Below are 71,433 nucleotides of genomic sequence, written 5' to 3'. Positions count from 1 at the left end.
CAAAAACCAAATACACCTGAAGTCATGGGCTCCTCCAAGATTAATACAGTTATGAGGATTTTAACTTTGGACTTAGAGGTACCAAAAGTAGTAGCTTGCCCCATATCTACCTTCTGGAGGATTGAAGCCCAAGTAAATTCAGAAAGAAGGGAATAAGCCTTTGCTAAGCTCCACTGCCTCCCTTCATTTTTAAAGTATTTTTCATTTAGGGCTTGGTGTAAATGTGGGTGAAAGCCCAGCCCCTCAAGGAATAACCACCATCAGCCTTGTCCTGTATGCAGTGACCTTGACAACTTCACACCACCAATTTTCAATCATAGATGATGGATTAATCAAGGCTGATTGGAACCAGCTGCACTCTGTCAGAGTCTTTGCTCTGATCTTCACGCTGCAATAACTTTCCATTTTAACTGATTCTGCCAGGGGTGAGACTGTTAAGACAGCAAAGTACTCTTTGCCTCCCTCTGCCACAAAACAAAAAAAAGAGCAATTTTCACTAATACTACTAAGGTGTTGTTTGCTTGGGTTTTTTTACAATAGTGAAAAGACTGACATGACCCAATTTATGTCAAATGCTTGTGTGTGCACAGGTCCGCATTAACTGAGGCTTCAGAAGCTGACCTAAAATGTTAAGGTCAGCAGACCAGGCAACAAGAGAAGAGGCTTATGCCACAAACAAACCCACATCCATAGAAGATTATTCATCAGTTTTCCAGTTCATGCTGTGTAATTTAGAACTTGCTGCCTTTCAAGGAAAAAATTTAGTACTGTCCCTAGTCTCTATCCTGTACCATAATAGTTGCCATATAAATGCATCTTGCTGCTTATCTGCCACAAAAAGTACATTTTGTAGAGGCTTGTACGTCCCCAAAGCCTAAATCAAAAGCTGGTGTTGGACTGTTTACCTTCCAGTTCCCAGCACGCACACACAAGCACAGGTTTGCCTGTTAATACCATTTTATATGAACAGTATTTGACAGGCTGCTCCGGGCACGGTTTCACGCAAAAGCAACTGGACTCAGTGAGGTGGAAGGGCAGTGGGGGAGTGTGCGGCCACCTGGAAACCCCAGATCCAGGATGGATGGAGTTGGCACACCAGCCATGGGCCCACAGGCTTTGATCACCACCTGCACCCCTGTCCCGAGACACGAACTGCAGAGCACTACCCCAGGAACCCACGCGGCTCTGATGCACGACCTCAGACAGCTTCTGTATTAACTCTCACAAAAGTTGCTCACTTTGCCCTTGTCTGGGTAAACGGAAATCCTTCCCAAAGCATCAGGAACAGTTTCAGATTTTGTTTGCAAGGACCCTGCTGTCAGCACAGGGGACAAAAGCACCAGATGAAAGAGACCATCTACTGTCTCTCCTGTTGCTGCTTGCTGGCATGCTGGTCTTGTTAAGCATGCTTTCATTTCTCAGGGCTTAGCACACAACAGACCATTTTGCGTTACAATCCATCCTCTCATTCAGCTGATTGCTTCTCTCCACTCAAAAGTATCTGAGATCACGAGTCCCTCTCTGGTCCTAGAGCCCCAAGTTGCTCGGTACAGCAACACTGCCAGTGAAGTGAGGGTTAATAGTAATTTCAATGACACACATGCCTAGAGAATTAAGTCTGGGAAGGATCATGGGAATCAGGAGTACTTACCAGCCCCCGAATTAACTGTTTATTGGCCTCCTTGCACAGACTCTAATTTACGCCGTTCTCTGCAGGACAGCATATAAAAGAGTATCAGATTTGAAGGTGGCTGGGACTCAGCACTGGGAAAGCGGCTGCAGTACCACGGATTCCTAGAGAGTGCCTTCGTTTCATCCCGTGGACAGTCTCAGCAGCTTTCCTGAACTGAATGTGGACGTAGCCAACAGATCCCTGTACATATTCCCATCCCCACGTGTCAACAAAGCTGCCTGACCAGATTCAGTATTTCAGTTTAAATATTGAAATGCATGAGTACACCAAGAAAGGGCCCTCCATAGCCAACTCTTTCCAACTTCCCTAGTTACTCCACAGAACCTTAAAAAGTCTGAAGACCATACGGACAAATATTATAATATCATATAAGTAAACCTACAATAGCTACTAAAACAACTTTAGTAAAAAATAATCAGCAGTATACAATAAGACAGAATATACTAAGATGGCTCCTTTGAAATGCTACAGTAGAAGAAGTGAGTCTGAAAACATGCAATCCTGACAATGCCACAGCTACAGAGAGACAACAGAAGGTGCATCAGAAAAAAATATCATTAAATGGTGGCCTCCACTAAGTGAATTTGAATGATGGGGCACCACTGAATTGTCAGCTCTGAGGGACAGCTCCCCCTGTGACCCAGGCAGGGATCGGAGTGGAAACAAATGGGGATTAGCCTGCAACCCAACATCCATTCCCTCTGGTGCAAGAAGATGTGATGTGTACAGTCTAATCTCGCACATTGGTGGCCCACCTTGCTCATTTCTTGTCTCATTTGACTGAGGATAAACAGTTCAGTGACATCATCTGAGCCTTCACGACAAACTTTTGAGCTAACTTATAATGGGTGAAATGCCTGCAGCACATTTCTCCCTAATATGTATTATTTCAGGCTGGCTGCAGGAATAAGGCATTGATTACATGCAGTTCATGTTTTGAATATTAACTTCCCAACTGTAAAGAGTAAAGACATTTTAGTTTAAACAAGAGTTTAGATTTTAGGACACAGAACAGTGGTTTCCGGAAGAAAAAAATACCACTTTACCAAGCCTGTACTATATCCCAGTTTGGCCCTTGGGTTTAGTGCTGAAAGCCAACACCTGAGCAAATGCTGGAATCTCAGCAGCTATATGAATCCAGACAAATCACTTAATCAGGCCGTGCCTCCATCCGCTCATAGGAATAACGCACAGCTTCTTCACCAGGGTAATGCAAAGCTGATTTCATTAGCATTCACAAACTGCTTTCCGCCCAGCAGAGGAAAGTATTAGGGAAATGCTAAGAATCTCTGCTGCTGGGCTTCTCTTCCAAACTAGCTCTTTTCATAAGTTATGTCCTACCAAGCACACAAAAAATTTCTTAGAACCTTCTTAATCAAGAAAGCAAACACATCCTCATCTGCCAAACACAGGCTTGTAATTATGTGGGAACGAGGCAGAAACAGCACATACACGCATTAACACTGATATGATCAAGAGATAACAGCACCATTAATATACTCTCTTGGAAATTACAATTTGCAGCCAGACAAACAGTTGAAAAATCATGAGTGGGGCTCGTTGGACATTTTCTTTTGCAAGATGAATTAAGCAAAGAGGAGAATCTTGCAGTAACTCAAGGGAGAAAAGAGCCAGTGGTGCTTAAGTGCACTAAATACATTCTAAACTATCCATCCAAATGGACCATGGACCTCAGGTACCCAGAGCAGACATTTAAAGGACTGCTGGACAGCTATAAAAACCAGCTGACCTCGTACAAGCTCCTTCACCTGCTTCAGACAGAAAAAATCTCATTCAGTAAGATAAAAAAGCACATGTTCCTCAGTAATTGGCGCCAGCACCCAGAAATGGTACAGGATCAGGAAGGTGAGCAGCAGAACTGGGCACAGGAACAGAGCGGTCAATGAAACACTTGCCATTACAACACGGGTTACCTGAAGGAAAGCACTGGGGAAACACCTGGATCTGTGCTGGAATCCAATGTAAAATCACGGTAAAATATATTCCACTGTCAATCTGTAACATAGAAATTGTTCTTACTCTTACCACAGCATTGCACATGAACAACTTCGTGCTGCCATATCCTGAATTAGTTTCTTTTTCTTTTTCTTTTTTTTTAAATTAGAAGAGGTTTATCTTTCCAATTACCATTTTTCAGTCCCACAAGTCCACATTCTAACTACCATCATTTACAACTATGTTGATGTTGGGAAATACAGAAACAATCCCTTGGTTGTTTCTTTACTTCCAGACTCCATGAAAAACAGTCTGAAACATACCAACCCAGGTAGGAAGGATGTTACTATACAGACTTTCAAATGACTTCAAGTCATTTAAGCTGTTACAGACAGTCAAGAGATTATATCTATATTAGTACTACTAGAGATAACAAACATTGGTTCAAGAGTTAAAGGCCCAGTTCCAGTATCACAAATCATATTGTCACAGAACAATTCAAGCTGGAAGGGACCCCTGAGGTCCTGCTCAGAGCAGGGTCAGTTAGAGCAGGTTGCTCAGGGACCCATCCAGCTGAGGCTTGAACACCTCCAAGGACAGAAATCCCCCCACCTCTCTAGGCACCATCGCAGTACAAAATACTTTCCTTATAATTAACCAGCATTTCCTGTGTTGCAGCTTGCACCCATTGCCTCTAGGCCCATCCCCGTGCTCCTGTGAGTGTGGGTCTGTCTGCTCCATGTTCTCTGATCAGGCAGATGCAGACAGCAATAAGGTCTCCCCTGAAGCTTCTCTTCCTACACATATTTCAGCTAGTAAACAGTTATAAGACTTCAATTGCTTTTTAATGTACATGAACCTATGTACAATGACCTAAGAGGGTGGTCTTCTTATTGTTTTAGTTACTATTGTAAACACAAGTGACCATTCTCTTCCAGAAGCTGCATATTTGGTTGAACTTTATCTGTGTGACATGCAAGACAGAGCCCTTTCATTTTAGCAGTGGTTAAGATTGGACTAGTTTAAACAAATGCAAAGCACTTGGATCCTTTTCTAAAACAAATTAAGGATCCAATATACTTTATTAGATCTGGGAAATACAGGATATTTCTCTAGACTAAAAGCTATATTGCTTCTGTTCTGTGATAATGCTACAGCTCAGGTGCTCAGAATTTGTATCAGCACCTTCCAATATCTTTCAAGTTCCAACATGTTGTAAAGCAAAGCTTTAATTATCTTGTGTCATTCTACTGCTGTTGATCTGCTACCTGTATCACTGTATTAAGTCACAGAACAGAGAGACGTGACATGAGCAAATACCACTGATTGGGAGTTCTGGAAAAGAAAAAATCGCCTTAGTTATATTAATAAGCTTTCCCCATAAGGCAAACTCGGCTCAAGCTGCTGCAGTCTTAACTTCTAATTTGTTTGGAATCTGTTTTGATTTTCTGTCTTCTGTTAAATATCATTCTCTTCTGGGCTCTGTTTTATGCATTGAGTTTTGCAATCACATCCATATTACGTTGGGACTCAAATCCACAGTTCTCTAATTCAGGTTACACAGAAAAGTTTAGACAAATAATCCTTTTTTTTGCCACTTTGAACAAGGATGGGACTCACACTAGTTATGGCACCATTTGTTCCCACAGTCAAGAATATACATCAGGAAGGGGCAGACCATTGATTTTTAAAGAGTATGCTAAAAAAAAAAACAAAAAACAACAACTTCTCTCTGGACTATACTTTGTATTAGAGAAACCTACAGTTTAATGAAGTCATCAAACTATTATTTTAAATAGCTGTGCTCCAGAGTAGCCATCAGTGCTGCACTGAGAGAGAATACAGAGAATCTCCCAAAAATCTCCTCTGCACAGGCCTCATTTCCAATGCAGCACATGATGATTTTTCCCTCTTAAATAATCACAAGTGGGTCTGACATTTTTATTTCAAGTAGGGTAATTTTTACTGATTTTTATGGCTTCTGGATTAGTTTTAGTGTGTATTCATCTCAAAAATACAGGCAGAGAGCAGAAAGGTCATTATCACCACACAGACCTGGTTTCTATTCCTGGCAAGTCATTTAGGGCTTTCTGGAAAATGCAGGTGCAGACAGAGTCTCCTGCCCCTGCCCAGCTCAGTAACTCCGCTGCCGCAGGCTGTACCTGTGTCAGCACCGTACCCCACAGAATCCACAGGTGTCCTCCCCTACAAGAAGCCGCTCCAGCTACCCTTGTCTTCAGCTGGAATGTAAGTTACAATTCAAAATTAACTAGGCTTGAGACCATCCCATTTGTAACGAGTGAATACTATTAACTACTTTTTGGTGTTTTGCCAGCTGGAGTTACTCAGAGCATGTAGAAGTACTTGGTGGATATGAAAAAGATGATGCTACATAAATGTTGAGAGCCATTAAAGCAGCAGAGGTTCTTTTTGTCTGTTTTATATAAAAGCAAATAAGAATCCTTGCTAGCAGCTGACAATTTCTGCTGCTATAGGAAATGCTGTTTCGAAAGCAATTTAATCTTTGTAACTAAACACCTTCCTTCACCCCCTTCATTCACAAGGTGTGATACAATAGTTTTTATCCCTTCTTGCATTCAGTTCAAATAAATATTTTCAATCACAAACTTACTTTATATAGACGACCAGAATATTGACAAGGACAAGAGTGTCCTTCCTGTTTCTCCTCTCTCACCCTGTTTGTTCCTACAATGAACATGCCACAAGATAGAGATACCTACGGTGCTGTTCCACTTACATTAAGAGATTTGGTTTCCTTCCTCTTAGAAAACAGCACATTAGAGCGAGACGCATGCTAGATTTCTTGCTTTCAAAATAGCCAAGAGATAGCCCAACAGTTTTTTTGGGCTTGGTTTTGATGGGGCATAAGTGAGGGTTCCTTTCTCACCCCTCTTCAAGCAGAGCACAATCTGTATGTTTTTCTGATATACAGCTCATTGTCTAAGTTTACTTATCACATCGATCAAGGAGTCTGGAGTAGTTTAAGTACCCTCATAGCGTTCTCATTTTCATTTCAAAGATTGCCTTCTCCTCATCATCTCAGATGGGAGAAAACAGAGCGGTCCCTGTGATGTGCTACCCCACCATGACACTGACCAGTCACACAGGAAAAAATGCTTTGTATGTTTTTTTAAGATGGGGTTTTCTATTGCTCCACCACAGTGATTATTTTTGTGTCTCATTATTTCAAACACTTTCCACTTTGTTATAAAAACACCATTTGCTAGAGCTGAGGTAGCTAGCACAGTAGCATTTCAAAGCAGCATGAATTAATCAATACAGCCTCTTCAGCTGAGCACAATGTCACTGTCACTGGGAAGGTGTAGGTCTCATCTCACGCTGCTCTCCACCCTTCTAATTAAGCACTTTATAACTCATCCTCTGCAGAAAGCCTCAGCTCCCAGATATAAAAACAAACATCTCTGTTAAGAAACGTGAACATAACTGGAGTTGAAAAAAATAATAACCCATCAAGGGAAGGAAGGGAAGGAAGTGAAGGAAGGAAAGGAATTGAGTGAAACATTTAGTCTCTATCTAGAATAGTTAGGCTTGACCCATACACACCTGCTAGTTTCTCTACAGTGTTCCCAAGCCTCCGGGTCGCTTGTTTGCTCTGGCAAGAAGAAAGGCAGGAAGAGGCATGAGAGGTTTCCTCCCCCATCCTTTTCACTGCCTACCACCCCTCTCATTGCCAAAGAGCACTTGCTCTGGTGCTGGGCTGCTGCGAGAGCACACAGCATGCTGCCTGACATTTGCTAGAACTCAAAAGGACAGATTGTTATTTCCAGGGCTACTACTGAACCAGGAAACTGTTAAGGGTCATGATGTTATTTCAGTTGCACTGAGTGACCTCTGTGGGCTCTACATCAAACATTCAGTCCATTAGCTGTACTTACAAAAATTTGACTTTTGTTCTTAAAATGGGATACTTGTGAGCAGAGATAATTTTCACCACTCCTCCAACCCACCCAGGGCAAACCAGACCAGTGGGAGCCAGCAGAGCCCTAGGTTATTTGCTGTAGGAGCTGCTTGCCAAACTCCAGTACAGCCCCACCAATACAGTCATCCTTTGTCACTCACAGCCCCCTCTATCCATGCAACTTGCAACTCAGCCTCTAGAGTTAAGAGAAATGTCTTACAGCAAGAAAACCAGCCCTGGTCCTTTCCGCTTTCAAGCCATAATTTCAAGACGCAGAAGAGGCCAGGCTCCTGGACTGCAGTCCACTACTAGCTCTTTCTAATTGCGTGAAATGGCAGCAGTGGCACCAGGCCTTCAGAGCAGGAGCAGCTCTTCCCTTCCTGCAGCACAGCAGCACAGTCTTCTCCTCCAGAAGGGAAAGAAGCTAGGAGCTGGCACGTACCTGTTTGTGCCCCACCATGCTGAAGGGTGGATCTGGCAGGCACTTCTGCCTCTAGCGATCACACAGGAAAAAGCAAACAGATGGAAAAACATCACTTCTCTTTTTACTCCCAAACCTTTTATCTGTTCTGTCAAGCACTAAAGCAAAGGCTTAACACAGCCAGTGTTTTCTTTAACAAGAGATCTCCCCCCTGGTTGCTTTTGTTCAGCTGTGCCATGTACAGATCTGGTTCGGGGTCTTTTAGAAAGCACTGCAGAACTGACAGAGGTAGAATAAACGCTTTGAATAGGGGAAAAGTGTGCATTTTAAAAATTTACTTTATGGGAATCCTCCTTGCGGACCAAGACTAATACTGCTCCAAGAGCCATATGCATACAACGCTGCAGTTTATTCTGTATCATGCTGCTAGTTTTCTGGTATAATTTAATGCATGGGATTTTATCACCGATCTTTCAACAGCAGATATCAAGCCCTCAGAATGAAATGGCTTACAAGATCTCTTACCACCAAGAGTTTAGATGTGTGCTTGAAGGAGTAACCTGAGTTACAATATGACAGGCAGCAGACTAACCCATACCTTACAAAAGGATGAAGGTTTCAGAGAGTTCTTTCTCCCAAAACACAGTCAGCTTCTCTGGGGTCTGCTTTGCCTGTGTTGTAAAGGCTTGTAACCATGTGCTAACCCAGCCCTTGGGGCTGGCTCAGAACGAGAGAAGGTTTTGACTGCAAGCTTGGGAAAGAGCAGCATTCTTTTTACTGAAGTGATGCCCGCTGGTTGTTACTTTACTTTCCCCCATCAGAGATATTTGCTTAATGAAATCAAGACACCAGGCTAGTGACCACTCTGCCAGATGGAAAGCACCTCAGCTTTCGTGAGCAATCTCCCAGCACACTAGCCTTTCCATGTCAATTTAAGGAAAACTTTCATTTTCTTCAGTTTCTAAGTCCATCAAAAAGCAGATCCAGTAGCAACTCTTCCACATATCTACTTCAGCTTCTGGTGGAGAGAATCAGAAGCAAACAGCTCTCAGAATCAGCTATAGCCAATGCAGGCAACTGCCTGCCTTTGGGTGAATGGTACCAAGAACAATAAATGGAATATCCTCACAAATATCCTGTTTGGCCAGACTGGTTTCTACCATACTTTTCTATGTTTCAGTACTTTAGTGATCACCTTCAAGCCAAGGAACTTCTTTTCCTCAAGCTGTGCCAGCTGTGGTGAACACACAGTGTGCTTTGAGATTCTTCCTCTTCTGCAGCTGTTCTGCAGCCTCATCTAGTTTTTTTCCTACCAGGATTAACATCAACTACCAAACGATCTGAGATTTTGTTTACTCTTATTCAGTGTTCCAACAGTAATAAAGAGGCAAGGGCTGGAACTAGGACGTTTGGCAAATAAGAGTGCAAGTCTGTTCCTTTCTGAACAGGCTGTTACAAATAGTTATCTTCAAAGATAATACTTCAAGGGCTATTCTCACATATTTTATATGAAGACAAAGGACACTTCAGGTTAAAAAAAAAAGATAAAATAAAAAAATCAGGCTCCTTATTTGGTCCAGGATTGACAACTGAGGTAACCATCCAGCTGAAGATTTTGTAGTAGTCAGAGGAGGAAGCAGTGAGTGCCCCCACTTGCCTCCACAAAGTTAATCCTAAAGGAAGGATGTATTTCACTAGATAAGAAACTGTCCCTAGTTCTCATTTTCCTCCAACAGCCGCCTGTTAAACAGCTGCAGTAGGTTCCTGATTTTTCTGTCAGGCTTTAACTTCCTAGTGCAGACGCCTTCATATTTTTGCCTCTCCGGCATCCTTTTCATAACAGAGCTGCAAAACATTTTGACTCCCACCCCCTTAAAAATGGATACTGGCTAATTGTGGAAGTCAGCACTTCTTTTGGCATTGTCTAGATTAGTGTTGCGTTATTGCATCTGCTTATCTCAAGTATTTGTGGGTTTTTTTAACTCCACTGATAGTACTGCAACTGGGCAATAATCCCTCCTACCTGACTCTGAGTACTCATCAGCTCAGTGTGAGTACAAGGTGCTGGAGCAATATAAATGGAGGGAACAGAGCCCAGCATGCAAGATCCCCTTGCAAGGCTGCTCCACCTTGCAGCACAGACACAACTATCCCGTCTTTGCTTAGCGGGGTCAGTTCCCCAAGTTCAGCCTGAGAAGGGCCAGAGACCACAGCGACATCTCCTCTGACCATGCTGGGCTGACTGTACAGACACACAGCCCTGACACCTCCAATGAAAACGTGCTTTGCCCTGCAAGTGCCGAAGAGCAGCCTCTCCAGCTGAGGAAAACAGGCCTTCCAGATGCAGTCTGAGTAACCTGACCCGAAAACTGGAGGCATCTATGCAGCGTGTTAACACTCAAGGACACACAGGCACACATCAGGTAAGGTATCTGTCCTGCCAGCAACGTGCTTCCTCATGCTGGAGAACACAGGAGCTACCAAGCTGAAATCCAATTTTAATCCTCTTGTTGAGTGAGTTCACGTAAGTTCAAAAGGGAGCTCTCTGTCATTGTTATAGATCTCATCTTCTGAGACAAGGTGAGGCAAGTAAATCAACAGAAGCATCGTTACTAAACCATAGCAGAAATGGGTGTATTTGGGCTGAGTTGGTTTTCTAACTACAGCTTTGATTCACCTATTCTTCTCAAGCCTGTCTCATCTGTCAAGCTTTCCAAACCGGTACCATTTCAATGCCTGGCTGAGCTATAAAGCTTCCACTATTCCTCATTCAGCTTAATGTAGCACTCAAGACTCTACGCTAAAAACTGTGGCGCCACATGGAGAGAATAGATACGTTTAAGTTTAATGCTCACTATAGCTAACAGTCATTTATGTTAACAGACACTTTTGTTTCTTGGGATTAATCTTTCTCTGGGACTTTTTTTTAGTAGCATAAATCAGGACAGATTATTTCCCTTACAATTTAGAATACTCTTTTTTCTCAGACACTAAGAGCAAAGAAAGACAATCACAAGCAATCAAATTACCATATCCCAATGAACTACCATTTGTCAGCTGAACCAAAGTGACTATTTCCTTGCATATAGCAGGTAAATATCAGAAAGGCTTGAGGAAGGTGATTAAAGCCAGTATGTTTAATTTCTGCATTTGCAGCAGACTCAGAGAGCACTGTCAACCACTTAGAGCCCCTTGCCTTCAAATCTCCATCAACTGCAACTTCTTGTCCTTACCGCACGTTTTCATTTCAGCCTCTTCCAACTCTCTCAACACTGGCTACTTGGGCCAGTGAATTTCCTACTGACCTCTGCGTGCCTGACAGAGCCCTATTCCTGAACAATGTTGGTTTCTGGACCACCAGCACAGGAAGGTGAGAGGTTTGCCTGGTGTCCAAGGAAGCCAGAGGACAGGTCTGTTCTCAGCTCTGCAAGAGACATGTTGACATTTCTTATGCCTCCTTTTCCTCATATCTGAATAGAGAATAACTTTGCAAAACATCCTGAGGTCCCTGGTGAGAGAATAAAACATATAATGCTCTGGGAGAAGGAGATGCCCAAATGTGACACCTTGAATGACTGCAGCATATACACATTTGAAACCTCAGCTACTAAAAGACAAAAATCATCCTCTTGTATCCAATAAAGAGTTAAGTGTTCAAAATAAATAGTTTTAGCAATTCTGGGTGCAATATTAGCTCAGATACATGAACTGAATCCATATGGCATATTAACGATTCTCAGCAAGGAAACAATTTCAGGAGCTATTCATTTAAGCAATAGTTTTCATTCTATCTAAATACTGGAAGCAATAAAGGCTCCTACGCGCCCAGTAAAATAGATGAGGAAATGCACAGTTTGAAAATCAGAGAATAGGAGACAGATGTCAGAGCTCCAAGGAAAGAAGGTAATATTTTTATTTTTCCTATTCGAGCTGTGTGTACGAAGGGGCACACAGAGAGCCTGCTTTGGTTTCCAATGCAGTATCCAAAGACAGGATCTTGTACTGCCCCCAGGAGAGGACAAGGTGAAAGAGAGGGGGTGCATCCAACAGAGGTGTTGATTCAGAGGATCAAAAGATTACATGCCTAAAACAGAGAAGGGATTAATAATCCTCTCACCTGGAAAGCAGCTGGACTCACCTCAGCACTAGCCCTTCAGGTACTTGGCAACTGTTTTGAAACTCCATTAAAAAAAAAAAAAAGAAAAAAGAGAGAAAGCTTAGTACACATGAACTCCCCTGGGGGCAGCACGGGAAAAGCCATACATGCTTAGCCCCAGCCTGTCACCACACACTAAAAATGCCCTGCAGCAGTGTCTCATCCATGGGTCCACCTATTCCTTCTTACAAAGGCCTGATCTCATGGGCAGCTGTGGACCACAGGGTGGCTCAATCTTTGTCTGGTCCACACAGGAAATGCGTTAGGACTGTGGAGCTTAAGTCACAGAACAGACATTTCTCCACACACTGTATTTTTCCTAACAAGTTGCAATCATCTTCTGCTCCTGCTGATGTCTGTGAAGACAATGCACAAGTAGCACCACATACTTCAGCAGCAAACACTAAAGATCTGATCTTTCTTTATAGAAATATATATTAGAAAATTTTGTGGGTGTTTTTGCACCATATTATTAATAACTGCAGCTGGATCAAACCCAGAATGAAGGACAGCATTCCCTACTGAGACAAAAGGCAACAGTGACCTGGAGCCCTTTCATCTCATTACCAGCAGATCATCCCACCAGTTACACCAGCACTGCACAGAGCCTGAAGTTTCGTTCTGTCTCTTGTCATCCAGCATTTGAGTAGCCTTAAATTATTTCCAAAAAGGGCTAGGCTGTCCCAGGCAGGAATAATCACTTCTCTCTCTCCAGGAGGATGTATGCAGTTTGCTGGGCAGTCATAAAGGAAATGTATCCCAGAACTACAGCAAAATCAGTGAAATGCTTTACTTTGTTCAACTTGCTGTTGAAACATCCTATTTGGCCATATATGGAGGCAGGTACTATGCCACTGTTCTTTAAGGAATTTATACCTACTATCTTTCTTCAAAAGGAACAGTAGTGAACTTTCAACTACCCAAAATCTCTGAGGCATTCAGGAAGCCTTCAGTCCACCTGGCACTGCTCTCTGAATGCAGCACTGCTAGGGCTCTACTGTGTCCTCTGCCCTGTCCCATCACATGTCTTGAGTGTACTCCCTTGAGCTGTGCTTTCAATACCAGCTACTTCTGGAATCACCTTAGATATTTTTCTTGTTCAAGCAACTCTGCAGCAATGCTTCCCTCAACGGTATTTCAGCCCTGCTGTCACCGAATCAGACTAAACAGATCAGCACTCACTTTCCCCAGAGTCTGTAGAAATGGGGCTTATTCTAAGAGAATGCTAAGGGCTTCTGATTAGAGCTGAAGCCCCCTCTGTCATTGACTTCAGAAGGGATTAAAACCATTGAACATCTTGCAGAGAAATCCATCTGCATTCAGCCACCAAGTTCCAGTGTGCGATGTGCACGTGTCACGTGCAAGAGCTTAATAATTCACTTGCAATGTCTTCAATGCTATCGTTGCAGGGGAAAATAAAATTTTATCAGAGCAACAGAAGTCTCTTTTTATAACATTGCCTGAAAAGTGACAAAAAACCCTACCCACAACCACTGAAAAGGCTTTGCTTTAGGAGCCACAAAGATCTTTCACCTTTCTTTAGGGCTAAAAGAGCTTTCTGCAGTGCCATTTTCATGTCCTATTTTTCACCACCTCTGCTCTGCCCACTTGTTCTGGGCATCCTCCCTGCTTCCCTTCTCCAGATCGGAGTCCTCTTTGAACAGCCTTTCTGCTCCAGCAGTTGGGAGAGGAAAAACACACCCCCCTGTTTTTCCCTTTTCCCCTTCCCCACTAGCAGTGCTCTCCTCTCTGCCCAGCAAACTGCCAGTGTGGAGCTGCCCTGTGTGTCTGGGGAAGAGCTGCTCTGGGTGGGAGAGACAACAGGAGTACCAGCGCTCCCTCAGGCTGCCTCATGTTAACTATTAATACCTCCTGCACAGGTCATGTCTCCAAGAACGTGTCCTGACACCTTGGCAAAAGCAGAGCAGCAGGGGTTGGGTGCAGCTGGGAGGGAAAGTCCTGACACCCTGTCTGAAAGGCTGAAAAATATCATCCCTGCTAGTGAGATAGTGTCACTTTTGCGGGAGGTTCAGCTGACATCACCAGTCACCGTGCAGTGAAGGGGTAGCTCAAATGTGCACACATACACTTGTTTGTATTTCTGCAGAGTACAAAAGACAGGGAGAACAGGGAAGCAAGAGAAATTAAGATTGACCTCCCCCGTTGACTTCATAACAGTATTGTCAACATTATGGCTCTGCTATAGGTCTTGCAAATTTGGCTACATACAAGGCATGCTCCATCATGCTGACATCTGACACAGGCCAAGCAGACAGACTCTCCGCAGCAAAGGCTACCTATACTGCAATGCTGGCTTCCATGATCTGCGATTGCCTGTCCTTAGTTGGCAGTTACAAGAATGTCATCACTATAGGCACGCCAAGAAGTCCAACTACGAAAGCAAAAACTAAAGAAAAAGGACATTGCCAAAGAAAATCTGAGCTCAGACTCTGACATATCATGAGTACTGTAGATGTTGGATGGTTCTGCTCCCAAATGCTCCTGAAGGCAGCCATTAAATGTTGTACAATAAATCCAGTGTAGACTCACTGCCCCATACTGGAAGCTTTGCCTAAACTTTAGAAATCCTACAAAAAATTGTAGCAAGGAGAAGTGAGGCCACCCATTCTACAGAGAAGCATTTCCACTGATCAGAATTGTAGAGCCACCGCTGGCAAATACAGATAACATGTTAGCAGAGAGTTATGTGACCTTGAGGGGAACATCACCTTCTAAGAAACTTATACCCGTAAGACCAAAAATTAGTGGGGTTAAAAGGCCTCATAGGCTCTTGTGCCCTTGGCCGCTTCCTTTGCTCCAAGTCATGCGTGGTGATGAAGCACTGAGCACATTAAGTTCTATGAAACTCACTGTCTTGACTATATTTCTTGTCGATTTGAGTCACTTCTTGGAACTGTTATTTTTTAGTGATTATAGTCTTGCAGGAACCCTGGGCATAGAGCTTAGGGGAGCTCATGGATCACTGAATCCAGCCTTCTTTTCTTGAAATTCTGCCATATAATGCCACTCACGAGACTTGCAAATTCAGACTCTAAACTAGTAAGGTAGCTTTTCCCAGTGTTCTTTTCAATGAAGTGCTCTGATGACTACCTGCTTCTGCTGTGTTTTTAACAAGTTTTATACAATACTTACTCTCTTTACAGCTCTACCTGCAAAGTACTTCAAAAGATTCTCTGTTAAGACTACCACAGTAAACCTGCTGACTCCATAATAGAAATTCAAAGTAATTCCAGGTCAAACCTTTAATCAAAGAGACCTCTCTAGGCTTCTTCTCAACCTTATTAAAGAGATTTACAAAACCGTGAAGGAGGTTGCAGAGTTAATGATGTGCCATTTTAAAAGGCTCCATTAAGATTTGGGTATTTTTATCTTCTAGAAAAAAAAAAAAAAAGTATTTGCAGATTATAACTCTAAGGAGACAATTATAAGAGCATTCTGAGAGCCTTTTCACTTGATCTATAAGGGGAAGAAATGGTACAGCAGAGCATAGGAAAGAAAATACAGTGCCTAAGCCTTTTTCTTGAATAGGATCCTAACTAGCCATGTTGCAGCTGCAGTGAAGTGTCTTATGTTCCTGTGATTTATTACTACAAGGGCCACATCATCTGCCAAAGTGTGCTTGTAAGAAATTAAATGGTTTCCAAAGGAAACACTAGAACAAGACAGATTTTAGATCTGCATTTTTACCCTGATTAGTGTCTGTGAAGCTCCTCTGAAAACTTTTGTATCAAACACAAATACAAAATTAGTGCCGAATGCAGTTTGAATTTGAGCAGGTTTCAGGAAGGAAGCCCACTTACCCCAGAAAGGGATGAAGAGACTGTTTCCAAGCGTGAGAACGCAGAACGGTACTGAAAGAGAGAGGAAGTGGCAATCTTCCAACACGCTGCGCCTTGGACCAAATTGCTTTCTGTCTAACATGACGAGTTGTTCACAGGCCTGAGTTATTCTGTTACCCTCTTAGCTTGACCTTAGACATTAAGCTTCAAATCAAATGTAAGTAACAAATTAAGGGCTTGATCCTGCACTCCAGCTTCCCTTTCACTTAAAATTGAGGGGGGCAGCGGTGTTAAGACCTATATTAATGTTGATCATAGTGGTGTTCCTAATAGGTTTCCAACCAGAAAAATCACCAGAGAAGAAACCTCCCACCTCCTACTGCTGACAGACAATTTGGGATCATAGCACCAAATGAAGCAGCAATATTCCCATTGATCCCAGTAGCATTCGTGAACCTCAGAGTCAGCCTTTCAGGATGTTCATTTGCAGATGAGCATTTCTGGCCATTTGTATTGATCTCTCAGTTTCAAATGGAAAGAAATCCAGCCTCACAGTATTTGTTCATAGGTGTAAGACACTGCTCAGTTGTCATGATGTAAGTCAGGAAAACTAAGTACAACTGTAAAGAAGTCCCAATACTTCCACTAGAAAGACCTTGGGAACACACAATATGAGTCTATTACACTTTTTAATTTGTCATTAAAGCATGGAAAGAGGCAAAACAAAATACCTATATGAAAAAAAAAAAGGAAAAATATGTAATAATCTGAAAAGACTGGCAAACTGTAACGCTGGGTATTCTGACATGAATGCCCAGAAATTTACTATTAATACTACTAACAGGCCAAACAAGTCTCTTGGTCAGTATGGACCTGGTTCCACCTGCAGTGCTGCATCCAGTTCTGGGGGCCCAACATGAGAAGGACATGGACCTGTTGGAGCAAATCCAGAGGAGGCCACAAAGATGATCCAAGGCTGGAACAGCTCTGCTATGAACACTGGCTGAGAGAGCTGGGGTTGTTCAGCCTGCAGAAGAGAAGGCTCCAGGGAGACCTTATAGCAGCCTGCCAGTACCTAAGGGGACCTACAAGAAAGCTGGAGAGGGACTTTTTACAAGGGCACACAGTGATTGGACACAGGGTAGGGGCTTTAAACTGAAAGAGGAGAGATTTAGATTAGATATATGGAAGAAATTCTTCCCCAGGCAGGTGGTAAGGCTCTGGCACAGGCTGCCCAGAGCAGCTGTGGATGCCCCATCCTGGAAGTGTTCCAGACCAGGCTGGATGGGGCTCTGAGGGACCTGGTCTGGTGGGAGATGTCCCTGCCCAGGGCAGGGGCTTGGAACTAAATGATCTTTAAGGTCCCTTCCAACCCAAACCATTCTGTGATTCCCTTATTGATTCTATGTTCAAGACATGCTGTTGACAGTATATTTTTAACTGTCTAGGATTAATAATCAAAACTGATTCAGCACTGAGAATATTCTAACTTTGTTCTGATCAGGGAAAACATGTTCAACTATGAGATGACTAGTATCATTAAAATTCTGTTTCAGAGAACTGCTGTTAAATGATAATTTTGCTCTTCAAATTAGAAGAGAGGATTAATAATTGAATCCAAAGACCTAGTTATATATTTTGGTGGATTTGTTTCCTAAAAGGAAGAATGACTTGAGCAGAAATCCATTAAAATTTTTAGTATTCCCATGCTAGTCTGATTCTAAGCTTTTCCATTAAGTAGCACAGTCATAATGGCATTAAACCACTTAAGCAGCAAAAACAGCACATAATTATCACTTTTAATTCAATCTTTTAGAGTGTGAATAGATACTGTACATCACTGACAATTCACACTCCTAAAGAGATTTTTCTATTCCTTCACAGAAGCTTCACAGCCTCTTGTACTGATATAAATGACCCAAACATGTATAATTTTTTCCCTCAATAAAAATTCCTCAGAATAATGAGATAGCAAAATTAAGCCCAGATGAAAGAATGTATAACAATCAGCTACTGCTTTATTCTTACCTTAAGGCAGATGTTTAGATATGAGTGGGAACTAGGGCACTACATCAACATTTGAAACTATGAGTGTATTCTCAGAATTATGACCATGTTAGATATTGTCTTTTTTTTTAAAAAAAAAAAAAAAAAGCCCCACATAGAGAGCATAAAGTACATAGAAACTCTAAAGAAATGAGGGGAGAACAGATACGACTATGCAGCAGGTGGCATCCCCTCCCTTGCCCCTCAACAGACCCCACTGTATTTACCACCTGGTACCTCTTTCCCTTGGGCATTAGGAAGTGTGACAGCTTATCAATACCTGCTGACCCAAGCAGCAGTGACAATGGCTTCCTCCCTGCCACCAAAGGGCTGCTGGAAGGTGCAACCGGTGTGAACAGAACCAATATGCCACTGCTGTCCTCAATGCCAGAGCACTGCAGGGAGCCAGGAGCAACACAAAGTGTTGGAGGGTCAGGGATCCCCCAGGTGCCTTTCTCCTGGTGCTCCCTCCGCTGCCATGAAGCCTCTGGAACACCATAGATACCACCACAGTGCTGAGGAGCAGTGGCACCTTTGCATTTCTCTGTATGTTAAAGGGGTACATAAAGCCCAATAAAAGGCAGAGCACAGGACCGCTGTGGCTTAGCTGCTGACAGCAGTGCCTCTGCTAAAGGCTGCAGTAGCTTCAGTAACAGCAGGCTGTGCAAATCAGGAGACAAACCAAACTGAAAGAAACCAGCCAGCACACCAGGACTGGCCCAGCTGATCCCCGTGAGACAACGCAGCACTGTTAACACCTCTCTGAGAGACTAAAATCCAAGACACTGACTGATCTCAAATGCAGCAATCTCAGACCCTACATGCTCTCCTCTTTTGCCTGTAGCCTGTGCTACTCGCTGTTCACACACACATGCTGTTAGCCCTGCTTACATCCCTGCTTCACCAGAAAGCCTAAAGCTGATCACAGCGCCAGTGACAGCATCCCCTCCTACACAGAACAAGCTCTTTCCTTCATAGATCCCCAGCTAGCAGGTAAAGATGAAACAGTTCTTCTCCTACCCCAGGAGCGGGCATATAATGTTGGTGGTGCATCTCCTCTCTGCTAAATCACAGATTTACAGTTGCAGTGCAGGGCTCTGGGTTGCTGCTCTGACATTGTTAATAATTCCAGTTTGTTGCCACATATCTAGCAGACACTTTTGTTTTGCCTCTGCACATAGAGCTCAAGAGTCTCCTATTTCAACATCAGTATAGGAAAGCAAATGTCTGCTTGGAAAATCCAATACTTCAAAACCTCAGTTTCCTTGGCAGAATGAAGGGATGTCAACATTGGTACAAGAAAGCATCACATGGAAGATACTGACATTCAGGCCTGTCAAATGCTCTGCTATTTCCATCCTTCCTCTTCCCTTAGTGTTCCAACATCAATAGAACTTCACAGATCTTTCCATCTGGTAACAACACCTACTTACTCACCATAACCCCTTTTACAATAAATACTATGCCAGAAGCTTTTGTGTATCTCCAGGTCGCAGGTAACCAAACTGAGGCAACATCTAAAGAAGATTCCCTCAGAAACTGGACAAGAACTCCTGTAAACCAAAAGATAAACCTAGTCCTGTGCTCAGGCTCCACAAACTGTCCATAGATAGTGTCAAAGCAGCACCTGAAGAGCGGAGTTGCCCTTCTGGCTTTTCTGTGTGCCACAGGGCTGTCTTTGTCACTGCTGCTCGCAACAGTGCTTCTTACCTATGCAATCTGAGCCTGAAAAAAACATAATTTGAGACTGTAATTTTGTGCAGAGGCCATTTTTCAAATAACCTCAGACTGACAAAAGCAAGCTCCTTAAAGAGGCAGCAAAATCACTTCATCGCAGTTTCATGCATTTTATTTTAAAGGCCTATTAAGAACCCATTCTTTCTGATAGAATTCTATTTTCATCTCTACTTTTTTTTTTTTCCTTTGGGAGTCTGCAAAATAAGATTTCTCTGTCTCTGCTGTTTTTTTTCCTCGTCTGTTTCTATTTGATCAATGATGATTCTTCTTTTCCTGTGCTTCTAAGAGAGATGACATTAAAATATCTAGTTCCTATTCTTTTTCTGTTGTATTTGTGCATCGGAGCCATTCACAATGATGTCAGCTCAGCTCTGGGCATTGTCTCTGCTAGTTCAATTCCAGCTGAATTGCTGGAGCTAGTAGGACATTAGCATTCACTTGATTGATTTAGCATTCCCAGACAATAAGATGGGTTTTGCATTCAGCTACACACATTAAAAACTGAAGAAATTATAAAACAGTCCAAAGTTGGTACGTTCTTTTGGAGTCACATATTTTTTGCTTCTCATGTATCTCCCTGTGCTTCGAGGCACCATTTAAATAATGGCTATTTCAATGCCAAGCCCTACCTTGGCAGTGCTCATGAATGAAAGAGGAGAGAAGAGTGATTTAAAGCTATTGTTTTACATAGTTAATCAATTTAACAGATTTCAAGGCTAAAAGATTGCATTATGCATGATCTCCTATAAAATGTGGGCTATACAATTTCATCCTCTAATTCCAGCAGTTTGTCCAACAACTGCAGAGAACACTTTTTCTGAGGTAAGTACTTCAACCTCGGTTTTGAAATTAGTATTAAAAATATAACTGTATCTCTTGTTTGCTTTGAAACTTCCTTCATCCAGTGTTTACCCGTGACAAGGTCTTGGTGTCATATGTGGCTGTGCACACTTGCTCAAGATGCACATGACCTATGAAGAGTCCATGTCCTTCCACATTCCAGATTTTGAGTGTGAAACTAAAGAAAAGAAGAGGATGCAGTGCAAAAATTTCAGAAGAAAGGGCTGAAGCTTGGCTCCAGAATTCATCCTCCTTCAAACAAAATGCTGAGCTGAGCAGCTCCCTGTGAAGTAAACTAATAAATCTGGCTTTACCTACCTATGAACTAGAATCTTCACCTCACTGTTTTGTGACTTTAGAACAGTGATTCCCAAACCTTTTCCAACAATAGGACTGAAGACCTCAGCAGATTTGTTTGTTCAATTACGTACTTTACAGGCTGAACGCAACAATGGAAGTACCAGGCATATAATAGAACAGTAATAGTTGGCCTCTTCATAAAAGCTCTTTTTCTGCACTGTCTCGTTTGGCTTCAGTGGGAGTGCAGCTACTCAAGGTGGGAGTTCGCAGCCTTCAGACCATAACCACACTTGACCTCTTCTTTTGATGGAGTCAGATGGACGGGTAGAACTTGTGTGTATTGCAGTAGCTTCAGCATTATCACCGTATGGGTAATGTGATAAGAAACTCAGCTCTGCCAGTTCAACCACGCCTCTGCATTTCTCATAATTTCAACAGTATCTCCTGATTAGGGGGTCCTTCCACACGGCATAGAGTTAACTGCCCAGAAACATCTGGAATAGCTTTGGTTACCCATTCTGAATGTTACTGCCCTGCTCTGGCCCAGCCTCTCTGCTGCACACTTACATAACAGAGAGACAGATGAGTCTGTTTCCAAGAGAGTGGACGGTCATTTGTGATCATTAACTAGCAGTCACTATAACAGATGACAACTCATGTGTCAGCTGAAACATTCTGCATTAATTAGAACAAAGTTCCTATCAAATATGTTTTGATAATAGCCAATCTTTCACGGACATTTTGGACCCCATAGTGAGAACATAATGTTTGATGTCTTTCCTTGGAGGCAAGAAAGAACATCAGAAGTGAAACACAGCTGCAGCCAGTGAGGAAAGACAAACAGAAAACAGCAGGGGATCAGCCGTCTGTCGAGACAAGCAACGAGCCATGGAGCTCTTCAGCTCCGTCAGCAGTTTAGATCCTGGCACAGGTCTGCAGGTTTCAAAAGCTGCTATTGTCTGAGTGTGGGAGACACTATGAAGGATCAGCAGCAAGTAAGGGGTGAAGCTGCAGCTATCGAACATCTCATTGTCATAGAGGAATGACTTCAAACACTTATCTCCTGCAGTTCTTAAAAACATTTTCTCGCAGTAATTTGAGATGGATAGTTTACAGGAGTACATGTGTGTCTAAATGAGCTTTAATGTAGTTCCAGAATACTTAACAATGCCTGTTGTGAGATCTGACGCATTACTGTGCCATTTTAGTCCTTTTAACATGAAGCAACAATTTCAAGCAACACAGAAGCCAGAAGAGACTCTTCAGGTTTATAACATGCTTTACATGCTGCTGAAATTCTCTCTTCACTGATCTGCTGCTGGATAAAACCAAGTTGAAAATATGGTAAAGCGACAGTCAAGATCTATAGCTACATCACTCGTTCTGTCCAAGCCTTGGAAACAACCTCACTGAAGTCAAGCAGAAAGATAATTCCTTGAAGCATCAGCTGAAGCAGTCAGTCACAACTCATTCAAATCTCTTTAAAGTATATAATCAAGCAACTGCTGAAGCCTAAAAGCCACAACTGATTCTGCAAACAGGAGATATGTAAAACAAACTTTGAGCTGATCTCCAATCTCTGGCATATAAAACAACCTGAGTGTCCACCTACTCATACCTTAAAAACAGCCAGGTGGGAAAAGATAGGATGAGTGATGTTCCCTTAATGTAGTGACAGAACTACCCAAACACACAAACTGACATTATTTTCCTATCACAGTGTGTAATTGGGGTTTAGTTCCACTAAATGGGGCCACTCTGGACACACATTGATCCAACCAAAATCACTATTTTGTAACATTTTTACTTGAGCCACAAACAATGGTTATTCAGCCCCAGAAGAGTCAAGCAATGGATGTTCTTACAGATCTTTTTGCCAAAGATATCATTCTTAAGTTTTGGTGTCAACAGTACAGCCACGAGACCAAAAAGACCCCAAAACTTACCTGAATAACTGAGCCATCTGGAGAACCCAGCCAGATGCCAGAGAATCCAGAGCAGCTCAGTTGTAAACTGACTTCAATAAAACCCACTAATTTCAGCCAGTGAGGGTATACATTTCAATATAGGGAAAACCTGTATCGGACTTTATCCTAACCACTATGCTGACCTAACGGTACACTATAACCAGCTAATAAAGAAATAAAACATGTAAAATCTTCTTTTCCAAGAGGCTGGTGGAAAGAGGGAGCAGACTATTGTTCAGTGATGCTCCTTCCAGTGAGGTGTCAATCCTAAGTTCACGAGAGCTGATGTGTAGAAAGTAATTCTGACATACTTCTTTCAATCTGAAGCTCAGGAAATATTACCACTAAAGTAAAGAAAAAGTTATGTTAGTAGAAAAACACTTGGGCTTTACTAGCTAAATATTAATTAATCCTGTGTATTAGTTGTGCTCTATGGAGGGGGCAAGTAAAACAAGTGAAATGTACTATGCTTCCAGCACAGTTTATTGTATTGGTTTGGAAACACAGGGCAGTATATCCAACCAGTGTGACGTTTGATCCAGGATATGGTTTAAGGCTGTGTCTGCCTTTCCTTTGCCATCCTGTCCCCATTCATGCACCTTCTAATTTAAAAGCAGCAAGTTTGTGCTAGAAATTTAAACTGCTTTCCCCATTAGCCATGTAAATATGTTCACAGAGAAAGAGTCATAGAATCATAGAATAGTTTGGGTTGAAAGGACCTTCCCAGCTCCCCCAGTGCCCCCCCTGCCATGACAGGGACATCTTCACCAGCTCAGGTTGCTCAGAGCCCCGTCCAGCCTGGCCTGGGATGTCTCCAGGGATGGTTCATCCACCACCTCTCTGGTCAGCCTGCGCCAGGCTCCCACCACCCTCAGTGTAAACCATTTCTCCCTCATGTCTGGCTGGAATCTTCCCTCTTTTAGTTTAAAACCATCACCCCTTGCCCTATCGCAACAGTCCCTGCTAAAAAGCTTGTCCCCATCTTTCTTATCGGCCCCTATAAAGCACAGAAAGGCCGCACTAAGCTCTCCCCAGAGCTGCTGTTCTCCAGCTGAACACCCCAGCTCTCTCAGCCTGTCCCCCAGCAGAGCTGCTCCAGCCTCGGATCGTTTCTGCGGCTCCTCCGGCCCCGCTCCAGCAGGTCCGTTATCTGTCCTGCGCTGGTACCGGCGCTGTGTCCCCGCTGGGCACCCCCGGGACTCCGTTAACCCGGCGCGGTGCGGCTCCAGCAGGGGGCGGTGCGGCCCCTCTCCACACTCGGGCCGGAGCCGCCTCGGGGCTCCCGCCGGCCCCGCCACACCGGCTACAAGACAAACGGCAGCGCGCGGCCCCGCCGCTGCGAACCGCAAGGGCGCCCAGCCTCCCGCCCTCCCGCCCGCAAGCCGGCCCCTGTGACGGGACCCTGCGCGCTTCCAGCCCTCAGGGAACACCCGCCCGCACCGGAGAGTCTGCAAGACGGCGTCCAAGCCGGCAGGGGGCGCCTCTGCGCGAGCGAGCGGTGCCTAGAGGGGCCGCACGCGGCGCTTCCGGCGGGAAAGAGCAAGGGAGCGTTGAGCGGCGCGCGCGCTTCCGGGACGGGGCCGCTGTCCTGGCGCGGGCGGGCCCGGCGGCACCGGTGAGCGCGGCTGTGGCGGGAGCGGGGCCGGCAGCGGGCACAGCGCCGGCAGCGGGAACGCGGGACTGCGGGGGCGGCGGGGCCCGGCCTCCGGGTGGGGCGGAGCGGGGGCCGTGCGGTCCCGGTGGCGGAGCAGATCCGGGGTCCAGGGCCGCCCGCCCCCCGGGGACTGTGGGACCGCCAGCGGTACCGAGAGCGCTGACCGGGAACTGCCAGCGAGACCTGGACAGGCTGGAGAGATGGGCGGGGAAAAATGTAATTAAATAGAACAAGGGCAAGTGTAGAGTCTTGTATCTGGGTAGGAACAGCCCCAGGTTCCAGTATAAGTTGGGGAATGACCTGTTAGAGAGCAGCGTAGGGGAAAGGGACCTGGGGGTGCTGGGGACAGCAGGATGAGCATGAGCCAGCACTGTGCCCTTGTGGCCAGGAAGCCAATGGGACCTGGGGTGGGTTAGAAGGGGGTGGTCAGTAGGTCAGAGAGGTTCTCCTGCCCCTCTGCTCTGCCCTGGGGAGACCACACCTGGAATATTGTGTCCAGTTGTGGCCCCTCAGTTCCAGCAGGACAGGGAACTGCTGGAGAGAGTCCAGCGCAGCCACCAAGATGCTGAAGGGAGTGGAGCATCTCCCGTGTGAGGAAAGGCTGAGGGAGCTGGGGCTCTGGAGCTGAACAAGAGGAGACTGAGGGGGGACTCATTCCTGGGGATCAATATGGAAAGGGGGAGTGTCAGGAGGATGGAGCCAGGCTCTTCTGGTGATAATCAATGATAGGACATGGGGCAATAGGTGCAAACTGGAACACAGGGGGTTCCACTTAAATTTGAGAAGAAACTTCTTCATGGTAAGGGTGGCAGAGCCTGGCCCAGGCTGCCCAGGGAGGTTGTGGAGTCTCCTTCTGTGCAGACATTCCAACCCGCCTGGACACCTTCCTGTGTAACCTCATCTGGGTGTTCCTGCTCCATGGGGGGATTGCACTGGATGAGCTTTCCAGGTCCCTTCCAGTCCCTGACATTCTGGGATTCTGTGATTTTTGCCCCTGCTCTCTCCCGGCCTTGTCTCGAGGTGTGAGTTAAGGGAGCAGCAGCGAGTTGGGGAACGTGTGAAAACTATACGGAATCTGCAGGAGTAAACTCTGCTGTGAGTTCTCACGGTGCGTCTCCTTTGCAGGCAGGATGATGTCTGAAGGCAGCTCCTTCATGAAGGGGGTGGTGCTTGGAGGAGTCTTCTGCATGTTGGTTACACTCCTGGGACACATCAAGGTGGGTCATGGGACTAAAGCGCATCACCACGAGCACCATCACATCCAGGCTCCCAACAAAGAAGATGTCCTGAACCTTTCAGAAGCTGAACGTATGGAACTTAGTAAAAGTATCCGCGTTTATTGTATCATCCTGGTGAAACCAAAAGCTCTAGGGCACTGGGCAGCAGTGAGAGAGACGTGGAGCAAGCACTGTGACAAGGCGGAATTCTACAGCTCTGAAGATGTCAGAGTGTTTGATTCTGTAGCCCTCAACACAAATGATATGTGGGCGATGATGAGAAAAGCTTACAAGATAACATATGAACGTTATAAAGATGAATTCAACTGGTTCTTCCTTGCGTATCCAACAACATTTGCTATTATTGAAAATCTCAAGTATTTCTTACTGAAAAAAGACCCCTCGCAGCCTTTTTATATAGGCCATACTGTGAAATCTGGTGACCTTGAGTATGTAGATGGCGAGGGAGGAATCGTCTTAAGCATTGAGTCACTGAGACGACTCTCCCGTGTTCTTGAAGACCCTGACAAGTGTCCGGAGCAGGGAGGTATGATTTGGAAACTCGCTGAGGATAAACAGCTAGCAATCTGCCTGAAGTATACCGGAGCGTTTGCCGAAAACGCGGAGGATTCAGAAGGAAAAGATGTCTTTAACACTAAAGCAGTCAGCACTCTCATTAAGGAAGCGATGGCCACGCACCCGCAGCAGGTGGTGGACGGCTGCTGCTCCGACTCGGCCATCACGTTCAGCGGGCTGGCGGCCAACCACATGCACGTCATGATGTACGGCGTGTACCGGCTGAGGCCCTACGGCCACACGTACAGCGATGCGCTCGTCTTCTTGCCGCCCGCAGGCTCAGACAATGACTGACCTCTCCTCCAAGAAGACCTGGAACCACAGTCAACTCCTCTCATGACACACATTTGTACGGACAGATTTGGGTTTTGTATCTGGTGGTACCAGTGTACAATTTTTTTTGCACATTAAGGTTTGGTAAAGTTCTTAATTTTAAAAGTGGAAGGAGAACTCTTTTCTAAATGTTTTATAGATAAATGCTTCTGGCTTTTGACAGTGCTGGAATGAAATGATCAAGAAATTGATAATGTTTACAATAAAAGGAAATTAAGTTTATATGGGGGGGTTTGTACATGTACATATTTATTAATGAAAGCTCAAATGACCTTTAGTCTACTCTTACAAATATATTTTTGCAAGACTTTGATTCTTTCCATTCTTCCAGGCATTTCTAGAATGTCTTTATATCTTTCTAAGATGGACCAATAAAACTCACTACAGATCCAGTCTCAAAGACTAGTGTTAATCTACTTCCTTGACACAAAACTACGCAACAGCTTGAGCCGTGTTGTTGATGCAGCACCTGTCACTTTATGTACAGCCTCCTAACCCAGCAAGGAATCAGCAGGAAATATGCTGATAAGAGCTGTTAGGAAGTTGTAGCAGATTAATATTAAATGACCTTTGGACTGCTTGTTTTAAGTTCAAAAGAAAGAGATAACTATATTTGAATAACACGCTCAGGTAGCCTGTTAGTACAAGACTAACTGCTTATTTAAAATTTTGCTTCATATAAAGCATTTGGTATTTTTGCTCCTGTCAGTATTGCTAATAGTGTTTACATGGAAGTTGTTTAGCTGTCAATACAAATGTAGTGTAGATTAACAGGTAGTTTTAACACCAAGATACAACAACCTGTGCTCACACTCTCAACCTGTTTTGCATCATATTCAAAGAAAGGCTACGTGCACAACAGAAACATGCAGCACTCCCCAACACTGGGCCGGGGAGGTTGGATGGTGGGGTTTGGTTGTGTTGTTGGTGGCTTTTTTGGTTGTGTTTTGTCTTGTATTTGTTCTTTAGTTGGGTTGCTTAGGTTGGTTTGGGATTTTTTTAAACAACTGAAATCAGTTTTACACAAGGTCACGTTCCCAGTCCCAGGAAGCAGGAATAAACAGCACTTCAATATTTACTCTGTTTAGAAGATGCATCTGCTTCAGAGCTGATGAGAAATCAACATCTTTCTTGTTTTAAACATCAGGTCCTTTTTTTTTTTTTTTTTAAACAAGAACAGTAAGACAACTCCTCAGAGCCGCAGGCAAGCTCCCACAGCTCAGCTGTTTCAGAACGCACACCCTTCTCATATTTTGCACATTCTCCTCCTCCATGTCAGGCAGAGCTCAGCTGACTTAACAAGACAAAACATGTACACGATTGCTGCCAAAACCTAGATAAAACTTCAGTGTTCTTTACAATGTTGTACAAATTAATTGAAGCATGATTTAACTTCTATCTTCTTACAGAAACATTTTTAAAATATTAGATCCACAGCTAGGAATACTCTGACAAAGCCAGATGAAGAAAGTAAAATTTTGATTTCAGACGTGTTTCCTACTGTAACAACAGGAAAAAGAATGGAAGAATTAGAACCAGCATAAATCTCACACCCCAAAGATTTGAGACGTACTATAACGCAGCAGGAGACAAGATGGAAGATAAAAAAGCGAGCCACAGAACTCAAGCCTAGCTCATTTCCTGAAAAAAAAAAAAAGAACCACTGAGGCACAAACTGATTCCCCATAGCACTAACAAGAAATTATTACATTTATAGCAGAGTCTTTAAGACACATTAAAATGTCCATTAGCATTCTGATGGGAAGGTGTGAGGTTTGACCAAACCTTTTTCTGTAACACTGCTGTAATAATCACCTTAATTTTTGTCTTGCTACATTAGTCAATAGTTTCAGATTTACCCTGCCATTTTCAAAAGCACAATCTTGTAAATAATTTCACAGGAAAAATTTAGAAGTAGCATGTATTAGGTAACACGTTCCATCTTTCATGTCTTAATTTGACTTCAAAATCAGATGGAGAAATCTCTGCCACTATCTCCTGTAAAGGTCTCAGGGTGGGGAAAACAAACATGCAGAACAGCACAGAGACAAGGCACCTGTACACAAAATTACGTTAGAATAGAGACTTGAAATATTAACAAATGCTTCCAGGACACAAGAGTTAGACTGGTAAACCTTAAAAAGTTCCTTAGTTTATTAAAGGATTCCATGGCACAGGCTGTTTTCCACAGGCATAGCTTTGGATGTGCAGTTGCTGAACAATGAGTTGGATCCTCCAGACACACACACAGGCTCTGTGACCCGCTCTGCAGGTGACGCACGTGTGGCAGTGTGCACAAGCTGAGGTCTCTTTGGAAGTTCCACCTGAAGAAGTTGCTCCTGGCTACACTGATAACCGTGTTTTGCTATCATGCTTTTGTTAAACAGTGACTTTGTTTCTGCTCCTAAAAGGCAGCGGCAAACAGGGAGCAGAGCATCAGGCACCAAGTCGGCACACGCTCCTTTTGGAGTGTGCCCACCAGTACTATAAACTGCACTGTAAGGAGAGCGATATCACACAGTGTTGGCAGGTAAAAATGTGAACATATATATCTATTCTTCAGATATCAGCTAGTATAAAAGAATTTCTAGTGCACATACCTAAGTTCATAAATCCTATACAGATGAATGCATATTAAAAAGAGAAAATCCTTAAGTAAAATACTGAAGTTAATGCTGTTAATAAATTAAGTTAAAAAATAAATGTCAAAAAAACCCTGATTTCTCCATATTCAAGAAACAGGTAGACTAACAAGATGTTAATCAGAAGAAAAAAAAAATCTGAAATGTTTCAGAGGTTTTATAAACTGTGTTAACTATATTTCACATACGCTTTATATTACTCTTTTAGAAGAGCATAAAAATGTAAACATTTCTTGGCTTTTTTCCTCCTTTTTGTTTGAAATTGTCTACTCACACTCCATGCAGGATCTTTCCATCAGGTGTCTTCAGTCACCAAAGACTTGTTTAAGACAAAACAAAAGAACTGTAAAAAAAAGAAATCTCGAAAACTATTGTAGCCTAACATTACTTTCGCATTCGCTTGATTTATTTAGCATAGCCACAGAACAGAATAATTTGTACATTCAGTCACATTAAAAACAAGGAATTACAAAGCAGTCCACATTTAACCTAAGTGCATTCCTTTGGAGTAACACAGTTCCTTTTGTTTCACTTGTACGTCTTCATATGCCAAAGGCCATCATTTAAATAGTGAATATTTTCGATACCAATCCCTTTGTTGACCTTCTCACTGTAGAAGCAGGAAAAAGGTACAGAAGTATTAGCTAGGTTAAATATTAGAGTAGTACAAAATACAATATTTAAAGTAGAAAATGCAACATTTGTCAGCTGGAAGGGGAGAAACTATCATCCACAAAGCCGTAATCAACAGCAGGTAGCCAAGAAACAATATTTGTTATTATAACACATGTACCCACATTGCTGAATGATAAGAGGACAATATTTGCCTTCCACACTTTGTCAACATCCTTCCACAATATTTTTAACTACTTCTTTGTGGGAGGCGGTTCTTCAGACACCACTTCTGCTGCTTTTCTTAATTTTAGCATTTCTGTATCACAGTAGCACAGCAGCTCTAAGTGACTCTCCCCCTCCCAGCACAGGAGGTGGTGGAACACGGCTGGAACGTGGAATTTGACAAGTTCTGGTTCCAGGTGTGCCACTGACACAATCAAAGCAGGTGAGCCGCTTCGCTGCTAGTGAGACAGCTACACACTCAGTCAAGAATTATAAATACAAAACTTATGTGCCAAGGACTTGCAGCATGTTACAAACACACTATCCTTCTGTATCTTTTGAGTCATGTCATCTTTTAAAAATGGTTGTTTTGTGCATCTGCATTGGACTTGTGTTCATCTTCCAGTATATTATTCCACAGAAAAATCTAGTTTTGTCACAACAAACAAGCAAATTTCATCATTCTAGGACTGAGAACAAGCTTCATCCCCCTGAAGAATATAATTTACTGTATTTATACTAAGTGTTCCATTACTTATACAACTTGTCCAAAAGCAATCAAGAAGGAAAATACTGCTATGATACACATTGTGTATCATAATCAAAACAGGTAACTAAAATCATACTGTTTCACAATATTCTGGCTTAGTCAATATCTCACAAAAAAGCATGCTCGTGGGCTGCACAGGTCAGTCTAATTTCACTTTCCTGTCCAGATCACGTTGCTCTCACAGGAACAGGATATTCAGCTGCCAACAACTAGGAATACAGAGACCCTTGGGTTGCGGTGCTCACAGATCACTGCAGGCAGGACTGGGACAAAAGCAGCTCTTCAGCTGTTCTTTCCACCTGCTCTTGGGAGTCTTTTGAAGGCACTACAAAGAATCCTGAGGAATTTAAGTCCCCAGCAGCTACAGCAGGTCCAAATCCAGGTTGCTGCAGTCTCTGTAACACATTCCCACCTCTCTCCCTTGTATGATGACTTAGGACAGCAGAGTGACCCAGTAACAGAAGATGATCCTGCTGAGAATTATCCTCACAAAAAAGAGCGACTTGTTTTCATCAAAATCAGCTTCCTCACCCACCCAAGTGCTAGAAAGGGCTGGAACCACCACAGCCCAAACCTGCTGGGTGCATCTTACATCCTACTTCAAGACATTCCAGAATTTAAAATGACAAAGTGGTTTAGCTACTTTTCATTTAGCACTACCCGAATGCCAAGAACAAACATCCATTTCCCTTTCCTGTAGCTTTCCCTTCTCAAAGAGTTTTCAGTTGATGTTTGTCCCCTGAACAGACCTCTGGATTTCACAAGAAGCTCAGCTAAGCTAGTAAGGACGTCAAGCAAGAACGCTGCACATAGGTACAAGGTGAAGAGAAGGCACAGAGCGGAGCGCAGCTGGTCAGCTGAGCACCCGTAAGACTTGAGTCTCTGCTGTCCTTGCGGACAAAATCCACTTCAACGTTTCCAGCCCTCTCAAATCCAAATTACATCTCTTGCCCACAGCCCAGGTAGTAGGTCCTCTATACAAACATTTATTTGTTCAGCGGTATCTTTGAGAAAGTATGATCAGACAGCAAGAAATACTAACATTCAGTAGTACAAATGTCCACATTCACCTGAAAAGAATTATTTTGATTCCGTTTGTTAAACAAATAAGTAGGAACATATTCCCTGCCTCCTTTCCCTCAATATCAACAAAATGATATGTTAAATTCCATACTTAAATGACATATTCTGCAACAGTGATGCAGTAACCTTGAACCTTTACAGTGGTGCTTATAATTCAAACTAACATCAGAATAATAACATGGGAAAGCTTATATTTCCATTTTTAAAACACTTACATGTCCTCAGCCGACATCTTCATTACTCCCACACATAATGCGTGCTGTTTTCCCTCTGCCATTATTGCCTACAAATCACTGCTAAGGAAAACAGATTTTTTAAAAACTATTTCAGAAAAGTAAAAGCATTGAGGAAACAACTTTCCAAAACATTTCAAAATCCCATGTTGACCTTCCACCCTCTTAGTAATTCTATAGCTCAAGCTATTACAGATAAGCAAAACAAAGCACTGCATTTAACAACTGAATCACAGCGTGCAGAACAAAGCATGTATTTAAGAACTTCAAGCAGCTATTACAGCAAAAGATCTCCCAGCACTACACTACACATTTCTTCCTTTGTGCCTAACACCCAGGGATCATAGACTCACTCTTTCTGGAACAAAACTGCAGGTTTGTGGGGCCACTTTAGATTCCAAGGTACAGAAGAACCGAGACACTGATCTAAAATAATCCAGAAGTACTGAAATCAGATGTGTCCTTTTCAAAGCTTAGCAACCCATGATGCTAACTGCTTATTTTTTCCTGTAGCATCTAAGTAACTAGAAAGAGCAGCACAGCTTGGTATCATTAATGCTGTATTTGCCCAGGGTTCCCTTCTCAGTAATATAATGAGCAGAAGTGAATTAGCATACATTCCTCATTTTACATAGGCTGACTTCATCAGACATAGAGCAAGTCCTGCCTACAGCAAAGTTGATCCTAAACATCTTTCCAAATTCCCCAGGAAGAGGAGCAAAATCTTCTATAATTGAAGGATATAGAAGATTGATTAAGGAGGCAAGGGACAAAATGCACTGTACTTCATTTTTACAGTTCTGCCTAAAATCACCAAGCAGCTCAAATTATCAGTTAGATTGATGGAACAGTATCCCACTCAACAGCACAGCAGGAATAGTTATTTGGCTTGGGACATCACAGTAAATTTAAAAAATTAAGAAAAATGTTAACCTTGCTAAATAACATCTGAACCTCTGCAGCTCTTTTCAGATTACTATTTATTCCATGAAATACCACTAAAATCCAAAGTAATTCAGATTACGATCAGCTGAGAACACAAGAACAGAAATTTAACTCATCTCACAGCAAGCAGTAATTCATAGCTCCAGAAGGATACAACAACAGTATCAACAGCAGCAGGGTAAAGTTTTGCTCCAGGAGACGTCAGGCCAGGGCACATTATATTAGCTCCGCTTAGTACAAATTTAATGGCGCCTTTATCAACCTGCTGATGTGGTAGAATAAATGGATCTAGGCAGGGAAAGATACAGCATGACAATTAACACAGTGAGATGACAACACGAATAACTCATTACCAAGTCAGTGGAGATGGAGCAATTAGATACACGGTGTGCTGCAAGGGTGGGAAATTTGATAAACTATGACTGAGCTCCTGCTGGGCTGTACCATCCTGAAAGGACACAAGTTCTGTGCTCCCAGAGCACATCTTCCACCTGAGCCCCACAGGGGAACCCAACACCAGGCCTGTGCCTCCTGTGCCCCCATATACCCACACACTGAATAACAGTTTTAACAAGTTTCCCCAGTGAAAACAATCACACAGGCACCCACATGCTAAGGGGTCTTAAATCCCCCAAATTACATGTACAACCTGTTTCTTTTTCGCAAGAGGTTAACGTTAACAGGACAAAAAAGGCAAAGATGGACAAAATTAATGAAGGCAGTCAGCTCCCCAAGCCATCCTTCAAGTGCACGCACCTTCTTGAAGTATTTCAAACATTGAGAGTTGACTGAATGACACTTTTAGGGACACCTAAGCTCATCCAAATCAGAGTAACACAATCAAGCAGAACAGTGAGAACAGCAAGAAAAATAATGCAAGAGAGTAAACTGTAAAAAGCATGCAACAAGTTCCTACAGGAGACAAGTATATATTACATCATTAAACTCATGGTTAAAGAATATTTTTCTAGTAAAAACCTACAAGTACTTGGAAGAAAGCAAAATGCATTTAAAGGAAGACTTGAAAGGACAAAGACTGGGACTAACAACAGGACATTTGGAACACTGTCCTCAGGAAACCTCTGAAGACTTTTGCAAAACTTTGCACAATTTAATTCTCAGAAGTCAACAGCATTACAATAATTATGGGGGAAGCAATCCATATAGGCACCTGAAATAGCAAAGCAGTAAATTACAGTTGAGAAGGTACACTATACCTTTAAGATCTATTCAGGAATATATATATATATATATATATATATACACACATGCATGTACATAGTAAGTTATTTTTAATTCGGTTCTACCAATGCACTCTCTCCTCTCACTCCACCATTTCCATCCTCAGGAAACTTACATTTGTGAAGCAACCGTAGCGTTGGGTAAAAAATCCCTTCTCTTTGCCTGAAGAACAGCAACTCCCCATTCACAGTGAGGATTTCTATATGTTCATGACTGCAAAATTTAAAAAAATATTCCAATAGCTACTTAACACTCTTGTAGTTTAAATTAATTATTTCACTTCACAGAGTATCTTGGCATCTGAGAATTAAGACAGTTAATTAGCAGGAAAATTTAAAACTAAAAATACTATCTTTTCTATGGCTTGTTCTTCAACACTGGCCTCCTGCACACTTTCTACAGAAAAACATCTAGCTATTCACAAACTGCATTCATTTGATTTTTTTTTTTAAATGCAGTACAGTGTGGAGAAGCAATAATCAAAAATATACTACCCTTAATTAAAAATAATATAGGTTATATATGGAAGCCCAAAAATAATTTTTTAAAGCTACTGGAAACTATCCAAACAAGTTTGAGGACCATATCCATAAAGTTGAATGCTTCCCTTCAACAGCAACCTGACCCTCATAGAGTCCCCAAATATACTGCACATTCACTAGCAGGCAGCATTTTTGTTTTCCTCATGCATCCTACTCATGTGCCTTCAGGAGCATGACGAGTGCATGCAAACTTGCTGGTTTTGCCACAACATGGACTATTATCTATAGGAAATCAGATGCTTTTCAAAAACACTAGGTTCACCTAATATACAAAATACACATACAGAAGAAGCAATCCTATCACCTTGGAGGCAGAGGTTAAGAGAAAAAGGAACTTACCATCTTACTATTTTGACTGGGTCTTTCTTTGGCATAATTTGGTTTAGCCATGGCTCAATAACAGGAAACTGGTCTACCAGTTGATTCTTAATACCTTTAATAACTGAAGTCTTCAGCTGGATACAGTTTGACACATTTTCCTTTTCATCAAATCTGTTAAGTGAGAGACAAGATTTCAGAAGCGCACAATTTGCTTCCCCAAAGATGCCATATCTCAGCAGCATTCTTCAGAAGCATTTATAAACTCTCTGTAACACCTCAGTAGCACTGCATCTGTCCAACCTTCAAATCTAGGATTTCACAAGTCTTAAATTCTTCCTGTGGGAACACTGGGCTGGGGGAAGGGTCCCCACTAGTAGGTTGTCTTTCACAGAATCCCAGAATGTCAGGGATTGGAAGGGACCTGGAAAGCTCATCCAGTGCAATCCCCCCATGGAGCAGGAACACCCAGATGAGGTTACACAGGAAGGTGTCCAGGCGGGTTGGAATGTCTGCAGAGAAGGAGACTCCACAACCTCCCTGGGCAGCCTGGGCCAGGATCTGCCACCCTCACCAGGAAGAAGTTTCTTCTCAAATTTAAGTGGAACCTCCTGTGTTCCAGTTTGCACCCATTACCCCTTGTCCTGTCACTGGTTGTCACCCAGAAGATCCTGGCTCCATCCTCCTGACACTCCCCCTTTCCATATTGATCCCCAGGAATGAGTGCCCCCACAGTCTCCTCTTGTCGAGCTCCAGAGCCCCAGCTCCCTCAGCCTTTCCTCACACGGGAGATGCTCCACTCCCTTCAGCATCTTGGTGGCTGCGCTGGACTCTCTCCAGCAGTTCCCTGTCCTTCTTCAACTGTCTTCTTGTCCTTCTTTACCCCTATTCTTTGTGTACATCCACAGAATACACTTTCAGTCCCAGAGAAACACAATGGCACAGAGCATCATTCCACCCAACACACACAGCAAACCGCACTGCAAGCACCAACACCTACAGCCTTGTCCAGACATATTTGTAGGAGCCCTTCATTCACCTTTTACCATATGAACTGCGCTACCCCAAAGTTCATGCAAGTTAACGACTCGTTACTTTTTAGGTTTTTATCCTTCCAACAAGCGAGCGCCCCCAGCCCAGGGCCCCGAGACAAAGGTGACGCTGCGGGCCCCGGGGCTGGCGGGGAGCGGGGCCTGCCCTGCCGCGCTGCCCCCGAGCAGGGCCTGGGCGTGCGGCCCCGCGGGCGCAGGGCCGAGCCCCGGGACGGAAGAGGCGCCAGGCCGGGCCCCTTCCCCCACCCTCCCGCCGCCCCCCGGCCCGCTGGGAGAAGCGGGTCCAGCCACACTCACTTCTTGAACATCCTGGGGCCGGTGCGTGGGGCCGGCGGCGCGGGCACCACGGGCTCCGCGCTCCTCACACGAGGTCCCGGCCCTGCCCTCCGCGCCAGCCGGAAGCGCCGCGCGCTTTACGGCCCGTCGCGCCGCTCCATGGCAACGGAACGCGCGCAGCGGCACCGGGGCGGGCGGCGACTACAACTCCCAGCGGGCAGCGCGGGGCGGGGCGGGGCCGGGACCCGCCGCGCCGGTCACAGCCGCCCGGGCCCCCCGAGCGCCGCGCGGCGATCTGGTGCTGCGGCCCCGCGGGGGCCCTCACCAGAACCCCGCGCCTTCCCCATTTTCCCAGACACCTGCCAGACACAGAGATGGGTTCTGGTAACGCGATTAGGCTATGTAATGTTTATTAGATTCAAATTAGGTTTGGCTTGGAGGTGCTTGGCTTCCTCCTGGGTCCCCAGCACTTCACCTCACCCTCCCCTGCTCACCCACAAACCCCAGACCTGAACGGTGAGGAGCTCCGTGTTCTGACTAACGGGACACAGTCGCTGGCTCTTCCCCACCTGAATGGCTGCCTGGACAGGAACAGCCTCCTGCTCCTCCAGGAGCAGCGACACTTGTATAGATCCAATAGTTTCCAAAAAGCAAGAATCCATACAAATTTAAGATCTCTTACACTTCTGCACCTCTTACCTTATTTGCCTTAAGTGAACATAACAGTTACAGGAAACAGAGGAAAACACGACAGCATAATCGTTTTATTTACTCAGCAAACCTGTTTATTTCTATTACATCTGACTTAAAATGTAACTTATTAGTGCTTGGGAACTATACAACTTGTTCTAAAGCCAGTCAAAATACAGACTGAAGCTTTTGTTTTTCTTTTAATCTGGAGAACGTACTTTTTTACACGTCACTAGCACAACGTTTCAGGCCTCAGGAGCTGTCTGCCAGCTACTCAGACAGAAAACACGCTATGGAAAAACCTCCGAAAAATTACATTTGTATGTCTCCAAGCCACAGTTTCTGCCAGGACAAGTCAGCGTCTCTTTGTTCCACCAAGCACAGCACTGCCGGCAGCCTCCCGGGAGCTCTGCGGGCAGCACGGCGGGTGGAAGCGCTCGGATGAAGCCCTTGGAGAGTTTCTGCTGGAACAAAACCTCATCGCTTGCTTTGTTGCTTTTTCTGCAGCTGTTTCTCAACAGCGACTGAATTAAACGGTGCTCTTGGGGAGTCCATGTTTCCTTTGGTAACAGCCACACCAGCAGCAGAAAGGGACACGAATGATCCACGGTTGGTGTTTTTGAAAAACAAAACAACACAAACCCCACACAGCCCGAGGCTTTAGCCCAATGCGAGTCCACATCTATTAGAATCACATTAAAAAGTTGGCACTGAACGATTATTTATAAGCGTAAGAAAAGTTATTTCCACCAGCAGCAGGCAGGCCGAGGCCCTCAGCTCACCCGCAGGCGCCGAGCCCGGGCTGTCACCCAACCCGGTTCCACCCCGGTACCTCAGCCGGAGGCCCCTGCGGGACCCGCCCCCGGGGCCGCGCCGGGACCCGGGTACGGGGTGCGACGAGGGACAATCCCGGCAGCCCCGCCCCTCCGCGCTCCCGCCACGCGGAAGGCGGCGGCCACGCCCCTTCCCGCAGGACGCGCGCTGCGCCGGCGCGCGAGGCGGGGGGTAACGAGCGCGGCCGTTACGAGCCGCTGGCGAGATGATCACTTCCGGTAGGTCAGGGGGCGGCGGGTAGGAGCGGGGGCCGCCGGCGGGAGCGGGGCCGCCGGACCGGAGGTGGGGCCGCTGCCTCCCCGGGCTGCCCAGTCGCGCTTCCGGGCGGCCGCGCCCCAGCATGCACGGCGACCGGATGTGCCGCCATCTTTAGGCTCCCTCTCCGCCGTGTATTGACAATAACAAGCCCCGGGCCGGGCCGTCCCCCCTCAGGAAGCGCAAGCGGGCGGCACAGAGGGGGGAGGCGGGAGCCCCAGGAGCGCGGGCCGCGGGGGGAGTGCGGGCCGGGAGAGGGACAGGGATACCGGTGGGGCGAGGGGCCCGAGCCGAGGCGTGAGGGAGCCGCTCAGCCCTCCCGCAGCTGCTCGGCGGAGACGAGGCGGCTGGAGCAGGAGGGGAGCGGAGCGGAAGGCCGAGCTGGGGGAGCGGGCAGCCGCGGGGAAATACCGGTGCTGGAGAGAAGAATTGACGCAAAGTCGTGGGTGGCGAGACGCTGTGCCGAGGAAGGAGTAAAAAAAGCAGGAAAGCAGAAACAAACTACGAGAAGAAACAAAGTAATAAAGGAAAGGGAAAGAGAGGCGATAAAGTGATTCCTCCGAGAAAGAAGAACGCGAAGGAGGGGGAATACGGAAGGACTCCACTGATGAGAGAGAGGAGTTGAAAGACAACCCCCCGAGAGACGCCAACCAGAGACTGGCTCTCAAACTCTCTCTCTCTTTGTCACACCCCAAGGATTTGATGCACCTCAGCCTGTTCACTTCTGTGTGTTCATGTTTCCCACAGGTTTCTCTTCCCCCAACCCCCCAGCTGCAGCCCAGGAGGTCAGACCTGCCACTGATGGTAATACCAGCAGCAGCTCCTCCTGCAAGAAGAGAAAGTTAAATAACAGCAGCAACAGCAATTCTGAACGAGAAGAATTTGATTCCATTTCTTCCTGCGCCTCTTCTCCTTCCAAAAACACCTCCTCGTCCTCTTCCTCTGTCATCACCACCTCCTCGTGCTCCTCCTCAGGGGTTGCCTCCTCTAACCATCACCTCCAGAAGAAGCTGCGCTTTGAGGACTCGGTGGATTTTATTGGACTCGATGTGAAGATGGCTGAAGAGTCGTCTTCCTCCTCTTCTCCTGCCGCCTCTTCTCAACAGCAGCACCAACAACAGCTCAAAAATAAAAGCCTTTTAATTTCGTCAGTGGCTGTGGGGCACCATGCAAATGGCCTGACCAAAGCTGCCTCCTCTACTGTTTCCAGTTTCGCCAACAGTAAACCTGGCTCTGCTAAGAAATTAGTGATCAAGAACTTTAAAGGTAACAGGCCATAATTTGTCGCAACCTATGGGGAGCTCAGCTTCGTGTTTTGTTTTCAATGTGAAAACCGGTTGGTTTTCAAATAGCTCCAGGTTTTACAGGAAATGCTTTTCTGTGGTGAATGTTTCCATACTTATGTAAAGGGGGAATAATGTTTTATAATGCATTCTTGCCCAGTCATGTACACATCCTGAGCAACACTTCACTGCTTGGGATTATTTTTCAGACTTCTTTCACTCTGTTGAGAAGGCCTTAACTTGTGTGTTAGACAAAAGGTTTTACTACGTAAGTGTGTAAATCGCCTTTCTTCAAACCTTGAACATTTGATAATCTCTTCTAGAAATCCTAATTCAGGGCATAACATATATTTTAGCCCCGTTTATGATGAGTCTTTACACATTTTTTTAAATTGGGCCTGAATCTATATATCTTGCCGCTATCAGTGTTGCCTGTTTATAGGTTAATCTGGCTGTGCTTAGTTTTAAATGTTGAAACGCTAAGGTGATTATCAGGCTATTATTGTGGATTTCCTTTCTGGTTTCCCCACTTGCCTCTAAAGTAGGTAGTTCAGATTTTTGCTGAGTGTTTTCCTTGCAATATCCTTGCTGTAATTGTTATTATTTAACTTGTTAATGTCTTTTCTCTGTCTTAACATCCTCTCACTTTACAAGGTTACATTGTTTTATAAATTCTCTCAAAAGATGTTTGCAATTCTCGAGTATTGTTACTAGAGACCAACTGAAGCAAAGAAATGAAACACTTCTATGCTAATGCTGCTTCATTGTCTAGTAAACAAAAATACAAACAGGTGTAGGCAGAAAGCTTAGCTAAAATTTTGCCATTTTTTTCTCTATAAAGATGGGGAAATTGTGGGCTTTTCTTATTTCCTGCCTATTGCTATCTTCTAAAATAGTCTGATAGCTTATTTCTTTGGTTGTTTTTCTTTTTCCCTGTGTGTTGGGGAGGGCGAGTAAAAGATATTACTGATATTAAAATTAATTTCTAAGTACACAATTGATACAAATGTTCTGTAGAGATATCACAGAAGGTAAAGATCAGGATTGTTTTAGCCATGTAATGTTTTACAGCAGTTCAGGTGCACAGCATCACTTTCTGCTCTAAGGTCCTCCTAATTCTCAGAAATGTTCTCTGCTCATCACATCTTAATTATTTAAATCGATTATTTTAAAATTTATACTTATGGTGCATGATAGTGAGAAAAAAATGCCACTCTCTTGTTGCTTGCACACCCTTCTCTTTTAAGGGAAGTCAACTTTTTATGTTTAAAATGTTTGTTAACTGACATGGATTGCATGGTGCTATGATCATCATTGCTTAGGCATTGGTATTTGAATCACATGCTTAAATGTCTCAAGAATCTGCCAGCTTTCCTTTCTATTTACTCTCAGATGCTAAACAATAATAAGATTATTATCTTAGTGTGATAGCAATAACATTCTTTACAACTTAAATAACTTCCTAAAATCCAGAATCTTGGTATTTACTGTTTAGTAGCATATGCGTTAGTGGATAGTGGAAACAGGCAAGTGTCACTTGTAGTTAGTTGTCTCTGGATTCTTACGATACAGCTGGTGTTGGGATATTGCCAGTACTGAAGGGAAATGCTTGGGAGGACAAAAGAAATTACTTCTCTCCGTTTGTTATTTCTAGATAAGTCACAAAGCTTTACAATTTGTCGATTTTCATAGAGTACAAACTCTGGGCCAGTTTCACCTATTGGTGGTGTGGGTGTGCACGTGACTTCCTCCCTGAATCTTCTCCTCCTTCCTTCTCCGTTTGGGAACGTGCTTAATAGAACACAAACGGTCATTATATCTAGCTGTGGGAACACACAGGATTTTAAAATAGTCTGGGTATTCTGAGGATGTGACTCGGGGAATCTCTCTTAGCCTGTTGGAAATGCTTTAGTCTTGTTGAGGACGCTGGGGCATCTGCAGAAAAGAGGCTGAAAAAAACAGCAGACGGAAACAAATCTGTAAAGCTTGAGCTCTTTGACCATTAAAAGAGATCTTAACTCTAAGGTGAAACCTAAGAGAGACATAAATGGATTACCTTAAAATAGGCAGGTTTTCCCTGTGACCACAAAGCCTGTGTTATAATTACAGTATTTGTATGTGCGCTTCTTGAGGGTTTCTTTCCAGCTGTTAATACAGAGTAGAATTAATGAACAGTAAATTTAAAAAAAAAAAAAAAAGCTATATACAACTCTATCTTTTAATTCATTGTGTTCAATTTTTATGTTCACTTTCTTTTAGCTGCGATGTCCCAGTAGTGAAAAAGAGTGTTGTGGAGATGTAGATAGTTCTTGCTGGGTTTTAGCTTTTTGTCCCTTCTTGAACTGCTCAGGCACAGAGTTGTGGTTTTTATAAATCACAGATACTGTTTGGGCTGCCGATGCTGCGATGTGCATGTGAAGAGCAATGCTGAATCTTTAAAATGCATTACTATTTTAAATGGAAATAAAGTACTGCTTTTACACTATTGCTTTCTTTTCATGGAAGTGTAAATTAAAATCTAGAGCATCAACCAATACCTTTTCCCTCTCAAAGCTACATTTTTCATTTCTGTAAAAGGTAAAATGTTCTGGCTTTTTAAAAATACTTTCTCAAACTCTCTCTATATAATTTCTTTTAAAGATAAACCCAAATTGCCTGAAAACTACACAGATGAAACCTGGCAAAAACTGAAAGAAGCCGTAGAAGCTATCCAGAACAGTACTTCGATTAAGTACAATTTAGAGGAGCTCTATCAGGTAAGTGCTTTAAGTAGAAGTGATGTGATAGGACACTTTTGAAACAGTGGGAAGAATAAGACATTTTGCTTGATACCTGCTTTTGTCATAGAAAAACTTTTCAATGATAGTTCCTCAGATTTTGAAATCATTAGTAAAAATTCACAAGCCCTAACATTGAACTTGGAAATTTCTTTACTTACCACAATATAATCCAAGGTATGGCTTCCCAGGAAATTAAATAAGAATTAAATAAAGCAAGGAGCTGTATTGCCTTCACTCTTTTGAGGTTTATTGTATATAGCTGCTAAAGGAGAAATGTGATATCTTAAAATGTTGGTGTTTAGGTAAGAAAAAGACTTCTATTAAAATACCGTTTTCCTGAAGAGACTATCTGATAAAGTACCATAAATCATTTGAAAACTGAAATTTTTATTTGGCTTCTGAAAGGTAAATAGAATACCGTTTTTCTTCTTAAATTGCATAATTTTGATTTGATTGTAATGTTCTAATCACTCAGCATTCTGTCTGTTCTAACAACTGAGAATCAAGATTTATTCCCAGCAACAGCTCTGATTGTTTTGCCCTAAATGCTTGAGGAAGTGATCACACTTGAACTGCATTTCCTAACTTTTTTCATAAGCTCCACTTCTGCTTTTTGAGCTGAGTGCGTTGGGGACACTTCACCCTCTCCTCACCTTCTCCCCACTAACGCTGTGGTACTTGTGGTTTTTGCAGCTGAGCAGTGGTGCCACTTTTGCTCGGTCTTAAGCAGCACTTAAGCCTTTTACTCAACTTTGAAAGCCTTTAGTACCTGCTTAGTTGTTTGACTCGTTCCTCTGTGTGTGTTTAGCCTCTCCATCTGTTTCTAGTGTCTCTTCTTCCCTTGCTCTCCCTTTATCAATAGAAGTTGCATTTGAATACGACTGATTTCTGTTAAAAAGTTGGGGATAAAAGTCCTGTTTGAACAAGGTTTGGGGACAGACTTTTGGGAAGGATAAATTGCCATTCCTCCAAGTTCCTCGGATCAGTGCGCTTTTAAGCTCATTATAATCTTTGGTAACGTTCAATTAACTGAAAAATAGAGAGGTTTTAACAGTTTGTCAGGACAATATATGGTGTTGTTAACATAACGATAGTATTATTACATTTGCAAAAGTGGTTGAAACTAATAAATCACAACCCACTGTATTGGCTGGTATTGTAAATTACTTGAGACCGAACAACAGAGCACATAATAGATAATTAAATACTTGAAGGATATCCAAATTTGTTTAAAAGTACCGAGTTCTGTTGAAAGCCTTGCTTCTGCTTCACAATTATCCCTTATTTTTCTGCTCGCTTTTACCATAGGCTTAATTTAATGATACTTTTGCTCAGAAGAACAAAAATACACTTTTTTTTCTTTTAAAGCTCAGGTTTAACTTACATACTTCTCCATGAAATGGAGTGCACTCGAGTATGAAACTTCTCCTTTTTTAAATAAATCTAAAAATAAGTGTATTGATTTAAAAATAGTAATAGAAATCACTAGTGTTTTTAAATGCTAGCTAAACTAATGTCATTTCTGAACAGCTGCTTGGTAAATGGATCTGATGCCAAATATGCCTTGGCAGACACCATTATCCAAGCACAGAGGGGAATTGCAAAAGAGTCTATAAAAGTTCTGCACACCTCAAAATAAGATATTTGTTTGTGTCTTTTTTAACTTACTGAGTTTGGTTTAACTCTTGTCTGCATTGGAAAATCCCACTGAGCAAACATTTTGAGGCTTTATTTCTTTGGGGGACACTAGCTTTGGACTTGCTTTATTCCTCCCCAACAAGAGAAGTGATAACACCTCTTTGAGTAGCTGAAGTGCTACAGAATTGAAAGATTGTTTAATAGAGTAATTTTCCTTAGATTAGTGCCAGAAAATTGATCTTTGGTACCAGATCGATACTTTTTTTTTTTTAATCAATCTCAGATATAAGTACTTCTGGAAAGTTCTGATTTCTTTCTCTCATCAGAGCTGTGTTCAGTTCTTTTTCCTGCTTTTCCCCAGCACACCAACCCAGCTGTGGAGGCTGAAATTTAAAAGGAAAAAATATATATATGTTACGCAAAGGAAATATGATGCTTTGCCTTTGGATGTTCAGACCACTTCAGGGAACAAATTCCCTGATCAGAAAGCTTTATTCCACTAGATCAGAACAAGATAATTTTGTGAACTAGGGCCCCTTAAGTTGTCGGGAACTTTTTATACATTACAATTACTGTCGTGTGATACCAGTAATTAAATTTGCAAAGCTTAATATTGCGGTAGTGATGTTATGCTCCATGGAGCAAATCTTAGCAAAAGGTTTTGTATTTGTGTGCTTAAAAAGTTTAATCTCTCAAAAGAAGCCAGTCAAGCAAAATTCACAAGTAAAATTTAAAATTAAAACATTTCTAAGGATATTATCAGCAGAGAAGCAGAAGTTTTTCACTTTATATTCAAACACTAAATACTAGCAGACGTGTTTAACACTTTGTAATTTCTGATACACAAATGCAAAAGCTTTACATGGACGCTACGTACAAGTGTGTTTTAATAAATGTTATTTCACTAGGTTAGTGGTATGCATTTGTCCATCTGCAGTGCAGAGGCTCATACTTTTAAGGCTGTGGAGCAGCATGGTTCAATAGTAGTTGTTTTGATAGACAGCTGTTACAAAAATGTATGTAGTTGAGGTGGATGAAGTGACCAGAAGTAGCAGGAGGTGGCCGCTGGTGTCCAGGGCTGGTGGGTAGATGTGAGACCAGCTGTGGTTCTGCAGGTAACAGCAAGTTCTGTCTGAAACATTCATCTTCCCAGCTCTCCATTGGCTTTTCCAAACTAAGTGGGAGAAAAGAAAAAAAGCTATTTATTGCAGTTGCTGAAGATCTAATCAGGCTTTTCAAGTTCAGTGTTTTCCATTCCTTTTCTGCTGGAACCAAAGCCGTGGTTATTTCCTGCTTTGCTGCTGTTTCAGTTAGAGCTGGACCCTGGGGGTACAAGAGCGGAATGGAGCTGAGCAGCATCTATAACTCGCTCTGAATGGGGAACTGTAGCTTATGTTCTCCTATCACATCGTTGTACTTGTTTGGGGTTCCTTAAGTGTTAAGGCTGAGTGTTGAATTTGTTGCTGTTTCAAAACAGTAAGACGTGTGCACTTCAGTGATAATTCTGCCTTTCCTAATAATCATTGTTCAGACCTGGGTTAGTCTTTATTGGCACACTTACTCTCTTGCTATACCCATTTGCTTCTGACAGTAAGATTACGCAGGTTTGGTTTTCTTTTGTTTTATTGTTGTGTGGGATGTTTTTGGTTTGGGGTTTGTTTTTTGTGGAGGTTTTTATTTGTGTGGTTTAACTTCTGTTTGTCCTACAGCCAGTATTTGCTGTAGTGTACTTGCTCTAGAGAGTTGTTTGCTGTTGATATGCTGGGATAAACTGAGAAACTCCTTGTTTCGCTGTTTTGATTGTTGCTCTGGTTTTAATAGTGGCTGCTCACTGTTTGCTGGGGGCTTCTGCTTGGACTATTGGGAAATACCCGGGGGGGGACTCGGTGTCACGGGTTAGATCTGCTCTATGTCCTTCTGAACTGTGCTGTCCCTGCGTGGTTGCTGAGGAACAGATTGCTCTTCCCGTCCATTTTTTCGTATGAGTTGTTTGTGCTGGCAATGGAATTATTTTCCATTAAAAAATAAACAAACTTGACAGACATTAGTTAAAAATCATATATACCTCTCCTCTCTAGCTTCTACAGATGTTTTACAGAATAGTCACATACTGTGGCTTTCACCAGTTCACAAAGTTGCTCAGTTGCTTTCCAAATCTGGGCAAGTAGTATAAATTTTGAAAAAGTCTTAAGTTACGCTTAAGAATGCTTGTTTCCTTGCTCAGTCTCCAGGGCATGTCCCCATTATACTACTTTTTCACTTTTCACTGTGAAGCACAGTGACAACTCTTCTAATATTTGGTTATGATCTAGAAATCTGAGATTTGTCACTGTACACATCGGGGATGTATTCATACTACTAAAAATTGTTCAGGATTATAACTAACTCAGGCAGGGGGTTGATGTATGGCAATATATATATATAAATATCTATATGTAAGTACTTTTGGGGATGAGGGAAGCTTAATTGAGGAAAGGACTGCAAAAGAAATAAACACTAGCAGTGCTTTACTATTCATCAATGTGACTTGCAGAGCAGTTAATAAAATTAAGACCTGAAGCGTCTGCTTTGAAGAATGAAACCCAGCAAGCTGCTGGCACACAGACTGACACGGTTTTCTTAGAGATGCAAGTCTTGCAGCTCCTTACGAGGTGACAGTGCTCCGACTGAAATGAAGAACCTGGGAGCTGCTCAGGGCATGGCCCGCCTTTGTCTCTCATTACCAGTGTGGTGCTATATCCAGCGCCACATCTCTCTCTGGTGTTCTGTGTGCAGCTGTTAACTGTGTTACAATTAAAAGCTGGTAGATTTTTGAGTGAGAATCAGAAGAATTCCATGGTCATTTTGGTTTGGTATTGGTTTTTCTTTTCCGCCTTTCCTTGTAAAACCACATATAAGAGTATAAACAGCTTTCTTAGTATCTGTTTCTCTTTACTTCAGGCTGTTGAAAATCTCTGCTCCTACAAGATTTCTGCAAACTTGTACAAACAATTGAGACAGATCTGTGAAGACCACATTAAAGCACAAATTCACCAATTCAGAGAATATCCTTTTTTTAGCTGTTGACAAGCCAAAGCATTTTTACGTGACAGTATGTGGTGATGGATTTCTTTGACTAGTTCATGACGCTACTCCATGCTAATGGGAATTTCTAGGTTTTGCGTAATTTGGTTTGTTTTCATTTTTTTGTGGGACCTCAGAAACCACAGCTAGTTCCTTTGTGTCTGTAACCATTTGAAAAGTTTGTGAGAAACTTTCATTGGTGTTTATGAAACACTTTGATATCATACAAAACCTCAGATTAGACTTAGAGCAAGGCTCCAAAAGACTGTATTGGCTGTATCAGCAGGCTTTTTTATATGCTGTACTTGCCATGCTCAGGTAAACAGAGAAGTCTTGCAACAAGTAGTTCGAGCATCTCTCTTATGAGGAAAGGCTGAGGGAGCTGGGGCTCTTTAGCGTGGAGGAGAGGAGACTGAGGGGTGACCTCATTAATGTTTACAGATATACAAAGGGTGAGTGTCAGGAGGATGGAGCCAGGCTCTTCTCGGTGACAGCCAGTGATAGGACAAGGGCTAATGGGTGCAAACTGGAACACAGGAGGTTCCACTTTAGTATGAGAAGAAACTTGTTCCCAGTGAGGGTGCCAGAGCCTGGCCCAGGCTGCCCAGGGAGGTTGTGGAGTCTCCTTCTGTGCAGACATTCCAACCCGCCTGGACACCTTCCTGTGTAACCTCATCTGGGTGTTCCTGCTCCACGGGGGGATTGCACTGGATGAGCTTTCCAGGTCCCTTCCAACCTCTGACATTCTGGGATTCTGTGAGAAGTGCTAGTGGTCTGGCAGCATACAGTGTTAGTGGTTCTGAGGATCACAATGGTTTATTTTCAAAAGTTTTGAGTTGCATCAGATTGATATCCTGTTAAGTGGATATTAACTATTATCAGAAGTGTGCAGAGGGCTAAATAAAAGTTAAATTTCAAGGACAAAATGTATGTCTTAAGATTATCTCTTAACATGAGCTGAAATTTTACTATTAGTGTAGTGGTGGGGTCTTACATGTATTGTACTGGTTTTTGAGGTGTGGGGATATGTGTGTTTCCTCCACTCCCCAGGAGTAGGGGATTAGACAAAACACAAGTATTTAGATCGGTTAATTTTAGTTGTTCAAATAATTTTGTTTTCTCATTATTAACACAAGGACCCTCCTTAAAATCAAATATGTTGCAAGAAGTTAACTGGTTCTTTTGGGGAGTAGGTGAGTTTGTGCTCTGTGTGAAGTGTCTTAGAAGATGTTGGTTTATTTCATTGCTAACACTACCTATTTATCATAATTTTCTTAATGATTTCTTCATGGATTCATTGGATAGTGTGCTTTTTCTAAAGAAAATAGACAAATGTTGGCAGGATCACTGCAGACAAATGGTAAGTTTTTTATCTTTTTAAATAAAACCAGTTGCCTAGTCAGCCTGTATTTTGCTTAACTTTGTTCCTTTGCGAACATACTGTGCTTCTGAAATGTTGCCTTAAATATATATAAGGCTTCTTCGTGAAATACAACTGTGTCTAGTCTGTTATAAATCAAGCCTTGAAAATAATTTGTCTGTAGCATGTTTCTTGACACATTGGTCTGATCTTGGACACACACACCCCCCCCCAACTCCTAACCGTTGTTCCTATGCAAACCTTTCTCCTTTTACTCCTATTACAAAAGGAGCTATCCATTTATATAGAAAGATGCTAAATGTCGCGTTGATCACCTGGCTGAGATTGGCAGAATATTTTAAACAAATCATCACTGTCTAAGAAAGCGATGCCTGAAACCTGCCAAGGGGTGGTGTGGGTTTTTTTTGGAGCATAATTGTGTTGCTCTTCCATTTCAAGAGTAAAATGATTGCGGCTTTCTTATTCCTTCTCATAACAGATTATGATTAGAAGTATCTTTTTGTTCTTGGATCGAACTTACGTACTTCAGAATTCAATGCTGCCATCTATTTGGTAAGGGCACAACAAAAAAATTATTGGGGGGCGTATTTATCGATATATCTTGCTGGTTTTCTGTTGTTTGTTGTTGTTGTGTTGTGGTTTTTTTATACAAAGTTCATAGTGACCTGTAAATTAGGTGGAGAATTAATACATGCTTGTTGCAAAGGGAGATTCACTTTTCATTTATTTGCCATGAATTAATTTATTTGCTGTGAATTACGGGATTCTTCTAGAATAGCTGTGATAGCAAATTTCAGGTAGGTAGACACCAGCCTCCAGTTTGTGCAGTTAACGGAAAGGGCCTGTTCAACAGTTGATGTGTGAGGATTTGGGTTGCCCAGTTATTGGCTTTCACATGTGTAGTATTCAAAGTTCCATAAGGATTTTTGAAGTAAAAAGTTACCTAAAATAAAAGCAACTTACTCTCTTTTGGATTCCCCCACCAATACTTGAATAATTAGCAAATGCCTACAGTGCCTTTGGCACTCTGTGAATGCCTTTGCCAGAGATTGAAGGAGTGGATGGAAGGCCTGGCTTTTCCCAAAAGCGTCCAGACCCACAGTTTCAAATTCATGGAAGGTTTTAAGTGGGATGCTTGAAGCAGAGATCCTTGTCTTTTGCATTACTGAGTTCTTCTAAACTCTGCCTAAGAATCGGAGATTAGAAAGTGATGGACAAAAGAAGTAGCATTGTCCAACAGCTTAACCATGGAATTGGGACCTGGGATGACATTATCCTTTTCTCGGGAAGGCTGCTGCTCATTCAGTTTCCATCATCCTGCCAACCAAGTGAAAAATAAAGATGCTGCAAAAGTTAGGTGGATATTTAGGAAAAATATGTGCTTTGGTCTTTAAAATCTGTAGCTTACTGTTGATGCTTTGTCATGGTTTATTTTAGTGTTTAAGTGTTTGTTCATCTTGAGTGATTTGGAGGCAGAGGAACAAGGAATATGGAGAATGCTAGATTTATTGGCTTCTCTGTTTGATCTAGGTCAATTTTTATTATTAGAGAACATTTGAGATTGATTCTTATGCAATTTATTGAACAGTCTTTATTTTGGTTTTAGGGATATGGGGCTAGAATTGTTCAGAACTCATATAATCAGTGATCAGAAGGTTCAGAACAAAACCATTGATGGCATTCTTCTGCTGATTGAGAGGGAAAGAAATGGTGAGGCTATCGATAGGAGTTTACTGCGAAGCCTTCTGAGCATGCTTTCTGACCTGCAGGTGAGTGAACGTGTTTCACCTTTAAACCAATGAACAGCTCAGATTCTTATTTAGTGCTCAGTAAGCTTTACCATGCATTGCTGTCGTGTTGTTTCTCTAGATCTATCAAGACTCTTTCGAACATAGATTCTTGGAAGAGACTAACCGCCTGTATGCAGCAGAGGGACAGAGGCTTATGCAGGAACGAGAGGTATTTTGAATGTTTAACAATATTTGTTAGGAAGAGGAGCTGTTCTGTTGCCTTGGCCAGTGTACAGGGCAATAATGTGACGTTTATGTTTTCTCGCACTCTGAAAAGGGAAACTTGCATGTAGTTGCCTTCAGTCAAAGTGCTGATGATTTCTGCTTAAAACCGGAGCTACTGCTGGCAGACCAGTACTTTCTTTTTCTTTTTTCTTCTCTTGATTTTTTTTTTTAAATGTGCAAAACTGCTCTGACATTTCCAGGTACCAGAATATCTTCACCATGTCAACAAACGCTTGGAAGAAGAAGCAGACAGGATAATCACTTATTTAGATCAGAGCACACAGTAAGTGCAATCTCTTTGCTTGGCATTGTTAGCTGTTTGGCCCTTTTTCTGTTGAGGGCCATCTAATAGCTACAATTTATTTCAGTTATTAACCATCAAATGCTGCTTCACTTCCCACAATTCCTTGTTTACAGTGAAGCACTATCTTGGCTCACACATCTAATACCCTTTTCTTCTAAGCCACTAGGTATTTTGACATAAACTTTGTTGGGGCTTTGGTTGGATAAAAACAGGTTGTCACCCCCAGTCCGAACATCCGTTTCTTGCTGAAATGCAATTAATGAGCTGTCATCCTGCTTGAAAAAGATAGGACCTGGGATAGAGGATTCTCAAGCTAAAGGCTCTGAATATTTTCGTTAAAATATTTGCATATTCTTTATGGAGTCTGGGGAATTATTGACTAATGTCACTCTTCAGTATTTTCTACTTAGAGGCAGGATTTCCTCAAATACAGTCAAGTGGAGGTCATGACTGGTAGGGCAGGAGAAATATTCTCCTAACATAAAGCCACAGCTGTTGTGTCTGATAGAAAATGTAGGTCACTAATATAACGAAACTCTTCAAGCAAGTAGTAGCAACTTTTTGAAGAGCAGGTACGGAGAATGTCTCTGAGAGGAAGTTTTATTGCTACCGTCATACATTTTTATTTCCTTCCTCCTTCAGCTGTTAAAAACGTTTAGCTTGTTTAGTGGCTTCCTTCTTCCACACCATGATTAGTGGCCAACTCCCCATTGTGTTTTAATACCTCCTGATTTGTGAGGTGTGGTTTTTCTTCTCCTTGGTTTGTCTCCCAAGACATCAATCTCCTCCCACCAAACAGGAAAAGGTATATTCTTTGACAAACTTTTGACCAGTTACTTTGCTGATGGAATTAATGTCCAGGCTTATTGTGTGAATTAAACAGACTTATTGTGTGAATTAAATCCTCAGTCAGCAAACAGGAAAAAAGGTCGCTTACTGGGGAGGAATAAAAATAAATATGTAATTATTTTGGGTCCTTGGCCACAGATAATAAGGGCACTCCCAATGACAAGTCTAGTTAACATCTCAAAAAAAGGGTGTCAAACTGTCAATAATGGAAAAAAGGAAAAGTAATTCTAAACATTTTTTCTATAGGAAGCCACTAATTGCTACTGTAGAAAAGCAACTTCTAGGTGAACATTTAACAGCCATTCTTCAGAAAGGTAATCTTTCTTCTTTATAGAAATGTTTCTAATTACTGCTTTGGGGCTTTCAATTCCTGTGCTGAAAAAGGGACAGGTTCAGGTGCTGGGGGAGGACACAAGCTGCATCTAACGTCTTTTGCTACTCAGTTCATGAAATAGCATTATTCATTTTGCAATAGGGCAAGTACAGTTCTCCTTATCAGGAGTCAGCAGGTGCAATATTGTTTAGAGATACACAGCAAAGCAAAAGGAAAACTAGAATAAAGGACTCTTGAGTTCAGTGTGTTAAATAGCTTTTTAAAGACTCAGAGGCAAAGGAGTAGCCTTTGAATAATGGCTGTGCCAGAAAAGGGGAAACGTCGCTTATTTGCTGCTCACAAACAGCAGCTTGTTTTAAACATGTAGTGCAGTTTGAGTAATGAAGTACGTTGCCTCAGTTCTGCAATAGTCTCTGAGGAGTGAAGTGGCCCTCTGTCGCTCTGAGGGGTGGTCTGGAAATAGATACGGGTGCAGCAAGAGTTGAATAGTAAAAGAAAATTATCAAGTCCTTACTAGCCAGATTGTGGATGAAACAGGTATGTGAGCATCTTCCTGCACATCTGTAACAGGCTCTTCGTTGAGAGGAGTATCCAGTTTGCAGTATTTACCCATCTGCTGTCTTAGAGCTTTGCTGTGGAGCATCAGGCCTTCTCTGCCAAAAAGTTAAAAAGGGAAAGGTGAAGATATTTCTTGAAACTGCTTGCCTTCAAACATCTGTAAAATTTATTTTACAGCTGGAATTGAGACTCAGAGCTCTGTCTTGCCAAGGAATGTTCCCTATAGATCAGTAGAGCATAAACTTTTCAAATCTTCAGGGAATGGTAAAGTAGAAGTAAGCAAAGGTGTTGTGATAAGTATGTTATGTAAAGTACATGTAGCCTAAGATATCCAGTGCAATAACAAAGCTTTTAAGGTTTGAGCCAGTTCAAGTAGACATTTTGTGTTTTCTTGTTATATTAGGTAGCTTAAAAAAAACCCACAACCCCAAAAGAAAAAAAAACAAACCCCAATTGCTTGATAAAAAATACCAGCTTTGAACAAATCCTTTAGTATAATAGTATGCTGAACTTTCTTTGTAATGCTCTGCTCTTAATTTCTATTGAAATTCTCTCATTTGCAGGTTTAAACCACCTTCTTGATGAAAACCGAATTCAAGATCTGTCTCTTCTGTATCAGTTGTTCAGTCGTGTGAGAGGCGGAGTACAGGTTCTATTGCAACACTGGATTGAGTACATAAAGGTATTATTCTTAGAGCTCTGGAACAGATACCACTATTGTATTGATGGGGTTTATACACAGATATTTGAGCCATCTCTATAAACTATTGCATTTTCCTAAGACTTAAAGACTCCTTGTTTATAAGCGTACATTTAATAGGCAGCTTTTGAAACTGTATTAGGAAAAGTACCATAACTGTTCTAGCCCTGTCAAAGAAAATATTGAACATTCAGTTGAATTATCAAACTCAAATAAATTTGAAGGGTTTTTTTCTTGTTTATAGTTAGTTGTAGGGGACAACTGTATTTCTCCAATGGATGTTGTGAAGGAAGGCTTTGTGATGGCATAGGACTATTGTTAAATAAAGTCGAGTTTAGTGAAAGTTTTACCTGTTTAAAACCTGAGCATGTAGATGTTTTAAAAGGGTGTGTTAATTTTATCCTGCTTAAATTTATTTCTTCAGACAAAAGTTCTGAATCTGTTCACTTATTTATGGATTGGTGTTGAATCAACATACAAGGTCTAGGAATAATTATATAGTAAATACTTCATAATGCTGTTACTTCTAATGTGTTAGTGGAACTAATATGAATACCAGAAACAAGACATTACAAAGATAACTTAGGCTCTTAGGACTCTTGTCATTTATACTTGTTATTCAGGCTGATTGAAAGACATGTTTTATTTTGCAGGCATTTGGTAGCACCATAGTCATTAATCCAGAAAAAGACAAAACCATGGTCCAAGAACTACTTGATTTTAAAGACAAAGTTGACCATATTATTGATGTTTGCTTTCTCAAGAATGAGAAGTTTGTAAATGCCATGAAAGAAGCCTTTGAAACATTCATTAACAAACGACCAAATAAGCCAGCTGAACTCATAGGTATTTTCCTTCAGTTTCTTCCCATGTGAGAATTTGGGTGGGGGGCAAGAGAGTTGCTGCTGCAGCTTAGAGATGGGATATGATGGGATTGTGTGTTAAAAGACATTATGCACGGTGCATTGTCAAACTGGGCATCTACAGTGCCTTATTGTGCAAGTGATTTATTTGGTAGGATAGCATTAAATGCTAAGAACAAGCTCTATTTATCAGTTCACTGGCCAGGCTATAAAGAAGTGAAGAACATGAGAATTTAGGCATTCCAGCAACTGACTGGTGTCCAGGTGCAAGAATATATAATTGTGCCACCAACACATACACAGAGCTACCAAGGGCTCTACATAGATTCCTGTGTTTTAATATAAAGTGAAGAGAGATGAGGATGCACTGAACCCCTCATGTTATAGGGACAGAGCCTCTGGAGTTTGCCAAGAACGTTGTTACGGATTTGTGTATTACAAGCCTGACTCTGCACTTTTGAATACCTTAATCATTTCCCCACACATTAAATAATAAATACCTGCTTTGCAATTGTGCTGTTAGGCATGTGCAGTAATGCTTTCTGCCCTCCACTTTTTAAATCAACTCACTAACTGTAATGTGCTTACCAAACCATTTGAAATTAAAACAGTAATCTGCTAGAGAAGTTCAGCAGTATAGTCAGTACACTTAAATAACTGGTTTATGTATATGTCTTCTGCTCTTTTTGCTTCTATCATAGCCATGTCAATCTACAGCAATAGTGACTTCTTACTTTGAGATCATAATATGGACCATAATTTTTAACACACACAAAAATATTTTATAACATTATGTATGCTAATAAAGATGCAGTAATTGCATATATGATGATTAAGGGAGTGGAGCATCTCCCTTTTGAGGAAAGGCTGAGGAACCTGGGGCTCTTTAGCTTGGAGAAGAAGAGACTGAGGGGTGACCTTATTAATGGTTATAAATATGTAAAGGGTGAGTGTCAGGAGGATGGAGCCAGGCTCTTCTCGGTGACAACCAATGATAGGACAAGGGGCAATGGGTGCAAACTGGAACACAGGAGGTTCCACTTAAGTATGAGAAGAAACTTCTTCCCGGTGAGGGTGGCAGAGCCTGGCCCAGGCTGCCCAGGTGGGTTGTGGAGTCTCCTTCTGTGCAGACATTCCAACCCGCCTGGACATCTTCCTGTGTAACCTCATCTGGGTGTTCCTGCTCCATGGGGGGATTGCACCGGATGAGCTTTCCAGGTCCCTTCCAACCCCTGACATTCTGGGATTCTGTGATATGAAAAAAATAGATTAGGCTATAATGTTTTTTTAACTTTATAGCCTTTATGAAAATGAATCAAACTAGCTGTGATGAAACTGATTTGGAAGTTGTTTCAGGACCTTTACATTTCCAAAAGATTTCACAATATTAGATTTTATTTTTTTTAAAGTTTCCGTGTGATACTAGGCATACACTAAACTTTTTATTCCTCAACACTCTTTTAGCTAAATATGTAGATTCAAAGCTTCGTGCAGGCAACAAAGAAGCTACAGATGAAGAACTTGAAAAAATGCTGGATAAAATTATGATCATATTTAGATTCATATATGGTAAGTATTGGGGGTTTTTGTGGGGATACAGCTATTTCATCAGTAACATAAAGGTACTTGGAAATAATTTTTGCAGTCTGCATTTTAAGTGTTCATTCTCTGATAGATGCAGTTTGCTGGTGTAGTGCTGTTTAACTAATTTACGTGTTCAAAGGCTGATAGCAAGACCTGACTCAAAATCTGTGGAAATCTTAATGTGAAGGCCCTTGCCAGCTTTACTGAGCTTTTGATTTGGTCTCTTGTCAGTAACGCTTGTTTAAAACAAACTATTTGTGATCACTGTCAAATCTCATCTCTTACAGGAAAAGATGTCTTTGAGGCCTTTTATAAAAAAGATCTAGCAAAGAGACTATTAGTTGGGAAGAGTGCATCAGTAGATGCTGAAAAATCTATGCTTTCCAAACTCAAACATGGTAAATATCTATCTGCTTGCTTTCTTTTAAAAACAGTAGTTTTAACATGCCTTCCCAGAAGTGCTGTTTGTCCTCGTGCAACGGGGAAATACAAAAACCAAGTCTTGAATGACTGGTACATTTTTGAGGAGGCTGATTTGCTTTTAGTTTTGTAATTTTAGCAGCAATAGCCAAAAAACAGGAGCTTAAAGTGTATGGTGTACCTTGGCCTGTGGGACAGAGTTGAGATTCCCTCCTGAACAAATCAATGATGTGCTCAGAGAACCTGGGGATGTTTTCTGCTTGTTGTTCGCTCTGTATATGCTCTGAAACATGAGGCTGCCAGCTCGCAGTCTTCTAGTCTGGTCTTCACTGTTCTGTAGGATGGAGTCTTTGGGCGGTAAGAGTAAGATTTTTAGAACCTGATCGTGTTCTACCACCAAGAAACAGTTTAGCAGGCACCTGATGGGGATTAGAATTGTCACCTGAGTGACATGTTGCCAGTGGAGTCCTGGGATGAACAGTCTTGTCCACCTGGAAAAACAGTTGGGTTGTAAAACAGCTGACGAATGAAAGCATTTTCCCCATTCTTGTTTATAACCGTATTCTGGATCTTAATTAGAATCCAGATCTTTATGTAAGAACTTATGCTGAAATAGGTCATCTTGCTTCAAAGTACATTCTGATGTTTAGAATAACTATGGTATTGAAAATAAAGAGGATTAATTTTTAAGATTTAATTTCTCTCTTTTCTAGAATGTGGAGCTGCTTTCACCAGCAAACTTGAAGGAATGTTTAAAGATATGGAGCTTTCAAAAGACATAATGATACAGTTTAAACAGGTACTGCAGGAGAGCCTGCCATGGCTCCTTCGTTTACTTGCTTTTTGAATAATTATTCTCAGAAAGCCTAGCAAGAGGGTGCAGGATGTCTTCAGTTGGGAATGTTTCTGTTGTAATTGAGTTAAACTCCTTTTGAGTTACTCCAACTGTCTGTAAGGTTCTTTCACTACAGAGAAAAGGACTTTGTAGGTGATTGCTTTCAAAAGGAGTGGACAAAAACCCAACTGGGAAAACAGTCCTGAAAATCAGTCAGGACCTATTTCTTAATTCTGTGCTGTCTGTGCTTTTGAAAATTTTACTGAACTTGTGTATGGTTTTCCTGAACAACAAAGCAAAAAGCCTGAAGCAAGATTCTGCTTAAAAAAAAAAATACTTGAAGTAATAAAAGAAGAATTGTAAAATATTTTAATGGCAGTTATAAAACATTTTAACACCAATGTATTCTGATGGAATGCCCTGTATGTTTTTGCCCATTAGTTCTGGTGGTTCGGTAATGTTTTGTTTACGAGCCGATTTTAACATTCTTTCTTCCGCACATAATTAGGTACCTGTTCACATCAACCTGCTAAAACACTTTTTTGCTGTTTTCTTCCTGTATGAAAGTGCCTTTAGAACTTGAGCAAAATTATTTTTCTTATCCTAATTTTCTTATATGTTACTCGCAGTTTCTATAGTGAAGACATCATAAGGTCACTTGTCTTCTGTGCTCTCATAACGCCTGTTATAACTAACTTTTCAGTTCTACCTGGAATATGTTTAATAAATGTTGCATTATTTCCATTTACTTTGTTTCTTCCTACAGTATATGCAAAACCAGAATGTACCTGGCAACATTGAACTAACAGTGAATATTCTGACTATGGGTTATTGGCCAACCTACGTGCCTATGGAGGTCCACTTGCCCCCAGAGGTAATGAATATAGACATATTATACCAAGTATCAGCCTCTCAGCAGTGTGTCCTGATAGCAGCTGCTACTTGGTTTTAAATATGCGTATGATCTCTAAGAAGAAATGCAGAAGTGTCTTTTTTAAATGAAGTTTGTTTTCTTTTCTTGCAATTTCCTTCATCTTTCTAAGCCTTTATTTAAAGTTTATTTGATTGTGGAGGATGGAAGGATGCTTTTAAAGTAGAAGTTGTGGTTTATTGTTTTGGATTTGTTCTTTTTTTAGATGGTAAAACTGCAGGAGATTTTCAAGACCTTTTATTTAGGAAAACACAGTGGTAGGAAGCTTCAGTGGCAGTCAACACTAGGCCACTGTGTACTAAAAGCAGAATTTAAAGAGGTGAGTGTATTGTTTCTCTTATTCCTGTTGCTTTGCCAATCCCAGGTGTGGGTTGTACCTTAAGGATGTTATCGGGAAGCTTTTTTTGTGCTGTGATGGAAAACTTAACACTGTTTTTGCAATTGCTTTTAACTTTTGACCTCTTTCCAGAGCTGGTAGTTTCTGAAATAGGTATATTAAGGTCTAAGAAGATGTATCTGATTTCTGTATCGGTGGGGAAAAAAAAAAAAAGTTGCTGGTTACTGCTTGGGGAAAATATCCAGTGGGTTTAGTTCCATATTAAAAATGGTGCTAATCTTAATACAGAGGAGAAAAAAGGACTGTGTTCCATAGATGACCTTACTTCATCTGACAGCATTCAGCATCTTTACCGGTAGCTTTTCTTTACTGAAATAGAGAAGTTGTGGATTGTACAAGAGCACAACTGTTTTGAAAGGGCTTTCAGTTACTCGCCTTCAGCATTTCTTCATGGGCACAAATATATTTCAAGAAAATGTCTCTTGGAATAGGAATGCTGACCAGTTCTATTGTTCAGAAAAATGTCAATGGTAAAAACAAGTACCTATTATCAAACTTGGTTATTTCAAACATCTTACAATTCCTAATACTGTGTTTCTTAGACTAATGTTTGTGTTACACTTTGACTTAAAGGTCTTTCAGTTTGTAATTTTAAGCACTCAGTACCTTGAGGTTTGTCTTGAGTAAGTCGATGCATATCTTGGGTGAGTTTTGTCACTGGATATAATAGTCTAGCCTTGCGACCTCTGGTTTATTCTGCATTTCATAGTAAACACAAGGTGACCAGTAACTTTCATTCATATTCCCAAATGAATAACAATCATACCCTTTAAGTAAAATAATTGATATACAAGAGTGACTTGTTCCTTGCTGCCCCTCACAACACTTCCCCCCCCCCGCAAAAAAAAAAAGCCAAGTGATGTCTGTTAATTTCCCTTGTTACAGGGCAAAAAAGAACTTCAGGTCTCCTTGTTCCAGACACTGGTGCTGCTCATGTTTAATGAAGGAGAGGAGTTCAGCTTAGAAGAGATAAAGCAAGCCACTGGGATAGGTTGGTATTGAAAACAGCTGAATACTCCCAAGTGTTCTTACTGAAAAAAAACAACTAAACAACTTGTTTCTGCTGTAGAGGACGGAGAGCTGAGAAGGACCCTTCAATCTCTGGCTTGCGGCAAAGCCAGAGTACTGACTAAGAGCCCCAAAGGCAAAGATGTGGAAGACGGTGATAAATTCACATGTAATGATGATTTCAGACATAAGCTCTTCAGGATAAAGATCAACCAAATTCAGATGAAAGAAACAGTATGTTCTTTTTAATCTTCTGGGATTTAGATCTTTGGGTGAAGTATCTCGTTGCCTGCCCATGTACAAGTTTTTTTTTCCTCTCAGTGGTAACATACATACTGATATCTTTGTCAGGTTACACATATCATTTGGATGGTAGCACATACCCAATAATGCTAATTTAAATGTGTGCTTCCATACTAACCTAGACACCAGTGATGCTAGACTCCTCTAAATAAGGTTGTTTTAAGAGGAGCTCCTATTAGTGAATGTTCTTTTCAGCCTTGATCATTCCCTGGAGCTTTATTGAATGGCTTGTGAGCACAGAAACTCAAGTTCACAGTGAATTTCCCCTGACAACAGTTCCATGTAAAATCTAAAATCTGTGCAAAGATTTTAATTCCTTGTGCAAGTGGGTTTTTTTTAATAGACAAATGGTCCTCGTATTTGTAAAGGATTTATGTCAAATATTTCAGAAGAGGCATTTTGCTGTCTTAAACTGAGAATTTTCTTAGAGATATAAAGAATTGTTTTGCCAGTTCTAGTGTTCTCTGTAAAACTTTTCTAAATGGATCCTTCAGGTAGAGGAACAGGCAAGTACTACAGAGAGAGTATTCCAGGACCGGCAATACCAGATCGATGCTGCAATTGTACGAATCATGAAGATGCGCAAGACACTGAGTCATAACCTGCTTGTGTCAGAGGTCTACAACCAGCTTAAATTCCCAGTAAAGGTATAGTACTGATTTTTCTTCTTCTAAAACCTTATTACTTCTTATGTTCCCCGGCCTGTACTAGTTAAATGGTGCTTCTGTCTAAAACATGCGTCTTTTTACTCTTAGGAGGGACAAATACTCACTTTCAGGAATTTTAAAGTGCCAGTTGCATTAATTTATCTGAATATTATCTCAGGCTTTTAGTAAGTTAATAAAACCTCTTACCAAAGGCTTTCAGAACCAGAGGGTGTTAGCTGTGAAGCTGGCTCTCCTTGTGTGCTGTTCTTCTTGCATTTAAGTGTTCTGGCAATGCGTTCTTGGGGATGGGGGGAAATGATTCAGATATGTAATGTAGAACTGGTTTTGATTCTTAATTTGGTTGATACTTTTAAATAAATTAGTAGCCAGTAAATGTACAGTGGTTTTTCCAGACAGATTATATTGATTAATATACATGCGCACACACACGCACACACACACACATATATATATATATATGGAATGAAAATTAAATATTGGTGAATGTCTCCAAGCTAAAGAAGCCCACAGTTGCAATACAGAAAGAGTAGCTTGTTTATTGTGTACAAATGGAAATGGCTTTTCAAATAGACAATGATGCATTTGTTTTGAGTTCAAATACACAGTGTTTTCTATCCATGGAAATGTAAAATAAAAGGTGCTGCCATCTCATTGTGTTTTGTTACCATGTTAAGTTCCTGCAGGCCTGTAAGTATTGCATAAACTGCAGTTGTGCTTTGCAGGGTTATAAGATGATTTAAATGCTTTTCCTCGCTCTTTATGAGGCATTTTTATAAAGTCCTTCACCCAACAAAACCATAGGGCACCCAAGCTGTTGCAAAACTCACTCACATCAAGATAAAATGAAACTTGTACCATCTTTTACCAGGTAAAAGTCAGAAATAGAAGTACTGGTGCATAATATATGAATTGTGGCTCTTTAAACAGAGTTTGGTTTAAAGAGCAGCAAATATCTTTCCTCGCTCTAAGAAGTCTATGCTTAGCTGCCGGTGGCAAGCTAATTTTGTAACTTTCTCTTCCATCAATTATACATTGCAGACTTTAGAAGCTCTGATGCTTCAAGGGATTTCTTTTGTTACACTGTGATTTCTGTTTTCTCAGCCACCTTAAGCAGGATGGATATTTGGTTTAAGTAGAAAGAACGCATGAAAAACATTGATTGCAAAGTAATAATGCTGACATCTGCTTTATTTTACAGCCTGCTGACCTTAAGAAGAGAATAGAATCCTTAATTGACAGGGACTACATGGAAAGAGATAAAGAAAACCCAAATCAGTACAACTATATTGCGTAAACATATGTTGGCCTTTGTTTTACTGCACACTTGGTGTCATACACAGTTGCCAGTGGATAAACTAGCCTGTTGATCCTGTTAATTGACTTTTTATACTACCGATGATTGAATGAAAGCAGTGTAATGGAAAAGTATAGTAGAGTGGACTTCTTTCAGTGGTTAACATGCCCATTTAAAGAGTACTATTTACATTTTAAGAAGAATGCTGTTGAACTCTTTGCATGTTATTTAGTAAGATGTGCAGAAAGCTGAAAGAAAGTACATGGTCTTTGTGATTCCATTTGTCTCCGGGTCTGAAGAGGGGTCCCTTGATATATGACAGATGTCTTTCACACCTTTAAATGGAAATAGAAGGTTAATTAATATTTAAAAATAGCCTTTAAAATGCTTAAACTGCATGCAAACTTCTAATTTACTGTACAGAATGAATTTCAGTTAGTAACATACCATTGGTTTGGTTGATGCCCACACTTGGATGTATCCCTTGAGGGAGGGGAAAATGGGGAATAAGCCAAGCTGTGCTTATTGCTGATCTAATGGAAAAGACAAAATGGTACCAATATGAAACGCTATATAAAGTTTCCAGAGTGGGCATATATACTATATATACAAACACCATTCTTATGTAACTGCTACAACAAAACAAGTTCAGATTAGATTTATATGGCTTGCCTATAAGACTTAGTGTTCACCTTTGGGAATTTTAAGCATAAAACAGCCATAATGGAAAAAGTGACAGTTTTTACTAGTCATGGGTAGGAGGCCTTCACCTCTTGGCAGCAATACTCTAGGAAAGAGAATCTATTTACAGATATCTATTAAAAGCCACGCTGTTCATGTGGTAAAGCTGTAAGAACAAAAATTACAAATGGATTTTAATACTTACTTTGCTTTGCAACATTCTAAACTTGAACTAACCTCAAGGTTTAGACAGGGCAGCTCTTGCACGGCTGCCCTGCTTTGGATTGCTTTAACTTAAAGCTTTAAGAACTCAGCCCTAGATGTGGCAGGCCTCCTAGAACCCAGAAGCCTACCTCTCATATAGAAAGTTAAGTATTGCTACAAGGCATCTAAAATATATTTTCTTAGATGACCAGAGAGCATTCTTTGCATCTTTATAAGACATGAGAGAATAAGTCACTTGAACGTAGAGCTTTGTTTCAACAAAATGCGTTTTTTTTTGTTTATTTTATTGCTATAGCAGCATGTGCCAGGAATATATGGGAAAAAAGTGTCAGCAGAAAAGGTAACTCCTCCAGGTAACAGTTCTTCCTTACCCAGCCAGGCTCTAGACCTACGATCAGCTGTGTTGCAGAGTACAATGAAAAACCTCGTCCTCTTTCAGGCGTTGATAGTCCTGAGGAACACCAGATATTGCTTGAAAGCAAGATGTTACTTTTATGTAATGGCAGTAACTGAGCTCTCTATGATCTATAACTTTGATCACTGTGATCCCACATTCAGGGGTGTGCATGTGCGAGACAGGCAGAGTGTGTGTACCTGTGTGTAGTTTTTTATCTGACTCATCCCATCCTTACTGCTTTCTTGGTCTACTGTTTAATTCCATATTTTCTCCAGCTGTGTTTTCTCTAAAGCTCTTTTATATGCAGTCTTCATCTAACAAATTAAGCAGATGTTTTGAGGTTTTTTTCTCCTACTAAATGATGTGTTGTTACCCACTGCTAACTGACATACAGCTCTTTGTGATGTGCGGAAAATCTACCTTATCCTTTGACACTACTGCAGCATAACCACTGGTAGACATCCAGGACCACCCTTGCCTTTGTAAGAAAAATACTAACAGTAGAGTTATCTGGTAAGAAACTTGAAGACTGCTCCTGCAAATCTTTAAGTATTAGTTCAGATAGAGATCCATTGGGGAGGAAGGGATGCCTCCCTAAAAAAACCTTTTGTATTTTTCATTCAATGGTCCTTTTTCTTGTATGTGTTTCGTATCTTTAGCCAATAAAAGGTTCCTTTTACAAAGGTGTTTTGGAAAAGGAGCATAAAAAACTTACCTCTTAGGGAGACAGGAGATGATTAATATCAGTATTGAACTGGTCCCATTCAGTCTGTTGTGGCATGTAAATCCAACACCACCACACGTTTAAAATGCCTGTTCTGGTGAAATCCTCCCTCATTAGACAAGTGTGTTGCATTCAGTCAAACTAACAAAAAAGGTCTGAAGGTTTATTTAATTTTTAGCCCATCCATTTCATTAACTTAAATGCAGAAAATATTAGAGAGAAACTGTCCTCAAAGCTCATCAGACTCCCACCATCTGAGGCAGACCCTAAGCAGCTAAATCTAGTTAAAGCAACCCAAAGACTGGACTTTGAGAACCCTGGCCAGGCCGAGAGAGGGGAGGGGAGAAGGCTTCTCCTTCTTGTATCCTCACGGGTTTTCCCCGAGAACTTGTTCATCTCTTCCGCAAAGGTCTCGCTCATTCCTGGTTAATGACAAAGCTGCAGCCCAGATGTATCGTCCAGCCGTACAACTCCGCAGCTTCTCGCTGGGATCATGTGCCTGCCTATTGAGCCATATATATCTCTGTAAGAAAACAATTCAAGTGGGCTTGGGCCACAGCTCATCTGGCTACAACACAGCTTGTCTGTTTGGCCACACATTTTTAATCTTGACTCTTGCATGCAGTTTATAGCACCTTGTTCATAAGAAATTGCAGTTTATTCTTAGAAATATATATTTTAGGTTTTTTAATCTTTATACCCATAAATGGACTATTTTTTTGTCTTGGCTGGTTTTAAAAGTGACCATTTTGTTTAAATGCTGTAATTGCAAATGTGTTGTAAACGTTGTTTTGTTCTATAGTTTACACAAAGGTGCCAAAGTAAATAGTAAATAAAACAAGACAAACCCTAGCAAATTGTTAAGTTGCTTTAGCTGTTCTTCATATTTTGGTCTCTTTTTTTTGTTATTTTTTTCCTAGACATATCATTTCCCCCAATGCTTTCTTTAAAAGAAAAAAAAAAAGTGCATCTAAAGAAATGTTCAAATACCACTTTTTTTTTAGTGATTTCATATAGTAGGAAGAATATTTTCTTTGAAACGTTACACTAAAATTGTAAGAGTACAGCAGCATTCAAAAATGTAATATACTTTTTGTATAACAGTTCTTCAGAGAATGTCTGGAGTGGGGGAAAAACTAACCCTGTTACTTTTCAGAAGCCTCTTCCCTCGGCTGCCAGCATATGAAGTTGTGCTTTTTCACTGCATCGGATGTTAGAGTTTATGCAGACTTGCAAACAGGGCATGTATCACCAGTGCATCCTTCGATGCCAAAAGCAGCAAAACCTTTTTTATGTTTCATAAGTCTGATATGGGTACAGAGAGTCTTTCTTAAGTTGGTAAATAATGTAAATACATGTCCTTTCAGAGAGTGAGTCTGTTACCTAGGTATTTTGTGTCATTTAATAAATATTAAACAGTTTTGTGTTGATAAACTCGTGTGTAAAACGCCTTCTTACTCAAAGTTCTGTATGTTGGGCTTACTAATGTTTGTGGCTTCTTTAAATTCTTTAGCCTGTGTTTTGATAGCAAAATAATTGTTTGCTACTTAAATATAATAAGAAGTAGCTCCTTCTTCATTCAATCATTAAAATCCCTTGAGTTTTCTAAGTGGCTTCCATTCCTGAATTTTTTATTTTTAACTAAGTCTTCTACAAAGTTATTGGAGGGGAAAAAATAAACATGCTCGCGAATTCTGGATCGGGATTAGAATACGTAGCAGCACCAGCAGTGGTACAAAACTACCCAAGGTGGGGGCTTGCTGCCAGTGTACCCCCATTGCTCGGCTCCCAGGGTGAGCACTAATTGTTTCAATGGCTCTGGTGCAATTACTGAAGTACAAAGGAATAACAACACCTCCCTAGTGCACGGTGGTGTTTAATAGTTATGGTCAGTGCCTTCCACTAATGCTGCCCAGGTGCTTTCCTTCACTGTTACAGCTTGGAAGCATCTAAATGCATGGGATGGTTTTTCCCACTAAGAATTTCTCCTTAAAATATTTCCTACTTCTTACATTCTCTGCAATCCTAAACAATTTTGTTGAATAATAAAAAAAAATCCTAGAGAAGCAGATGGATATCTGAAGTGATAGATCTGTGTACTCTGAGAAAAATACCAGAGAGCAGTAAATACTTTCAACTTGTTACTGTATTAAGGGCAATATATGTCACTGAGAAACTGATGCCAAATCAAGTTTAAGACAGTAACTTTGGATTTACCTTCCCCCCCTGCCCCTCAAAGGGACGAGGGCTTGTGGACAACTGTGGTATTTAGCAAATGGACACCTCAAAAGTTACTTGAGGGGTTGAGAGACGTTGGACTTTGTGCAGAGAGCATCTGGCAATGTGGAGTTCACTGGGAAGAGGAGCGCTGGGTGCTGATCAGCCTACAACGGAGCAGGTGTTTCTTCTGCTCTGGTAACTGCTTCCTGATACGAGGTCGTCTTCAATACAACTTGTCTTGCTGCTGCTTATGGGAAATAAGCATTAGGACATAAACCAAAGAAGAGAACCAACTTTGAAAGTTAATTTTCTGAAATTGGTAAGACATTGCAGCACTGTAGATAAACTGCTTTTCTTAAGCTTAGGAAAGTTGTTCACATCCAGCAAACGCTGCATTTTTAGTGATTGTTATGGATGTACGCATGCTAGCCACTGTAACAGGGTCCGACCCTTGGATCCTGCTGAGAACGCCCAGTCCCAGGGAAGGTGGCCAGTTAGTCTTTTATTAGTTCACCAGTTACAGCTCGAGCTGGGTGTCTCTGGGGAGGGACCCCTACCCCAATTCATGCCTCTCAGTTATACCTGTCCCACCCATCACCTGATGCCCAAGTCCAGTCACTTCATTCTGGTCGGTGGTCTCGTGATTTCTTACCTGTTTTCACTGTCACTGGGCTGGCCTTCCCCTGAAGTTACTTCATTCTCTTGGAATTGTCTCCTTGGTCCTTCATTTTGCTCCTATCTGCTGAATTCAGTGAGTTCTGCCTTAGCAGCATTAGTTTTATCAAAAGTTTACAATTAATCAGCTCTTGCAGCCTGAGGCTTCAGCTACTTCAGCTGCTTATGCCGAGCCACTAACGCTAAACCAGACTATTCAGAGCGAAGAACGCAGTTAGTCATTTTTCTTCTGTAAGACTGATGATAGTTTTTTAGCTTACTCCTTCAAGCAATCAGTTATTTGTCAGCTTGGAACCCCTGTATTTTAGAGCTGGAGGAAAATAGGGGTCACCATGTACTTCTGTGTTAAAATGCCTAAGTCATCTTAATTTGCTGTGAAATTTTGTCTTGTCAAAGAAGTGTTAAGTCTAGAGCTTCTGCTCTCTCTAATGATATTTTCAGTAACGAGGAAATTGCAGTCACTGCTTTTTCAGTAGATCCAGCATTCGAGATGCGTTATGTAAGGAGGGCACGCAGAGGGTCGGGCAGCAGGCGCTGCTCGGCAAAGCTTAGTCACTGTGACTTTGCAAATAGAGAGTAAATCGCATCTAAGACTACATGGAACAGATTTCTCTTTACCATTTGGAGCGGCAAGTAGTTCTAATTCAGCGTGAAATCTCAGTGCTGGATTATTAGCAAGATGTTCAGTTTAACTGCCCTTTTTCCCCTCCTGGGCTAAACCTCATGTGAAATTATCCCAATGCATGTTCTGTTTTACCCTTGTGTAGTCTCTGAACTTGAAGTATATCTGATAATTCGTTACCAGTCAGAAACAGATACCTTTTTCAAAAGCAACCCCTTGACTTTATCCAGGCAGTCTTGCAGCTGGTGGTAGTTTGAGGCCCAAAGCAAGGCTGCTCTAATAATTTACACTACAGGCTGCGCAAGACACCTATCATAATTATATATATCATAATTACATATATCATCTGCCCTGATGTGCTGTTAAAGGAATGTAATGTTATTCTAGGTCATAAAGGGTCCTGTAGCACTGCAGTCCTGCAGTTACAATATACAGATATGAAAGTTACTGTATAATACATAGTCTCCCTCCCAAGCCTGTATTTTAGACATAACTTCCTGCTGAAATTTGAAATTTCCTGCTGAAATTTCACTGAAAAAGTTACAGCCAACACATGTTCCATAAGCGTTGGAAGTGGGAGGTGCCTTGTGTGCAGAGCCAGTCATTGCCACAAAATCATTCCTGTTCTGAAGCTGACAGATGTATCTCCAGCAAGTTAGCAATGCATGCTGATAAAAACAGAAAATTGGGAGTATTGACATTTTTCTACTTTGCTGTTACAAGCCCTAAGAATACGTTGTCGGTCAAATGGGGGTTTCGCGCATTAAACAGATGCACGTGTAGCAGTAGTTTGGCGTCACTCACAAAACGCATCAGTCTGATCTCCTGGCACAGGCTGTAGCGCACGTCGCACCCCATGGCAGCTGGAAACGCTCGGGGCGCAGGGGGTCACCCCAGCGCACCACCTCCCCCTGCACCCCACAGCATCCACGATGCCCAGGGTGGGACAGCCAGGGCTGAGGGTCACCTGCTGTCCCAGCCCCGTGCCATAGCCCAGCTCCTGCCGCGCCGTCTCCAACCCGGGCAGCCAGCGCACGGTTACACCGAGTTGTAGGTACATGGGTTATGTCCGTGTAACAGGCTCGTAGGAAACACCCGCCCGTGGCAGGGCTCTTCCTGCCCGTCTGGGAACGTGTTCTCCAGCAGGAAGCTCTGCATCCCTTCGCTGCAGCCTGCTCCCCGATCCCTTCACCTCCCCAACACGGTTTCTTTTTTCGGCGTTTCACGTGATTACCCCAGTTTTGACTCAGCAGTTTCCTGCGGCAGCGTTTAATGGTTTGGTTTCCCGCCTCCTCCCGAACCCCGGCAGCTCACACACGCTGCCATGGGAGCGCGGCTGCACCGCAGCTTTTGCTCATTTCGGATAACAAGGTATTTTCCAGCGCTAGCCCAGCAGAGCGGGTGGCACACGCAGCCCAAGCGCCGCAGGGGGCGCTCTGCGCTGGACAACGCGTGGGCTTCATCATGGCCATCTAATCCTTATTCCCCGGGCTACAAACTGGGGCTGCATGGGAAGGAAAACTTTGGTGACTCACTGTAACTCGCAGTTGTGGTTCATTCCCCGCTGCCAAGTGAATCTGTGACCCCCCCCAGCCAGCATTTATCTCTTCATCTTTCCATCCATCCATCCATCCATCCATCCATCCATCCATCCATCCCATGTGAAAAACAAATCCTTCCTCTGCCTTGTGGAAAGGAATAATTGGTTCTGCTGTAGTCTTGTCTCTGGGAAAAAATACGGAAGATGCCCTGTTGTTTAAAGAGATATCTAAAATAATAAATAAAAATATGTTGGAATAAAGTAGTAATTACTGCATGTCCTAGGTACTATCTCTTCTTTTTATCACAAGCCACATTCTGCACCAGAGGCCAGAAACATTAAGTTACTGCTTCACTTTGCTTCTGACCACACACATCCATCATTTTTTGCAGGTCCCAGGGTTAAGAAAAGTTTCATTACAGATAAAATATCTACCCAGCTGAAACTGCTGAAGGATTCACAAAGGATTAAGCATACACTGGACATCAAGAATATGATGTGAATGAAAGTCACAGAACAGCCTATACATTTGAAATTGGGCATGAAATTTATATTCCTTGTTGAACCAATGCTTTCAAAAGAAATCACGAGGTTCTGCATAATTGTTCTCAGTAAATGTCAATACCTTCTTAAAACTACTGACATCAGACTGAGTATAACATGCAGTAAAAATGTAATGCTGTACAGAAACATCACGGTCCTCATTTCACATCCAGCAATAAATGTAAGGAATGCCTTAGAAAACCAGGATCAGCTTGTCATCCACCAGTGGCTCCCAAAATCACACCAAATGCAAAATAGCAAGCAAAAGGGTAAAGCATTTTCTCTGCATCATGGTAATAATCATTCACACTTCTATCATGAAAGGAAAACAGCTGATCATATGAGTTGGATCTTATGTTACTGAAGTCCAGCTATCACATAAATGTTCTCATAGACTGCTGCAATCAACAAAGAAATTACGATAAATAAGAAGCAGTGGTATTTGTTAGAGCTTGATTCCTACAAGTACTGAATGTAATAGCTTTCCGTTGAATTTAAGAGGAATCAGACATTGTTCTTAACCTTTGTGGCTGCCTCATTGCTTCTCACACTGTCACCAGCGTCAGCATCCTGTGTTGGGGTATTAACAATGGTATGTCTGGTGCAAAACAATGTATTTTTAATTATGCTAAATCATATCAACCACACCAGTTGCTACTTCTATTCTGTGTTATTAAGCAGAAACCGATTTGCTTGTTATGATAGCTACCATTTGATTTCATTTCAAGCTTCACTAAATTGGCATAAAGGAAACAAGGTAATCAGTGTTCCTTCTATGTCTACATGTCTCCTTATGTATGTCATTTTACAGTCTATTTCCTATGTGCAAGCAAGACATCAAAGTATTCAGGATTCTTCACTCAGAACAAGGGGGTGTTTGAACATACCAGTGTTTACCCATAAAGCTGCATGTCCTGAAGTAAGTGTTCCAGCTGATACAAAAGGCGACATTCCACCACACAAACTGCTGGAACATACCAATCATTTTTTCCTCCTCCAATTAATCAAAGCCTAATTCAACGTCTCCCTCCTAATAGTCAAATCCTCTTAATGTAATGGCTCCTCACTCTCGGAGAGATCACTTTTTAGAAACAGGACTTTGCACTAAAATAGTGAAGCATGAGGAAATGTAGAAGCCCCAGCAGCAGGACTCTCCGCAGCCTCTGAAACGCCCCATTCTTTGCCCCGCAGCTGAGCAAGACAAAGGACTTGCTGCTTTCAGAATTTGTGGGTTTGTCTGTGCTGCTGTGACTGGATTCTCGCCCACAGCCTGCAGCAAGTGCTGGCTCCATTATTCCACATCAAGTTTATTTCCTCAGATAAATTTTCTGTAAATTAAACCCAAAGGTTAAATAAAAAATTATTATTTCTGAGTATTTTGAAATAACGTGCATTTTGATATTCACACGTTGCTTAGACATGCATGTGCAGGTATGTAATACACATGATAAGGCGGTTCACAGTGCAGTTATTAAGCACAGAAAGAAATGCAAAGAAGCGGTGAATGCATCTGACCACACAAGCATGTGTGCGTGGAACTCCATGGTACAACACATGGGTTTCTGTGGTTGTCCTGCCTTGCCAGGTTTGGTTTTATGACGCTCTTTGGAAACGTACGGCATTGGAAGCATGCAGCTGAAAGTATTTAACGCACCCTTAATCACAAACTGCATTATTTCAACTTCGTAACTGCCTACCTATCAACACCACCTACACTCGTGGTGTCTCCCTATATCGGGTCAGTGTGTTTTACTGTCTTCTTCAAGAGCTTCCGTTTTCTTCCCCTGTGGCTGGCTGTATCTCTCGGTGCCTGACTATTTGAAATATTACTTGCAGTTCTCCCACAGCATCAGAAATGGGAATATGTTGCTCCCTGCTGAGCACCCGCCGGCCATGTCCTGCTGCCTCCCAGCCTCAACTGCTTCCTTGTCTCCAGGCTGCAATGCAACACCCACCACATCTTATACCTCCTTCCACCCTCAGATCGACACGGTTTCTTGTCCCTTTCTTGTCTTCTCCCCGACTCCAGCCCAATGGCTCTTTTCTCTCACATTTACGCCAGGCAGCTGCTTTCTCCCACCTGCTTTCTGCCCCAGGTTTTGCGTTTCAGCACGAGTGACAACACGGCAAAGCATCCCAGTTCTCAGCGCTGCTGCAACCTCCTCCCAGCCCCACGGAGGCCATGGCGGAAGGTTTCTGCCCAGTCCCCCGGAGCGCCCGAGGCCCGCCCTGCTCGGGCCTGGCTGGCGTGGCAGGAGGGACAGCAACGGCAGCGGTGTCAGACCCAGGCGACACTGAAGGCAGAGCCATTTCCCCAGGACAGTGCGATGTCCCCACAGCACGGCCATTTCCCCAGGACAGTGTCACGTCCCTAGGACAGTGCCATGTCCCCGGGCAGAGCGGTGTCCCCAGGGCAGCCCTGCTGAGCCCCCAATGACCCCACGCCATAACCCGCTCCAGTAC

At 42.2% G+C, this 71,433-nt stretch overlaps 3 protein-coding genes across 4 annotated transcripts; 2 read left to right on the top strand and 1 right to left on the bottom strand.

Moving 5' to 3' along the window:
* The first annotated feature begins 24,221 nt into the window (after positions 1-24,221).
* Positions 24,222-27,813, top strand: C1GALT1C1 (C1GALT1 specific chaperone 1). Of its 2 annotated transcripts, none has more exons than XM_082061713.1 (2): positions 24,222-24,471; positions 25,636-27,813. In XM_082061713.1, exon 2 carries the CDS (start codon positions 25,641-25,643, stop codon positions 26,595-26,597), a length of 957 nt encoding a protein of 318 aa, XP_081917839.1. In that variant the 5' UTR covers positions 24,222-24,471; positions 25,636-25,640; the 3' UTR covers positions 26,598-27,813. The 2 variants fall into 2 exon arrangements, with proteins under 2 accessions (XP_081917839.1, XP_081917838.1); XM_082061712.1 differs by lacking the exon at positions 24,222-24,471 and adding an exon at positions 24,503-24,726.
* Positions 27,814-29,662: 1,849 nt separating this feature from the next.
* MCTS1 (MCTS1 re-initiation and release factor) lies at positions 29,663-36,537 on the bottom strand. Its single transcript, XM_082061714.1, has 6 exons — positions 36,378-36,537; positions 35,050-35,202; positions 34,284-34,381; positions 33,081-33,214; positions 31,964-32,031; positions 29,663-29,888 (listed from the first exon to the last, which is right to left on the bottom strand). Exons 1-6 carry the CDS (start codon positions 36,386-36,388, stop codon positions 29,807-29,809), a joined length of 546 nt encoding a protein of 181 aa, XP_081917840.1. The 5' UTR covers positions 36,389-36,537; the 3' UTR covers positions 29,663-29,806.
* Positions 36,538-37,144: 607 nt separating this feature from the next.
* Positions 37,145-64,979, top strand: CUL4B (cullin 4B). Its single transcript, XM_082061941.1, has 21 exons — positions 37,145-38,098; positions 38,883-39,401; positions 42,059-42,174; positions 46,777-46,880; positions 48,190-48,259; positions 48,759-48,832; positions 49,887-50,049; positions 50,150-50,239; positions 50,496-50,578; positions 51,695-51,762; positions 52,904-53,022; positions 53,694-53,886; positions 55,368-55,472; positions 55,775-55,885; positions 56,621-56,706; positions 57,509-57,616; positions 57,879-57,992; positions 58,956-59,061; positions 59,140-59,312; positions 59,876-60,028; positions 61,248-64,979. Exons 1-21 carry the CDS (start codon positions 38,086-38,088, stop codon positions 61,341-61,343), a joined length of 2,664 nt encoding a protein of 887 aa, XP_081918067.1. The 5' UTR covers positions 37,145-38,085; the 3' UTR covers positions 61,344-64,979.
* The last annotated feature ends 6,454 nt before the right edge of the window (positions 64,980-71,433 follow it).

This window comes from Streptopelia decaocto, assembly GCF_964273445.1.
Source record: "Streptopelia decaocto genome assembly, chromosome: 10".
Taxonomy (NCBI): Eukaryota; Metazoa; Chordata; class Aves; order Columbiformes; family Columbidae; genus Streptopelia; species Streptopelia decaocto.
This window is presented reverse-complemented; position numbering and strand designations above follow the sequence as displayed.

Bases quoted from the DNA above. Each gene is read 5' to 3' on its own strand.
- MCTS1 (XM_082061714.1), bottom strand. The intron at 32,032-33,080 runs GTATCCTTCTGG...AGTGATTTGTAG, and splicing joins CTGCTGTTGATACTGTTGTT to GCAATAATGGCAGAGGGAAA. The intron at 29,889-31,963 runs GTAAGTGTTTTA...CTGCTTCTACAG, and splicing joins AAGATGTCGGCTGAGGACAT to TGAGAAGGTCAACAAAGGGA.
- CUL4B (XM_082061941.1), top strand. The intron at 42,175-46,776 runs GTAAGTGCTTTA...TCTTTACTTCAG, and splicing joins ATTTAGAGGAGCTCTATCAG to GCTGTTGAAAATCTCTGCTC. The intron at 50,240-50,495 runs GTATTTTGAATG...TGACATTTCCAG, and splicing joins GGCTTATGCAGGAACGAGAG to GTACCAGAATATCTTCACCA.